This window comes from Lissotriton vulgaris, chromosome 9, assembly GCF_964263255.1.
Source record: "Lissotriton vulgaris chromosome 9, aLisVul1.2, whole genome shotgun sequence".
In the NCBI taxonomy this organism is placed as follows: domain Eukaryota; kingdom Metazoa; phylum Chordata; class Amphibia; order Caudata; family Salamandridae; genus Lissotriton; species Lissotriton vulgaris.
The window spans coordinates 872,417,944-872,490,032 of record NC_141697.1 but is presented as its reverse complement, the minus strand read 5'-3'; the positions used below and the strand labels follow the sequence as shown (position 1 = coordinate 872,490,032).

General features: G+C 44.9%; 1 protein-coding gene across 1 annotated transcript; it reads right to left on the bottom strand.

The window, feature by feature from the left end:
* Positions 1 to 28,239: 28,239 nt before the first annotated feature.
* Positions 28,240 to 60,764, bottom strand: LOC147692407 (olfactomedin-like). Its single transcript, XM_086936783.1, has 4 exons — positions 60,618 to 60,764; positions 57,691 to 57,918; positions 41,479 to 41,632; positions 28,240 to 29,453 (listed from the first exon to the last, which is right to left on the bottom strand). The coding sequence occupies exons 1-4, from the start codon at positions 60,663 to 60,665 to the stop codon at positions 28,624 to 28,626; spliced, it is 1,260 nt and encodes a 419-aa protein (XP_086792909.1). The 5' UTR covers positions 60,666 to 60,764; the 3' UTR covers positions 28,240 to 28,623.
* Positions 60,765 to 72,089: the final 11,325 nt, after the last annotated feature.

Here is a 72,089-nt window from a genome sequence, read left to right as displayed (position 1 = left end):
AGTTTTCCTTAGCTGTAGAACATAAAGTCTCTACTAGGTGTTCATAATGGGCCTAAAACAATTGCTTGAAATGCCCTTCAAAAAGCTCAGGGAGTGTGGTGTCCAGCTAGAAATTTGCAACACTATTGCTACTCTAATAATGTGTCCTTGCTTTTCATAAGGTAATTAAACATGTTACAGCTGGGTTACAGTGATTAACCAATTTTGCAACTTTCAGCAAATGACTTAATTGATATGTAGAATTTTGATAACTAGTTACTTCCTGTTATTTTTACATTGAAGTGAAGTTTAGCTTACTTTTTTAAATCTTTTTTTGCAAAGCTAGATATGTTGGTACATTGCATTTGCTTTATTGAAAGCATTAGATGACATGTTGTTTCTCAATGTAAAATATCAGTATCATTTGAGCAAAGCAATGGAACAAAATGTAATAAAAATCATGTTTTCAGTTTGTTGATGAGACCCTGTTAGATATCCTGTTTGAGTCAGGTGTGAAAGCTGAAGTTTATAAAAAAAAGTTGCAGTACTTAATGTGGCTACTAGCCGCCTGATTCATGAAGCAAAATTGCGCCCGCAATCGCTGCGAAAATGCAATTGCGGGCGCAATATCCGTAATCGGCATTCAACATGAAAATAGTGAAATCGCAAACACATAATAGCGAATTCGCAATTATATTCGCAGAATCCCGGTAGGAGAGCATTAGCGAATCGGAAAATGCGACAATCCACGGATTCTGCGCAAAAAATTGCGAATTCGCTATACAATCGCAATCGGCATTCATGAAAAATCGCAAATAGCGGAAAAACCCAAAAATCGCTGTTTGCGCGGCGCAAATTAAGGACAACTCAAAGCAGGTGGAAACCATAAAAGCCATTAAAAATTTCCTTTTAAAAAAACGTTGGCCAATCAGTAACAGGTTCAGGCCTGACCAATCACACATAAGGACAATCAGCAGCAGCATTAGGAGTTCCACAATGCCAGGAATGTACATGGTGGTCAGGCGTCGAAGGCTACAGCGAGCAGCACGGAGGAGATGCAGGATCCAGGACAGGATTTTCCGCCAGAGGGTCACCTTGCTGGGCCAAACCAGAGAGCAGATATATGCAAAATACAGGCTGAATGGGGAAATGATAATGCAGCTAATACAGGACCTTGACCCCCTGATGCAGCACCCAACAAGGCGTACCAATGCGGTGCCTACACATGTGCAGGTATTGTGTAGCCTGCACCTCCTGGCCTCCGGGAGCTTCCAGGGGATAGTAGCGGCTGCTGGGGGGATATCCCAGCCCACCATGTCACGCTGCCTCCAGACTTTTGTTGACGCTATGCTCACCCAGCTACACCGTCACATCAAATTTCCCACCAGCCAACAGGATTTGGACTTGACCAAGCTACAATTCTACAATGTAGCCCATTTTCCACATGTACTCGGATGCATAGACTGTACCCACATCGCCATCTGCCCACCAGCTGCCACGGAGTATATGTTCCGCAATCGCAAGTCCTACCACTCCCTCAACATACAGATGGTCTGCAATGCTAAGACATACATCACTGACATTGTGGCCCAGTACCCAGGGAGTACCCATGACTCCTTCATATTCCGGCACAGCGGCCTCCACACACGACTGGCCAGGGGAGACTTTGGGGAAGGACACCTACTTGGTAAGTACACTTTGTCGACAATGTCACATTGCTATTAGGTAGCAGCGCAGCACAGGCAATCACCCTCTGCTCCTCTCATTCAGGTGACAGTGGCTACGCCCTCCGTGAATACCTCCTCACCCCATACCTCAACCCTGCTACACCCCAGCAACGGCGCTACAATCTTGCACACATACGGACAAGGAATTGCATAGAAAGGACATTTGGGCTGCTCAAGAGCAGGTTCCGCATACTGCACAAGACAGGTGGGGCCATGTATTACAGTCCTGCAGTGTGCTGCCGCATTGTGGCTGTCTGCGCAATACTACATAACATTGCAACCAAGCGCCGGATACCTGTTGACATCTCTGGCAGTGAATCTGAAGGGGACGACCGGCCACCTGCACATGCGCGCCATGCACGCGGGGAGAACCCAGCTGAAGGCCACAGACGTCGCAATCACATCACAGTGAACAGTTTCTAGTGCACCCTCTTCCCTCACCCCACAAATCACAAATGCATGCAAAATGTAATAATGACACAACGCTAATGTGTGCTGCAAAAATAAATATTATTGTTTCATTCACAATAATGGTACCACTTTAACTTTCTTCATTGCTAACAGTATTACTGCATACTGCTGTGTGAAAGGACAGGGCAGGCTTATACTCAGCCTGTGCCTGTAATAGTCATATGAAGTCAATTGCGCCTCCTGCGCGTACCACCCAAGTGCCTCTGAGGCTCATCCTCTTCCGGGGCACGTGTACCTGCCGTGGGCCTGGTGCTGCGCCTGAGTGGCCCTACTTATGAGGCAGAGTGGCTGCTCATGCTCGATGTCCCCTCACTGACATCATCACCCCCAACAGTGGCAGGTAGAGCAGGAGGGTGTAGTGCTGTCACCGCCGTGGTCAGGTGCTCCAGGACCCTGGTCACATCGCGACAACTGTGATGTTGCATTGCCTACAACATAATTGGACCTGGTGTAGGCCGCCAGCCGGGTCAATAGCTGACGGTGGCGCCGGCGTGCTGCGTTGCGCTGAGTTGTCATCGCTGCAGTGTTGGCCTCCATGGCTGCAGTCATGCGGGCCATTCCCTCCCCCACACCTGCCATGGCCGCCGTCATGCGGTCCATGCGGTCCCCCACTCCGGCCACATTGTGCTCAATGTTGTACAGCTGTAGTTGTATGGCACCTTGCTGCCGTGCCTGCCGCTGATGAATACGCAGCATGCGTCTTTCGACGCTCATTCGCGCCAGCCGCTGTCCATTGCCCCTCCTGCTGATTGCTGCATTGGTCTGCTGGCGAGACCTGCCACGCCTGCTCTGCTGGCCTGACACAGTGGCTGGCCGCTGTGTTGCCGCTGTCGCGGGCCCTGATGTAGTAGCACCAGCTGCTGGTGGTGTCACAGCAGGCGTTGCTGGTGCGGCAGGGACTGGAGGCACACTAGTTGTGGGCCTGGCTGCGGCTGAGGCTGGGGGCACACTAGTTGTGGGCCTGGCTGCGGCTGTAGTTGGTGCGGCTGAGGCTGGGGGCAGACTAGTTGTGGGCCTGGCTGCGGCTGTAGTTGGTGCGCCAGACGCAGGAGGCACACTGCTGGTGGACCTGGCTGCTGGTGTTGTTGCTGCGGCAGGGGCTGGTGCCTGTGTTTGTGGCGGCACCTCCTCCTCATCCTGGGCCTCCTCATCTATTAGCAGCCTTTTGCTGTTGCTGCTGTCAGCGCCACCTGTGAGGGTAAGTTGACGATCATTAGTTGCATGTATCTGTCAGACGTGCAGTTGCTACATGCATGCTGGGTGACATTCCCTGACTGGCTATGGCTTTGCGTACTTTGGAACCTGTCTGGCTGCATTGTGGTACTACTACATTGTGGCCACACTACATGTCCCACAATGCTTTAGGGCATTACCTGATGTGCAACAATGGCATGACTATGGAACATTATGGGAGCCTATATGGTCATGGACATTCATAGGGGACAGGGTCGCAGTCGCATGCCACTTACCTTGGGTGGGGCGGGATGAGTCCAGACGCGTGAATCCAATGCACGCCTCCCTCTCAAGCGTGTCTTCCACTTGGTCCTCCAAGGCTGTGTTTGGAGGGACTGTAGGTCCTCCCCCTCCAGTTTCCGATGCCTCTCCAAGGCACTCAGCCACCTTCTCTTTGGCACGACCTCGGAGGTCGTACCATCTTTTTTTAAGTTCGTCCAGTGACCTATCGGCCACACCCACGGAGTTCACCGTGGACGCTATTCCCTGCCAGATCCTCCTTTTTTCCTGCTCCGGCACCCTCCTGGAGTCCTTGCCAAACAGTTTGGAGTGGTTGGCCACCACCCCTTCTATCAAATGCTCCAGCTCCTGTTCTGAAAATTTCAGCTTCCTCTTCCGCCCTGTGGTGTTGTTGGGGCCAGGAACAGCTTCCTCAGACATGGCAGCACTGTTGTTGCAGAGTAGGAATCACAAATAGAATAGCAGGAGCTCTCCCTGTTGCTGACTCGAGGTCTGCCTCACTGTGGTGAATGGGGATGGGAACTGCCTGCTTCCTGGTTGTGATGTCATCACTGTGCTCGAAATGCGACTTCCCGTTTTCCCGATCTCGCGATTTTGCGATCTCGCAATTAGCGATATCGCTATTTGCGATATCGCAATCCCGACACGGATGTAGCCGGAAATAGCGATTTTTCTGCGATTATCGTTAATCGCAAACGGAATTTGCGGCCGCGTGCGAATCGCATTTTATTATCGCTAAACATCATGAATTCGGATTTGAGATTTCTCAATAGCGAATCGCAATTTTTCGCTATTTGAGAATCGCAAATCCCGTTTTTCATGAATCAGGCTGTAGGTGTCTCTCTTGGGTCAGATGTAGCTTCTTCAAAACTTCATATAGCTATAGTACCTCAAGTCATTATTATGTGTCCCCTGAGTCCCATCTTCCTTAGGGCTTCGCAAGCTATATATGTCACGGTTTTACTAGTTGTCAGTTTAGGGCCAGATGCAATTGCTTAAAATACCATTCCTAAAGCTCAGGGGCGTGGTTTCAACCAAAGAAAACCATATACACTCTTGCTACTCAAATTATCTATGCGTGTCATCTGTAAGGTATATAAATAAATAATCCAAGGCTGGTTTATGATAATGAGTCAACATTGCAACAGTCAGCAAATGTTTTGGTTGCTATGGCAATAGTGGATGGCACCCTACTATCCATGGGCACTAGCAGTCATAGTGACTGGCAAATACAAGTTTCTTAAAACTTTTTAGGTTTATTATGTATGGCGAGCCCCCAAGCACAAAGACTGGTAGGAGTTGAGGAGGGAGCTGAGGCCGAGGCGCAAGTTCGGCGCTGGGAGTTGGAGTACTCCCTCGGCGGGGGCAGTGTTCCACTTCAGTAAGCCCATTTACACCTCATAGAGGATGAACAGGGTGTTTTGAGGTGGGCACTGCGAAGTCACTGCCGAGCGGTGGGGGCAGGAATGCTGGATTGAGGGATAGGATGTCATCGGACACTTCGACAAGGGAATATTTGTCTGTGGTGTCATTTAATATTTTGAGAGACTCCTAGTTTTATGTCAAAATCTTATTGAAGTGAAATATCTAAGAGCAAATGGAGACTGAAACATCTCGTTTAATTTTTGGAGTTTCTTTCTGTTTTAATTAAGGCTATGGGACCTATGATGGAAAGATGGCACAGTTGTTGAAATAATTATAGGCCCTGTTGAGAGCGTTTATTTTTGGACAAAAGACTTTTACTATAGTGACTCTTCTGTTGTGGCTAGGGACTCGAATTGAATTCCAGTCCATCTTTTCATACAGACTATTTTGGTGTGTGATGGTTTACTGTGCAAGACTGCAGTCTTTACCGTTGATATGCATAGTTCTCAGTAGCGCTGGCTGGTTAACAGTTGAACGTTGCATATTTATGAGCTTTTTACAGTCCATACTTCAAACTGAGAGCTTTGTTGAAATGTGATACACTTATGTTTAAATAAGATTTTACTTTCACACACGACTATTAATGATGCGGCAAAAGTGAAGTGTGTTTTCTATGTCTATAGTTGTAATGCTTACATTGAGCACAAATATGGCGCTAAGTGGATTGAGAAAGGGAGTAGAACTGCGAAACGTGGTTCCTTTTTGATGGTGCTGCGTCGAGGAGACCAAGGGGCATATAACCAACAACTAGCAATAATTATCGCTATGTTGGTTTAGCTGCGATATTTCTATATCTGCAGCGATTTTTATCGCTTAGGAACCATGCTATTATCAAGGTTTATCTCCTAAGCGATAAAAATCGGCCGAAATGCATGAATATCGCTGAAAAGTCAGCGATATTCATGCATTACCGAGCTAATGCTCTTAGCCATGTTATCCACCTACCATTGGCTAACATGGCTAAGAACTGCTCAGGGGCAGGTGTTAGCTTTTGGAAATATTCGCGCTTAGCGCGAATATCTCCAAAAGTTGGTAATAGGAGATAGCGATGTTAGCGACTGTTTCCAGTCACTAACATCTCGGCACGCCCACTTTGCATGTCATTAATGATAAATATCACTGACATGCAAACCGGGGCCCAAGATGGTCGCTATCTCCTACTAGCTGTCGCTAACTGGTGTTAGCGACAGCTAGGTAATAGGGAGATAAAATTATCTCCGCTTTCTTGGCTTTTAAAGCCAAAAAAGCAGAGATAAACCCTCTTGATAATATGCCCCTAAATTAATTAAAACAGTTAATTCTCTCCTGCCTTCGAGTGCTAATTTTCTGACTATCTAGTTTGAGAAGGCCTGCAAACAGCTAAATCAGCCTTTAGGCCAGGCCTAAAAGGCATGGACTTAATTATTTATGTAGGATGCACAGTTAAGTTTTAGAGATGCAAAGAAAACTCACATGTAAAAAATGTCCACGGAATAAACTTAAAAAAACGCTGCTGTAAAGTTATCTGTTATAAATGTAATTCAAATCTCTGATTCTTGACCTGTTCTGCCGCGTGGGTCCGGTGATATAAATTACACTTCGCAATTACTGTACACGTTTCTTAAGCAATTTAAAAATCGGAGCCAGTAGTTAAGTAGAACACCTTTTTAGATGTTTGTATATTTTCTTTAAAGCCCTTCGAGCTGCTGACAGAATAATGAAATAACTATTTGGGATACCTGCATGTGTAGTCTCAGATTACACATTAATACTTCTTTTTAGGATGCTTGAGTGCCTCCTCAAATAACCCTAATGCAGACATGTTGCCTTATGGTCCATGTACTTTTCAAATGAGCATTTGCCTCTTTTCATCAACTCACTCCTCTTGATCAGTGCTTGACTGACTTAGAGAGGTCAGGACTGGCTTTATTTGTGATAAAGTCTCATTACCTCCTCGTTAGTCTTCCCTGCCACATGACTAACAAAGTGAGCTTCAACTCCACACCAGAACACTCCAAAGCAAAATGTCAGCCTCTCATGCCTCCCATCCCTTCCCAATATGGCCGACCGATTACACCCTGACCTCTGTAAGAGGAGGGCCGGCCCAACCCTTCAGCCTGTTTTTTTAGTTCTGCGCAGACTCTCCGAGGCGCGTTCAGGTAAGTGTGTTCCTGCTTTAGCAAGGAAAATGGGTCCCTGGGTGGAGGCCCTGCTCTAGCGGGCCCATGGCGTGGGTATCCTCACCCCTTCCTTCCCCTGTTTCCACTTGCTTGGGGGTGGTTAGGCTCTACTGTAGCGAGCCACGGGTTAATACGGGGCGGCCGCGGGTAAATTGGGCTCTGATTTCCCGTCTTGTCCCCTGCAGCCATGGAGGTTCCGGGGGTGTGGTTGCATTTTTCCCCGTCTGGGGTTGACTGCGTTTAGTTCTGCCCTGCAATGGGCTTCTAGCAGTAGTGACAACCGGCCTCCAGATGCACTCGCTATGATAGAGTGCTCACGGTGAGAGGCCGTGTTTGTGCACGGACCTCGCGGGTCCTGGCCTTACCTCCTGAGTCGGCGTCCGGGACGGTGGCAGTTCCTGGCCCTGTTCCGCACATCACTTCCCTCTCTGACCCCCCAAGCTTCCTCCACGGGCAGGTGGCGGCGCTCCATTTCTCGCTCTCGATCACGCTCGGCGGACCATTCTGAGTTTTCCCTTGCATGCCGTCCTCCTGTTGGCGATGGAGCCCTTCCATTTTTGTGGCGGGGGTCTGTGGCACGGCAGGTGCCGTTTCCCGATGTCTCCGTGGGTTGGGTTTGGGCTGTTGGCTTCTTCTCCTGGTTCGGCCATCGGCAGCGCGCGTTCCTCGCTGGTCGGCCTCCGGGGACAGGGCCTGGCTCCCCGGCTTCGCTCAGGGTATTTCCTTCAGGTGCGGTGGATCCGGCAGCCAGACTGCTTTTTTTGGCGGCTGCAATGGTGGTGTGCAGGGACCCCAAGTTTACGTTGTTTTTTTGGGTCGTGGTGACCCTGTGTTATGTATGTTGCTGGTCCCCTTGAGTTTATGATTCTGGGCGACTCACTGCGTTCTTCCTGGGCTAATGCTATGCGCTTTGTTTCCTTCGGGTCAAGTTCGTGATGTTTGGGGCTGGTAGCCGGTTGTGGTTCCATACACTCATTTGCCGTGACAGTATCTCGCTGGTTTGAAGGTGCTATGGCTCAAAGGGAAGTCGTGTGCCTTTGGTAGCGCCAGCTCTCACAGGCCAGGGTTCGCATCCTGCCGTGCTGTAAACATGTCCCCAGGTGGTTTATTTTCAAACAGTATATTTATTTAAAAAAAAAAGTAAATAAATACATTAAATAATATTATATATTAATACTTTTTTGTGCGGTCTGCAATGGGCATCCTTGCCGCTGAGTGACTGGGTTCATGTCTCGGTTCCAGCGCTCGACATTCCGTGTCTCTGTGCACTTCACTTTTTCTCCCAGTGTTGTGCTGTGGAGGCCTGTGTTCTTGGGTCTCGGGCTCTTCTCTTGGCACCCTTCAGTGTTTCTTTGGTCTGTCCTGCCCTCACAGGCCAGGTTTTATATCCTGCCAATACTGTGTTAAATGTGGGCCTTTGGGTTGCTGTGGTCTTCTGTTTTCCCGGGTTTGATGCTGTGCTACGTGCACTTCTTGACTCAGTGTTGGGCCCTTCCGGGCGGTCTGTCTTCCGCCGTGGCCCTTCGGCCTTGCCACCCTGTATGCACCTATTCTCGTCTGTTCTCAGACGTTAGGCATGGTCAGGGCTGGTTGGTTCCTGGATGGGACTCCACCTGGGTTCCCTGATGCTGTCGACATGGTGGTTCTCAGTTCCTCTTGTTGAACTGTATTTTTTGCCACATATGTGCTGGTTGTTTGCGCATTCTTGGGCCTTGGGCCCGGTGGGGAGTGTGTTTCCCTTTCCCAGGCTTCACTTCCGGGTTTTGGTCCAGCGGTCCTTCCTTCCTGTGTTCTCCTGTCCCCACCTGCTCTCCACGGTGGTTCCTGGTCGGTCCTGGTTGGTGTGGCCTTAGGGGTGTCCGGGGGCTGTGGGCGCCTGCATGTCTGATGGTGGCGGTCCTCTGTTTGCCCCTGTTCTACATTCTCAGGCTGTTTCCGTGGTCTCCGGGTTGGCTTTTGGCTTCTGCTCCTGTTTGCAGTCTGGTTTTTCTTCCATGGACAGTGGTGGTGGTCCCCCTCCTCCTCCTGCTCCATAGCTCGGCGGGCGTCCATTGCGCCCTCTTCCTCGTTGTGTGGTTCAAGGGTCTCAGCGAGTGCACATGGTGCGTGTTCGCTTCTGCTTCCTTCTGAGGGCTCTGGGGATGCCAGTGGTGTGCAATGTTGTTTTCCCCACACGCTCCCGTGCACATGTTGTGGCTGGTGTGACCTGGTGGTGTTTTGCTGTTCCTCGCTGGAATGCCATGGTGTGCATATGTGTATGATGGATTTAGACCCAGTTCTCTTGTACTGGAGTGTATGCATGTTGTTGTTCTGATTTCTGTCCATCTTCTGTGCTCTCCTTGCCACTGGTTTCCAGCATACCTGGCGGCATGGTCTGGTCCCTTACTGCGGTGCTGTTCTCTGCGATGGCCTTGGGCTGTGTGCATGGCTCCTCCTTGGGATCTTCCCTTGGTCCTGCGAGCTCTGCTGGGTTCTCCCTTTGTGCTTCTTCTGTCGGTGGATCCGGTATTCCTCACCTTCAAGGTGGTTTTCTTGGTACGCCTTTGTCTCGGCTGGCCGCATGTGCGAGCTGGGGTCCTTCCTTCGGTCTCCTCCCTTCTTGAGGTTGATCTCCTGCCTTGGGTGGCTGTCCCCCTTCATCTGGGTTTGTGTGGCCCCCTAGCTGGGTTGTCCTCCCTGGTGGTGTCCTTCCATTGGGTGGGTTTTGGGCTCCTTGTGCCTGGGTGACTGGCGGTGCTTGCCCGATCTGTCCGGTGGGGGTCCTCCCCGTCTGGTTGGTCCCAGTGCTCTGTGGCTCCCCTTCCAGGGGGTTGGCGACCTTTATGCCTATGGGGAGTGCTTGGTTCTGTGCTGGGTCGGTTGGTGCGTTGGGTGGCAGTTTCTCGTCTGCCTTCTCTTGGCTGTTTCCTGGCTTGTTTTTGCCCCTGCCTCGTGGGGCTTCTTGTTGCTCTCCTGGGCAGTGTGTGCTCTGCCTCGTTCCCTGTGGGGTTTGCGGGCTTGCCTCAGTCACTCTCTTCCGGTTTGTGTTGCTGCTTTTTCATGCCTTCTTGTCCGGGCTCCCTGCTTCGCGCCTGGGCTTGTGGGCCTGGCTGGGATGTTTATCCTGTTGGTGGGGCTCGCCTGGGTGCTTCCCGATTCTGCTCCTGCGGATGGTGGCTTCGGGTTTGCTCCGTGGTCTGTGTTGGGCCTCTGTGAGCTCTGGCTCCCTAGGTTCTGGGATTTTCATGTCCTTCCATGGTTTTTTCGTACCCCTTGGGGCTCTTGGTTCACGCTATGCTTGTGTTTTTCCGGGGCTGCTTGTTTTCCCGGTTCTCTTCCCCGGTCAGGGCCCGACGCTCCTTGTGCGGATTGGGTCCTGTTCATCTTTTTCCCTGGTGGGAGTACTGGGTCCTTCTGGCTCGGGATTTCTCCCTGGGGGTGTTGGCTTTCTCAGGACTCGTTCTACCCGGCTATTCTGTCTTTCTTGCCTTTGGTGGGTTGCTGCCTGTGGCCTTCCTCCTGTATACCCTCCGGTTCCTGTCGGATCTCCGTTTTTCGGCTGGGTCGGTCCTGGGTGTGGGTTTGAATCACTGTGGCCTGGTGTTTATGTTGGCAGGCTCTTCCGCATGGGTTCTTGTCCCGTGGTTTGTTGGTTTTTGCCTCCTGGGTGCTCTCCTCAGCGGCTCTTTTGTTGCATGTGGAATGTTGCGGGCGGTTTTCTTGTCCCCTGCGCTGGGCTGTCTCGCTCGTACGTTCTGCTTCTCCTTCCTTCCGGGTTCATCATGCTTTCTTGTGCGTGGGTCCCCTGGTGGGTGTTAGCCTTCCTGTTTTGGGGCTTGGCCTTGGTCCTGGTCCTCTTCAGTGCCCTTGCTGTCGGTGTCGCTCTGCTGTGGTTTCCTGCGGCCCCGATGTCTGTTTTACCTTGCACCTGCCTGGGCTCTCTCGTTGCTGTCTCGCTCCCATCCTGGGATCCTTTGGGCGGCTGTGATCCATGTCCCGCCTGCCTCTCCATGTGGGTGGGGCATGGGTGCCCTTCGTTTTTGTTGTTCGGGTGGGGTGCTGGTTTCTTTTCCGCACCTCCGTCCGTTCTTACGGCTCCTGCCGTTCTGGGTTCCCTCTGGTTCCTTTTGCTTCTGCCCCTGATTACAGCCGGATCTGGTTGTTTTTGTTTTCTTCTCCCCTCCGGTATTTGGTTTGGGGGTGGTTCGAGACTCTCGCTGTAGTTAGTCCGCCTTGTGTGTGGTTGGGCTTCGGTCGGGCGGTGTCTCTTGCTGCTGTGGCTTTTTTGTTGGGTCGCTGTGGTGGGGTTGCACTCTGTTTCTTCTGTTCCTATGGGACCCCGGTTGCTCATGGTCTGTTTGGGTTTTTGCTCCCTTCTCCCTTTGGGCTGTCCTTTGGGCGGTTTTGGCGTGTTTGGTCCTGCTTGCTGTTCGAGGGCCTGTTTGAGGTTGCTTTTTGGCTCTGTGTGGTCTGGTGCCGTGCCTTCACTGTCCTCCTTTGTTCTTTGGTTTGGGCACGTTTTCTGTGGGCACTTCGTGTCTCTGGGGTCCGGTTTTCGGCCCTCCCGGTGTTTTTCTGTCCTGGGCTGGTCTTCCTGCTTGTGGTTGCCTCTCTTTAGGGTGGTTCTTTCACTCACTGACCTGTTGGATTTTGCCCTCTTCCGTGGGGGTCTCATCCTGGCCCATTGGTTTCTTGTGAGTTTCCATGAAGCCGCTTGGCTTTGGTATGTGCTCACTTTGTTAGGCATGTGGCGAGGAAGACTAACGAGGAGGTAATGCCCCAGTTACTTACCGGTAAACTCATTACTCCGAGTATAGTCTTTCTCGCCACATGAGTTCCCATCCCTCCCTCCCTGTCTGGCTATCGGCTTCATTTTTCTGCTTGGTATTTTCAGGCTGAAGGGTTGGGCCGGCCCTCCTCTTATAGAGTTCAGGGTGTAATCGGTCGGCCATATTGGGAAGGGATGGGAGGCATGGGAGGCTGACTTTTTGCTTTGGTGGGTCCTGGTGTGGAGATGAAGCTCACTTTGATGGTCATGTGGCGAAGAAGACTATACTCGGTGGTGGAATTGCCCCAGACATCTGAACTCATTCATGGTTTTGGATCTCGTCCCTATTTGCCATTGGTATATTGCACGAGGAGTTGTTTATGTCAACATCATGGGGCAATTCCACCAATTTAGATTGATGTGTGAAATCCTTTGGACACTGTGTGGTTTTGTTGAATAAGTAGATTTTAATATGAGTGATTGTAAGTATGAAAGAAGTGATGTGTGGGACACTACACAGTATCAGTGTACGTTTGTTCTGTATTTATTTATGTATTGTACAAATGTGCTAATTATTTTTTGATATTATGAGAATAAAAAGAAAAACTATTTTTGCTAATTAAATTTGTGGTTATATGGCTTCAAAATATGTTTGGGGCAGCTCCAGTCACTGATATATAATACAGGGACCCTTTGTTTGGGCCATTTGTGTCCTTACTTAGGGGCGGGTGCCTTTAGCCAGGGACTAAGGGTGGGCGTAAAATACATTTCGCGGGCGAATTTGCGGATTTTCCGCGATTTCGCGATCCGCGAATCTCGCGAAATCGCAGTAAAATCCGCGAATCAGCGGGGACGAATTTTCAGCCAAGCAAGGGTTACAGCAGCAGGTGCAAAAGTTGAACCTAATTTCTTTGTAACCTTTTACAAAAGGGTTACAAACAAATTAACTTCAACTTGGACACCTGCTGCTAATTGCTTCCTGGCGCCTCGTTGCCTACTTGCAACTATTCTCTGACCCTGCTCTGACCCTTGAAGCAGGGTCAAAGAATAGTTACAAGTAGGCAACGAGGCACCTGTCCAAGGAATTAAACCTCATCAGGAAGCACTTACAGATATAAAAAACAGGAAGAAGGGAGAGGGTGGCAAATACACCCATTTTGAGTTGTCAGGAGGGGTTAAACTAAAAGAGACCTTTACAGCACAATTTTCATATGCATTTTGCTAAAAATAAAAAGCTGTATGTTCTGTAGGGGCAACTCAGGAATCTGGCCCTTCAGAGATCCGGCCTCTCTTTCTTTCTCTCGTTCTCTCTCTCCCTCTCTCTTTCCCTCTCTTTCTCTCTCTTTCTATCTATCTATCTATCTATCTATCTATTTATCTATCTATCTATCTATCTATCTATCTCTCTCTCCCTCTCCCATAAACGACTGCATGTGTAACTTCGCTATGCAAGCGGCTCGCGAAGACGCAAAAAAGCCCCGCGAACATGCAAAAAACCCGGCGAACACGCAAAAAACCCCGCGAACACGGGAAAAAACAAAAATCCGCAAATTCGCACAAATTCGCGAATTTTGCGGATCGCGAATTCGCAAATCCGCAAATTCATGGATCGCGAATTTGCAAAATTAGCCCATGCTTACCAGGGACCCTTGCTTTAGTCAGGGTTAGTAAGGTACACACTAAGAATAATCCGTGATCACCACCTTGGTAGCTTGACAAGTGCAGTCAGGCTTATCCCCAGAGGCAATGTGTAAAGTATTTGTACACACACACACAGTAACAGTGAAAACACCACAAACATAATCCACACAGTTTAGAAAATAGCCAATATTGATCTGAGTACACAAAACCAAAATGACAAAAATCCAACATCCACAAATCAATTTATGAAGGTTTGAATATGAACTAAAGTTCTATTTCTTAGGAAAACAATAGCTCCGCCTGGGTCTATCGAGGCGCGCTTGACCAGGACAAATCCACAAGTTCAGTCCGACAGCAAAGGAAGGTGGGCCGGATAGAAGAGTCGGGCCGACCCTAGCACAGTACTTCAGATTTGTCAAAACTTAACAATGATGCAAGATGCAGGGGAGGTGAGGTGTAACGAAGCAGGTGATGCATTGGCTCCTTACTCCTGTGCAGGGTCGTTGGCACGGAGACGCTCGGAGATGGTGCATTGCCCGAAGGAGATGAGGCATCACTGTAGTAAGAGAGGCATCGGTTCCTGGAGGCAGTGCAGGGTCATTGAGCAGCTAATGCCTGGGTAGGATGCAAGGCCCAATGGAGGTAATGTGTAGGTTGCCGGTACGATACCTCAGTTCTTTACTCTTGTGGGGTATCGATGATGAAGTTGACAGGCAAATCATGATGCCTCAGGTTCGCAGTGTTGAGGTCTAACCATTGAGCCAAAGCTGCGTCCTCAGAGTGGTGAGTCATGGATGTTGTTTCATGGTGTTTGAGACTCCCACAGTGGCGATTCTTCAGAGCAAGTGCAGCATCATAGGAGCCTGCTTTAGAAGTCACAGTCATAGCATTGAGCGGGGACCACGGCTTCAGTGCAGACAGAGGCACGGCATCAGAATTGCAGACAAGAGCTGGTTCAGAAGTCGCTCGCGGTTGGTTTCTTCTTGTAGCACAGAAACTCACTTCCAAGTGCCGAACTGGAACTGACACAACTTGGCAAGCAGGGCTCTCAGCAAATATGCCTAGGTACTATAGGTGAAGTGTTTGATGCCCATGAGACTACCAACAGGAGGCAAGCTCAACTTAAGCCCTTGGAGAAACTTTAGAAAGCAGGATGTAGCAAACAAAGTCCAGTCCTCTCATGCCCAGGACAGAAGCAGCAAGTCGCATTTCAACATAGCAAAGCAAACAGCAGAGTGACAGTCCCTCCTGAAAGCACAACAGCTCTTCTTCCAGGCATAATTCCCTCAGTCTACAAGTGTTCCAAGTACATGGTGTTGAGTGTCCAGTAACTATAGCCATTCTAATCTTTGAAGTAGGGAGACTTCAAAGAAAGGTCTCTGTAGTGCAGAAGACCCTGCCCTTTCTGGCCCTGGCTTCAGACACACTAAAGGAGATGGGAACTTTTTTGTAAGGGGACAGGCACAGCCCTATTCAGGAGTAAGTGTCAGCTCCTCCCACCACTCTACCTCTGGAAGGCTCATCAGCCTGGTGATGGGCCATCAGGATATTCAGGGCACACCAGCCCCCTGTGTGTGTGACTGTCTAGAGTGAATTCACAAAGCCTAACTTTCATCCAAACCAGACGTATATCCTAGGGGCAGGCTGAAGCACAGAACAGTTAAGATAATGCTGACTTTCTAACAGTTGTAAAAAAAAGATTGCCAACCTCACATTTCTTTCACTCCTCACAATCGAGGAAAACAAACCAAAATTACTATATAGTTTGTTCGGTATATCCACTTCATACCTTTCTAATTTTTATTTCATTATTTTTAGGTATTTCTTGTTTGAAAAAAACACAACACATTAACACATTTGACACTTTCTACATAAATTCACTATAAAAATACATCAAAATTCCACAATACATATATATATACACTACACATTTCACAACGATTTCCCAAAATACCTACTCTATGGGTTCAAAAGATACCATCCGACGCGCTGCCTGAGGTCCGCCAGTCAGAACCTACTCACTCCTCCTCGGTTCAAGCTGGCTACAAAAGGGGGCAAATCCCTTTTTGTATTGGGCACCAAGGCCTGGAATAAGCTTCCCCTATCTTTACGGACTTTCTCCTTAGAAGCCCCTTTTAGGAAAGCATTAAAAACCTGGATCTTCTCTCTGCCCGATGCTACATGTAGAACTCTGGTGTAATTGTGGTGTATAATGCAGAACATCCTTTCCCTCCAACTCTTCCACCTGAGTTGTGTGAGCGCCAAGATACTCCTTGGAGTGAAAGTGCGCGGTAGAAATGTCTCTTACATTACATTACATTACAAGTATTGACGGTCCAGCCAACTCCACGCCCCAGGACCTAACTCCTTATTGTAAGAAAAGACTTTCTAACAGTGGCATTTTCAGACCTTCAATTCAAAAACCACCACCACTGAAAGATGTGTTTTTAAATTGTGAGTCCAGAGAGATCAAACTCCGATTTTCTATCTCTTTCCAATTGGAAAATACACTGGTATGATGTTACAAGGCACCTCCAATGCTAACCTATGGGAGAGATAGACCTTGCTATAGTGAAAACCGATTTTAGCAGTTTTTCATTACCATGACATATAAAACTCACAAGTCCGTGTCCTACCTCTTAAATACACTGCCCCTGCCCAAGGGACTACCGAGTGCTTTTTTTAGCGATGTCTTACATGTAAAAAACAAGGGAAGGTTTGGCTCTGTCAAGTAGGTGCACTTGCCAGGTAAATGTCAGTTTAAAGCTGCACACACGTGCGTGGCGATGGCAGACCTGAGATAGGTTTGCATTGCTACTCATGTGGGTGGCACAATTAAAGCTGCAGGCCCTGGAAAAGCATTCGAGTTGCTGGCCCTTATCACACATGGTACACTGTACTTGGGACTAACTAGTAAATCAAATACGCCAGTCATGGAGAAACCAATTACCATCAGGTTTTAGAAATGGAGCACTCGCACTTGAGGACTAGTCAGCAGTGGTTGGGTGCCCAGAGTCCTAAAGGCAGCAAAAATGGGAGTCAGCACTCAGTCCAAAACAGGAGGCCAGAATCAAAAACACAGGGGAAACCATGCCAAAGGATTCCCGGTCTTACACACAGTCATTCTTAACAAACCTAAATATTTCATCTCCAATGCTACTCTCTCAAAATAACTATGAAAGTTGGCATTGCCACTCCTGTTAGTAGACTGTTTAGAGAAGCCAGGAACTGAATGAGCTTGGATTCTGACCTTCTCCCTTATCCACCTTAGTAGGTTAGATGTGCAGTGGCTGGAGACCCACGAGGATACACTGTTCTTGATTACTATAGGTTCCCCTCTCTGGTACTGTACTGTATCAAGAGCACTTGGTAGAGACTGAACCAGTGGTGCATAAATACTGTTCTGGGGCCGGCTCTAGGACAGTGCAGCCAGTGTAGCCACACCTGGAGCTGACCTGAGGGGAGTGCGGGGGGGGAGGAGGGGTAGAAATAACATGCGTTTAAAAGCACTTGCTGCAGCATTCCTTGTGTGTCCAGCAGGTTTTTCAGGGAACAGTAAAAATGTCAAGATAACTCTGGCGGTTAATGCTCCTATTGGAGAGATCAGAGTTTTGCCTAGTGGCAGTTTCGACTCATCTTAAGGTAGCTTAGAGGGTTAATATTCTTTGTCAAAGATATTTTTATTGATTGAAACAAGGAAAATGCGACATTACCCGCACAACTTCCCTCGCAGGGGGGAGCATTCTGTGGCATAACAAAACTGAAGCGTTGACATATTATAAGATCTAGCATAGATGCAACGCCCACTATTGAGAGCAGCTTACTAAAGGTTACAGCTTCCAATATCAATGGGCTTGCAAAACAGTCTGTAGATAAGAAATACAAACAGTAGATCTATATGCCATCCATTCTCTCTCCGCCAGGTGCAAAATTATGCGCCTCCCAATCAGAAGGCACCATCCGCCGTAATCTTATTATCATAACCTAACTCTCCCCTACCGAGAGCAAACCGCGGGAAAGAAAAAAAAAACAACTAAAGACGAGAAAGAAAAAGAGAGAACCCTCCCCTAACCCCCCCCTCCCCCCTTGGTGGCGGCAACGTGCAAACAGTTGGAACAACCTAATACAACCGAGTGGCCTCAGAGTTGAAAGAGGTGAAAAGCCCTAATGCTGGAAGGGCAAACGGGCAATGGGAGACCCCGTGAGAGAAAGGAGACCAGGGGGCCCCATCTAAATTCAAAGTTCTTAAAATCATCTCTAAAAATGTCGGAGATGCGCTCTAAACTCAGCAATTTCCAAAGGCGGGAGTGCCAAATGGCGGCGCCAGGGTAGTCTTGGCTGCGCCAATACAGAGCCACATTATCTTTTTATCCACTTTAGTCTGATGTTCTAGGGATGAGTCTCGGAGACCCAGAAGGGTATGATCCATAGTGGTGGGGATGGGGTATCCCAGCATTTCCTTAATATGCGCTAAGATCTCTTCCCAGAAGGGCCGAATAATGGGGCAGCCCCACCAAATATGCTGAAAGTCTCCCAGTAATCCACAACCCCGCCAACATCTGTCGGAGGTGCCGGGGAAAATCAGTCTAAGCTTGGACGGGTGCAGGTACCAGTCCATCATAGTCTTCATGTGGGCCTCCCTGATTTCCTGGGAGTGGTTGAACCGGGAGATGTCGGACCATAAATGAGTCCAATCTTCATCAGTTATGTCTCGCTGAAGTACCCCCTACCACATGGACATATACCTTGTCCGGGGTGATAATGTAGTGGTAAGCAGGTAATTATATATGAAAGAGATAACTCCCTTCATCGAAGAGGACCTAGTGAGAAAGGCCTCGAATTTAGTGAGGGGACGTGTAGCCGCCTACCGTACCTGAGGTGTAAGCACCCAGTGTAGCAATTGAGCATGGTGAAATCTTTCCTTACCCCCTAGTCCATAGTCCTGCTTGCAATTATCAAAAGAAAGGGGGTCAAAGTTGTGGAAAAGGTGTGTCAAGCCAAGGCATCCTCCCTCCACGCATCAAATGGGCCCTCATGCAGCGCTGGGGGAAAAGTAGGATTGAAGTGAAGGGGAGTAAATGGAGAGGGAAAAGTCGTTCACCTGTCATCTCTTGTCACTGAGTCCCAGAGTTTTAGAGTGGTGTGAGTGGGGGTGCTGATATATGCATTCAAAGGTCTATCACATTGGGGTCGCCAGACTAAGTCCCATATGGTCCTTCCGGCCACACTACGGTCCATGTGTAACCAGTGTTTTTCAGATTCTAATTGCGCCCACTCTACCAACACTCGTAGTTGTGCCGCTTTATAATATAGGAGAATATCCGGGAGACCCACCACTGCTTTCTTGCGAGAGCAGCGCAGTAGAGAGAAGGAAAAGCGAGCACACACCCCTTGCCAGATAAAGCGTAGAATCATGGTCTTTACTCGCCTAAAGAAGTCCCCATCTAGTTCAACTGGAAGGGCCTGAAATAGATATAGAAGTTTAGGGAGAAGGACCATTTTTACAGCTTGAATCTGCCCCATCCAAGATAGAAACATAGGTTTCCATCTTACGTGATCTGATTGAATCTGGGTTAGTATGGGAGGGAAATTGGCTGCATATAGCTTCCCCAAGGTAGGCGTCAAGTGGATCCCCAAGTATTGAATGGAAGAGCCGGCCCACGACAGGGGTGTAAGTGATTGAAGTCTACGAACTTCCGACTGGGGAAGAGTGAGGTTGAGTATATATGACTTGTCTAGATTGATTTTAAAACCTGCCACAGCTTCAAATCGTACAAGCTTAGATTGCACATGCGGGAGGGAAGTGGCCGGGTCGGAGAGAGACAAGAGTACATCGTCCGCAAATAAAGAAATTTTATGAGATTCCCCCGTAAAGGGCAAACCTCGTATGTCAGGGTTAGCCCTAATCGCCAGTGCCAAGGGCTCAATACTTAGAGCAAAGAGCAGGGGCGAGAGGGGGCAACCCTGCCTAGTGCCCCTAGAATGGACAAAAAAAGAGGACTGGATCCCATTCACTGCAACCCTGGATCGGGGATGTAAATAGTTGGCTCGGATCATGTTTAAAAATGTAGGTGAAAAGCTGAATGCTGTTAATGACTGAAAAAGAAAAACCCAGTCCACCCTATCAAATGCCTTTTCGGCATCCAGCCCTACTAGCACAGCCGGGATCTTAAACTTATTGACCTTCCCTATCAAGTTTATAATACATTGTGTATTGTCATGCGTCCAGCGTCCCTTAATGAATCCGGACTGATCGGGATGAATGAGGGCAGACTTAAGATCGTTTAGTCTTTTCGCGATGATTGAGGAGTATAACTTCGCATCGAGATTAAGTAGGGCTATAGGCCTGTAAGAGGCACAGTGGCTAGGGTCCTTCCCGGGTTTAGGTATGACCGAAATCATTGCCTCGGCCATAGTACCGGATGCCTCGCCATCCGCAGCCATTTGGTTAAAGAGTCATACTAGGTGAGTGCTTAGGTCTGAGGAAAAAGTCTTATAGAATACAGCCGTATAGCCATCAGTTCCAGGGGCTTTATGAGGTTTCAAGGCTTTAATAGTAGCGACAAGCTCCTCTCTAGTGAAAGGGGCCGAGAGTTCCTCGTTCCACTCCGCAGATACTTGTGGCAGAGGCAATGTCTGAAGATAATCCCTCTGTGAATTCGGATCGAGAGCATCTTCAGAGAACAGGTTTTTATGAAATGAACCCAAAAAGCTCAGCCTTGTCCTCATCTGTATATGTTATGTCCCCAGAAGGTCCTCGAATGCCCCCTATATACTCCTGCTCTCTTTTATCTCTCAGCTGCCTGGCAAGGTGTTTGCCGACCTTTTTGCCCTGTGTACAGGATAGTTGCCTCAATTTTAGCAGGGTAACCTCCACCCTATTATTATAAAGCGCCCTGAGTTTACCTCTGACCGCCGTCAAATTGCGCTGTGTTTGGCTAGTGGGGTTTGTTTTATGGGCTCTTTCGAGAATGGACAGTTCCCCTTCCAATTGTTCCCTCTCTTTGGTGCGTAGATTATTTAAGGCAGCATTGAGAGCGACACACTGCCCTCTAAAAACCGCCTTAAATGTGTCCCACGTGTTATACACCGATGTGTCCTCGGTTTTGTGAAGAGTGAAAAATTCAGTGATGGATTCCCTTAGCTTATTACAGGAGTCCTTGTCACGAGCCAGTGATGCCAGAAAGTACCATCTGGGGGGGAGGGGGGGGGGTGCTCCATTCCAACTAAGACAGATAGAGTATAGGCTATGATCGGAGACTGACAGAGGGAATATCTTGGCCTCCCGCAGACTGCCCTGTAGAGTTTGACTAAGAAAAATGTGATCCAAGCGGGAGTAGGAACGGTGAACATGGGAAAAAAAGGTATAGTCCCAGGACTGGGGGTACAAAGTTCGCCAAGCATCCAAGAGACCCAGTTTCTGAATCCGCTGTTGAGTATCTAGTGTGAAAGAACCCATGTCAGAGCGTTGAAGGTGTGTACTGTCGAGGTCCTTTTGCCAAACCAGATTAAAATACCCCATAAGGAACATCAGCCCCTCAGCAAAGTCCGCTACCTTCCACAGAAGAGCATGGAGGAAACCTGTCTGACCAGAGTTGGGTGCATATTTCGCTACAAATGTATACATTTGCCCCCGAAAACGACCCTTAACCATGACCCAGCAGCCTTCTTTATCAGTGGACACCCAGTGGTTGAAATTGTAGGGCAGATCGGAACATGAGTGCCACCCCCCTATGTTTCGTGGTTGCTGAGAAACGATAAATAAGTGAAAATTGTTTGTGTTTAAGACACATGTCCTCCGCCCTGACTAAATGGGTCTCTTGGAGAGCATCTATATCAAGATGATGGTCGATGATGTATTTCCATATTTTTTTTCCTTTCTGGAGGGAATTGAGCCCCTTAACATTCCAAGTTCCGATGGCAATCGGCATCATAGTAAAGGAACAAACAGCACCACTCTGAAGAACTCCATCTCACTTACATTTCTGGTGACTTGCACTGATCTATAAAAAAAATCTACCCCACCTGTGCATCTCAATGGTACCCTGAGCCAGCTCATCAGACCCCCCGTTAGGAACATGCAAAAAGCCGCCACCACCTCCCTCCCTCACCCCCTAACACCCAGGTAATAAAAACAGTCAATAAAGACCAGTAAACAGTGTAAATAAAGAAAAAAAAGGAAAAGATTTGAACAACTCTTAAGGTCTCCTCACAGGGTTGAAACGGCCCCTTTGAGACCATGGGGGACTTTGGGTCTGAGGACCCAGTCCACGCCCACCCCAGTGGGAAGTTGGATTAGTAGTGTAGATTGCGGCTGTCAAGGCGTAAGCCAGCAGGGAAAGGACCCAAGATTAACACAAGGCTATGGCCCAATAGGGCTACAAATGCTTGTACATTACAATGCAGATAACAGTTACCAACGCCATGGGGCGTCCGCTGTGTCTGGAGGCAGGAGGACCCCTACAAGCAGTCTCTGGAAGTTCCTGCAAAGAAGAGGTTAGCCGGCCGGGAGATGAAGGCCAGGGGGGAATGGGAAAAAGCCACGCTCATAGAGGCAGGGGCCGCAGCGGGGCTGAAGGAAGAGATCTTCCCGGCTCACCCGGTAGATGCAGGCCCGTCCGAAAAACTGTAGCCAGTATTGCTGAAAAAAGTATAGGGGAGAGAGCCACCCGGATGGTCATCTGCTCGTAATCACCACCTTGTCCTTCGTGACCAAGCCAAGGGCATCGCCGCTCCCCCAGTGGGCTCTCCACCCTTCCTCGAAGACATGGCCTCTGCGCTTGAAGAAATGCCTAGCAAATCTAGACCTTCTTGGAGATCTGTAACATGGCGTCGCTTGTTCTGATATTCTAAGCTAAGTCCAAAAGGGTAGGTCCATCTATATATCATTTTATACTCGCGTAGCTTAGAAGTAACAGGTCGGAACAGTTACCTCTGCGCCAGAGTAGCCGGCGCGACATCTTGGTAGATGTTACAGTAGAAGTTTTGAAAAGCAATGGTGTCTCTAGATCGGGCTGTCTGAAGAACCATCTCCTTGGTTTTATAAGAATGAAATTTAGCCAGGATGTCTCTTGGTCTCTTCTTCTCTCCCTGCTGCAATGCTCCCACTCGGTGAACTCTGTCCAGTTTTATCTTGAGAGATTGTGGGGCCATGATCTCTGAGAAGAGGCCTATCACAAACGCCTCTAGGTCTATTCCCTCCGGGCCCTCTTCTCAAGATCCTCCGCCTTAAGCTGCGTCTAAAGTAGCTGTTCCTTTAGCAATCCCACGTCGTCTCGGAGTTCAGTCGATAGACGCTCTTGCTCCTGATGGTGATTTTCTAGATCCAGGACCCTCGTTCCCACGGAGTCCACATCTTGTTGCAAGGAGGAGAGATGCTCTGTGAGGTCGGAGCACAGCTGATCAAATGACGATTTGATATCTTGGCCAATGTCCTTACGCAAATCCGTTTTGAAGTCCTTAAACAGGGCCAGAAGATCAGCTTTCATGAGGGACATTGTCGCAGCGTTTGTGTCTCCCCTCAGTGTTGCTCGTTTGTCCGTGGACGCAAAGAAGTCAGAGACCTTGACTGGAGTTTTAGCCGTTGTCTTCTTAGGCGGCATAGGACGTCAGCAGCAGACTGGTGCTGGCGCCGGTATCTCGGGGAGCCTGCGTCCGAGTAGTGCGCAATCTATAGTAATGCCTGGCTGGTCAAGCACCTCTCCACGCGAACCAGAAAGTAGCATACTCCCAAAACCCTCCCCCGAGTAGGCCCGCTAGTCTAGAGGCCACAGGGGCGCCCCCTCCACCACGCGGGCACCCAACAACCAGTAGCGCAGTCCACTCCTCCGTGGAGGGCCCTCAAAACGAGTAGTGGTGTAGTCGAGGCGAGGGTGCCAAAGCGAAGACAGCGCTTAAAAGGGGGAGGCCCAGGTGCCTCAGAGTAGGGGGGGAGCAGGGGCCCAGCAATATCGTAGAAAGAAGCGTCCCAGAAGCCCACGCCTAGCTGGGAGCTAGTAGCTCTATCCAGTGCCTGGGAGACAAAGGCAGGTAGCGGTGGCGTACAGAGGGGCTCCTTTCGCTAAGGACAGCATCAGAACTTGTATTGGGTGCGAAGCTTTGCCAGCTCGGAAACCGGACAGCCGCCATCTTAGGGTCAGGCTCTGGGGGAAAAAGGAAAATCCACTTAGCCAATAGGCAATGGGGGGCCCGCCAGATCAATAAAAAGCACCGCCCCACTTGCCTTCCATAATGCCACATGGATTGGTAGGGCCGGATTGTCCTCAGATATGCCCGGACTGGAATCGCCGCGAAGGACTTGCTAAGAGTGCGCCTCCATTTTACGGGAGCAAGCCGTCCCCGGGCCGACAGCCGGATGAAATACAGCGGGCAGACGGGTGATCCACTTGCAGCACCGCTTCTCTCCGAAGCCTCACATGTTCCCCCGTCAGTAGCTGCTGCAGGGGGCAGGAGAAAAGCGCCGCAACCGCCAAATTCTTCCCTCAGGACAGTGCGTGGACCAGGAGCTGAGACGGATTCAGTCCGATCGGCCATCTTGCCCGGCCACGCCCTACGGTTAATATTCTTGCTGCAAAGAAAGTGTACCATGCAATTCACAGAACTATATTTTCTGTGGACAGTGGGTTGCTGCTTTTCTCACAGATCTCATTTTGTTGCTTGCATTTCATAAGTTGCAATCCTAATATAGTTCAGAGATCCATGAACTGTCATCAAAGAGCTGCACGCAAACTGCATGGTATAGGTTAGAACATTATCTTTGCTTCCACAGTCGTTCATTATCCTAATGTTGCAAAAAAGAGTTTGTTTTTGGATAGATATACATTCTTAATAATAAAGACAACCCCAACCACAGTGGTACATTTTAAATGCTGAGTTTGCGCTTTTCCAGACCAAGGACTCTTAAAATATACTGCCTACTAGTATGGATGACATATAATCCCAACCTTTTAACCCTCATTGTCTTATGTAACATTATCTATAGACTGATTTATACATGTGTGATTATTTGTCTCCATATAATGTGTGTGATGTTGGGTGCTCCGACAGCCTACACTGCTATGAGCATTGCTTTAAAACCAATGAAATGCATGTGAAAGAAGGGCTATGGAGAGATGAGGGGCACTATTGGAGGTGGTAGTGAGGGAATCCTTGGAGAAAGAGATTATTGGGGGGGGGGTGACAAAAAAAGACTCTCATACTGGGTGCCACCAGGGCTAAAGCTGACCCCATACTGTTCTCATGTCCTCTCTTTGTAGCAATATTCACATCAGGTATTTGCTAGTGTTCACTTAGACGGCTATCTGGCTTTGTCAATTGGGTGACCAGAGAGGAAAACAGTTCCTATCTGTGAGACAAGGAAGCAGATTGCAAAATTAATCTTTCTATTTTGGTGTCTACTGCAGCATTCACTGATATGAAATGGTGGTAAAGAGAGGGCCACATTGCCACTGTTTTACATAAACATCTGTGGAACTCCCAAGAAGTTACAACCCTTACTGGAGGCCAAAGTTGTCCAGCAAGGTACTGGCTGCTCCAGCTGTTCTGAGTTCTTGCTCATTAGTGGGTGTGAGTTGGTGAAAAACAGAGACCAAAATAGCCCATCAAAAATCCGGAAACAGCCTGCTTTTTCAGCGTATTTAATTGGTTAGCATTCATCCAATAAAAAAGGCAAATGTATTCAGACATATCGACATGGCTGGAGTAGATAGTGGAGGAATTTTTACTGCCCAATGGAAAATATCTACCAAATTGACAGGTTAAACAAAATAAGGCTTCCACAATAGCTTTCATTACAAGGAATCGTTGCCCAGAATTATTTGTGAGCTGGTTGACCAATGTTTGCAACTTTTCGTCACAGAGTGCACAAGAGCCTTAACATTTGAGGCAGGCTAGATAAAGATATGGAATAGAGAGTTTTCATAAGGTTGTGGGGGTTCTTTTGGCTTAGGGAGTGAACATCTTGGTAGTGCTGGAGTGGTCAGAGTTAGTTGGTCTCCTGTTGGAAGGAGTTGACTTTTCTGTCTTTGAAGATAGTGTTTAAGAGCTTCTGAATTTTTAAGTGGGTAAATTGAGACCTATCTACTTTGGAGTTGGTGCCTCTGGAGGTAGTGGATATGCAACAGAAGTTGCATCTCTTTTCACTTGAATGATTTTATCAGTAAGATGGTCACCATATTTGTCTGTAATTGATTGTTAAAGTGTAAAAAATAAGAGTTCTCTGCTTCCAAGTGTTGTGTTTATCTTTCATTGTGGCTTTGAATTGAGGTTTGATTTTGATGGCCTAACTCGAAAGACTATTGGCTTGTTTGTGTTTATGGCAGCCATGTAGTATGGGTCGAGGAGGTGATGAGTAGGCATTGGCATCAATTCACCAAACTGCCAGGGGGTAACAGTAGTGCTATTGCATGCCATTTGACCTTTAGTTTGACTCACGCAGACATGCTTACACATATTAGCACATTCATGCACACTCACACAAGGACAGACTCTCAACTGCAAACAAGGATACAACACACATTTAACAGCATTTTCTACTTACATTAATTTCCACATAGGGCCATATTCCCGCTGATGTACTCAGTTTTTGTTACACTAATAGTGAAAAATGGTATTCACTATTTGCATAATAAAATAATTGACAGAAAACCAGGCAAGTGGAGCTCCAACCAACATCCATTAGGAAGAACTGTCCCTGTGTTCCAGGCCCTGATTTTGCCACCTCTCAGGCCATGAGTCACAAAAGCAGTGCCAGGGTCAGCAATGGGCAAGCCAGGGGTTATAGATACGACCCCTGGCGACCCCTTAATGACATCCATGTGACCAGGCCAGTAATGCTAGAAAGTGTCTGGAGAATAGAATTTTGTGGAGAATTAAAAAGGAAAAAGATGAAATGAGGCATGGGATGGATAACACGTTTACTGTGAATCTTTGGGTATGCACCAATTTGAGAACCTAGGAGCATAAGTGTATCTTATCATAAAAACCTCTCAGCTGACCAAATCTGCAATGCTGTTGGTGATTTCTTCATGGGGCAGAGAATCGACTGACCGATGTGCTGGTGGGTCTTGAATCCTTCTAGCTGGATAGCTACCCAGAGTCAAAGATGAGAGCCGAGCGTTTTCTGGGTGTCAGGAAGCAGAGTCGAGGGGTTTATTTATTAAGATTTTACAACGTGTTTGCATCAAAAAAGTGACGCAAAACGGCACTGTTTTTTTCTCACTTATTTACTTTCCAGTGTAAAACCTGTTTTATGCTGGTAAATCCCTTGAAAGTAACGTAAATCAGAGCATATCACTGCTTTGCCTTACTTAGCACCAAGGGGGCTTACCATGGGTGGTGCATGGGCATTCCCATACAATCACCCAAGGTTTCTGCCGCTAAGCCCTATTTACTTAACAAAGTAGGCAAGGTTTAGCATCAGAAATTATCACCCATTTCACACAGGCAGTATGAAGAGGAAATGCTTCAATTTCTTCTTTCTTTTCCAACTTTTCATTTGTACGGCACTGTACAGCACACATACAAAGTGGGAAAAGGCTTAAAGTAAGGCTCAGCATTGTAGTTTGTACTTGAAGGCTTCCCCTAGTACAAAACTGATGCTAGACTCATGGAGAAACCCTTGCACTATGATGCAAAGGTGTGCCTGTGGCGTGCGGCTGCACATTTATGCACCGGTGTTAGGGAGAGCGGAAGAGAGTGCCATATTCCTGTAAATATTGTGCTCTCCTGCTCTCTCCTCACGCAGGGCAGAATTTGCGGCTGCTGCACTGCGCTGTGTGACAAACTAGTAAATCTGGCCCGGAGGGTGCTTTGAATAAAGAGGGCTTGAGGCAAAAATCACAATTTGGTTGATGGGATATTGTAATTGTGTGCGTTTGACGCATGAAAATGTGATTGTATGCACATTTTTGTGTATAACATATAACACATCTTTAGGTTGCGTAGGTAACAATGCAATATTGTACAGTGCAACTCCTTGAAAACTATTTCGAATTTCACATTTGGCTGTGATGATGACTGTGGTGGCACGAGGTTGGGTGCTCAAGGATTTCTGATGGAGATTATGTGATGCTGAAACAAAAATGGATGGACTGATTAACTCCTTCAATGCTGATGTCGGCCCCCAGCCGTCATCAATCACGATGGTCCGTGTGCTGATGACGGCTGGGGGCCGTCATGAACCCGCCCACTCTTCAAAACGGCCGCACAAACGCAGAATCGCGGCAGAGCCCAAGGGGTTAAGGGAATTTAATTCAAGGCTCTGGAATCGTTCAGTGTAGCGCCCTGAAAAGGAACCCTTATTTTTTAGGAATTTTGGATGTTTGAACAATGTGATAGGAGACCCTCTTGTTTCTGTGAGAGTTGGCACCAGGAATACATACCTGCTTTTGAATCGAGAGCGACTTGAGGGCTTATAAAATAATTGAAGTTGCCAGGATGAAAGATTATTTTGCTTATTTCTACTTGAACAGCTATGGTGAAAGAAATCTGCCAACGCATCTTATCCATTGCCAGATGTGGTACCTGTTTTTACGGACGCTGTTAGAAACCCTTTCTCAAACTTTAAAGACACACATTGAGCCAGAAAAAAATAGAAAACGAGGAAGAACAACAATGCTAATTTAGAATCATTGTCAGCTTTATTAATACTCGATAGTGGGAAGTTGATACACGTATTATAATCAGTAGCTATGCAAATTGTGCAGTGAATCCATGGAAACAATGTATTTGATCAAGATCATTTTCATCACTCGACCTTAGTTAAGTAAGGAAAGTAATTTCATACATGGCAGCGAATGCAACCCACACCATATTGTTACCAAGAGGAACCATTAATTCCTAATTATGATATATAGCATTTACGCTAGGACTGAAATCATATTAATGATATATTCCCGCAGGAGAGGGGTTTCAACTATGGGTACTACTGGAGTCTTACATTTGGTGTCCTCACCCTGACAATAATTTGAACTGCGTTGTAAATATTAATTTGTCATGCCCATTAGGGATTAAAAGTGAGATCATACATGATCTCAAAGCCATCGCTGAACATGTAGAACTTGTGGTCATTGGCGTTGTAGTTCAGGCTTTGCACGGGTTCCATCAGGGTTTCCATCATCATGCTCATTTTCCTCCCTTTGTTTGTTTTGGTGTCAAACATGTAGAATATCTCCTGTTTACCTTTGCTTACTGGTCTAACAGCGTACATAGCGCCACACATCATGAAGGCATTCGAGACCTGTGATCTAAACACAGTGGTGGTCCAGCTCTTCACCACACCAAAGGTTTTGACATCTAGCTTACTGATAACAATGTTGCCAGAGCTCTTATCCGTAGCGTACAAGACCCACAGGCCCCGTTCATCTGAGGCAAAGTCCATGTCCTGGTACGCAACACTAGAGTAGGAGAAGCGGTTGTTGTAGGCTGCATTGGGCAGTGTCTTCCGCTCCACAGCGCCTGTTTTCAAGTTGAAGCGACACATGTCCCTGGTGTTGTAGCAGTTGTAGTAGAAGAAGTTGCCATGAACGGTCATTCCACCGCCTTGACCTCCTTTGGTGTGGTTCCATTTGCCAGTGCTTTTCATATAGAGAGACAGCTGCTTGTCCGTGGGGTTCCGGTACATCAGGAAATCATTGTAAGAAGAATAGTGACGGAAGGACTCCAGGATTCGCCCATCGATGTTGAGTGGGGCCACCCAGTACAGGTTCTTTCTTGCAGGAGGCACAGCGGTGTCCCTTCCCCAGCCACCATATTTGTGGTTTGAACCCTTCCAGTTGAGCTGCACCAAAAATGGCTTCCCCACATGTGCCAGACCGTTGTGGTCACAACTCCCTAGTTGGAAATAAAAGCGATAAAATAGTCATTACAGGAAGGTAAAAGTGACATGAATTAAAGTATACAATAGGACCCCTTACACCATAGGTTCATTCAAATGATGTCCTATGACTCAGCCCAGAACTTGGATTGCAAAATGATGAGCATTTCTCAAGCCTCCCATGGCTCCCATACAAAAAATACATGACAATAAAAATCAACATAAACGTACTCGGGTGCATGCAAGGGTTTGTGTTGTTTTTCTTGGCTGTTTCTTGTAAAGACTTTTAAAGTGAATGTAGAATATTTTACAGAGCCACAGACATTGTTATAACTAGACCCCTTAAAAAATTCCTATATGTTATAGAGAAGAATCTTTCATAACTGTACTGTAAGTTTACAGATATCAGCTTCCAAGAGCCCTCTCGAGGGAACTGTCTCAAGCCTGACCGACCTCCATGTCATACTTGGGACACCTGAAAAAGAGTTGACTGGCCTATGGTGTGTAATCCAGCTGTGCCGAAGGGCTAGTCTGACAGATCAGTATGTGGGCCGGTTGTTTAGTTGTTGTGGACATGTTTTATGGTCTGATCAGATTTTACTGCATCATTCCTAGGACGCCACTGTGCCAAAACCTTATGCCTGCCTAATAGCAGGCATAAGTGCGACGCAGTGCAATAGGTATAGGCCTCCCCATGCAATGCTGGAGTTGTGTCCTGCTTAGGACACAACTCAGCAAAAAGGGAGTTTTTTCCAGCGACAGAAACTTCAGGATTCCTGAAGCATCTGTCAATCCTTGCGACATGGAGCGCCATTCAGTAAATACAAGGAGGGAACAAGGAAAGTGTTACATCACGGTTTTACCGTAGCGATGCAACACTTTTCGTAAATAAGACCCATTGTGTGTTAATTCCCCCTATTGGAGCGGTGTAAAAACAGGTAATGTGAGCATGGAAGGCAGATAAGGCTGTGTACATGTTGGAGAACTGTAGAAACTATCAATTAATGAAATTGTGTCATAAATGAGCAAATGTAGTGGAGACCAAAATAGGCATAAATGGGCCTGATCTATGCCAGGGTTTCAGAATATTCATATAAAAGTAAAATGTATACAATAAATCTACATGGAACATAGTAGTAATCCTGAAAATTGGGTAAGGCCTACATTGAACACTGTGCTAATTGGCCATAATAGAAGGTGGCAGTGGCTACTAAGAGTGGCGTCAGGGACCCTGGCAATGTGTGTTCACTGGGGAAATTTGTAAATTGCCTATCCTTTTCTAATAATGGGATTTTCAGACCAGGACAATGTATTATACGCAGGCATTGTTCAGTTTACGCAATATATATTGAATTGGGGCATTCTTGCAACTTTGCTTTTAGCACAGTGATATAAAATGCTGTCATGTTTTGCTGGCTGTAAATGTGATGCACTAATATCAAGCCGGACATGAAATATTTATTTACTAAGCATTGACTGTGGCCTCCTATCGTTGGAGATGCTGCGCCTCAGAACTTATGATAAAGATATGGAAGGGAAACAGCATTTACAACGCTGTAAACATAACGCGATAACTTGACAACACGGTGGTTATAACGACTGCGTTGTTACCATCGTGCCATTATATCGCAAGTCGTAACAACGACTTACTGTAGGGGGCGTGCAGCACCAGGGAATGTGTTGGAATTTAAATCTAACACCTTCCCTGCTGTTGCACAAACTGGAGTAGGAATCGTAATTAATACTATTCCTAACTCCAACACGCACCGTACAGCAAGTCATTGTTAAGAATTGAGATGTAATGGCACGTGTGGTAACAACGCGGCAAAATTAGAAATTGTTTGACAGTACAAATATCTCAGAGTTTTATTCACTGACTATTTGTGTTGGTAGGAGAATTGGAACATTGTCTATCGTTTGGTGAAGATACTAAAGTAATAAAAAGTAAAGCAATTTCAGAAGTTAATTCCTTTAATAAAGAAAATTGTTATATGGCTTTTATAAGCAATTCGCAAATGCATCACTCCCTGCTTTTGCCTATGTTTAAAATAGTCACCTGAGTTTGCCAGTTTTTAAAGACTGTGGGCCTGATTCACAGAACTAACTTAAGACAAAATCCTAAACCTACTACTATTTTGATATTCACAGAAGGCACTTACTCATTTTGGTATTCACAGAAGGCACTTACGCATTTCGGCATTCACAGAAGTTAGGAGTCCTAACTTTAGGATGCCTAAATGCCTTCTGTGAATACCGAAAGTCTTAAAGTTAGGATTTTTCTCAGTTTAGGAGTAGTAAATTTAGGACTCCTAACTTTAGGACTCCTAAACTGAGAAAAATACTAACTTTAAGACTTTCGGCATTCACAGAAGACATTTAGGAGTCCTAAAGTTAGGAGTCCTAACTTTACTACTCCTAAACTGAGAAAAATCCTGACTTTAAGACTTTTGGTATTAACAGAAGGCATTTAGGAGTCCTAAAGTTAGGAGTCCTAACTTTACTACTCCTAAACTGAGAAAACCCTAACTTTAAGACTTTCTGTATTCACAAAAGGCATTTAGGAGTCCTAAAGTTAGGACTCCTAACTTCTGTGAATACCGAAATGAGCAAGTGCCTTCTCTGAATACCAAAGTGAGTAAGTGCCTTCTGTGAATACCAAAATGGTAGTAAGTTTAGGATTTTGTCTTAAGTTAGTTCTGTTAATCGGGCCTATAATTACGTAATTATTGTAATTTATGGATGTTAATGGTTTATGGGTATTAGGTTGCCGAACAATTATTTTTTAGTATGAAGGCAAGAGAGATCCAATCAGTGGGAGGAAATAATAATAGGAGCCAAATGCCTGGCCTCGAAATGGTTTCTGTGAAGACATGATATCTTTTTAACAACGCCACAAATGAAGTCAGAAGATGCCATATTAACATAATGCTGCAGGAAAAATTTATGGCAAGCAAGACGAACATATAATGGTGTAACTTTTTTTTTGCCCGCCCCGACTTCTGTCACACCACAGTGGAAAGGAGGTGGCGGATGAGGAAAATGATAACCCCTTTCCAAAATTTGGGTGGTGAAGCATATCTTATGTTCCCATCTCGACTAAAGGTAATAGATAAGGGGCAGACTAAGATTTTCTTCTCTGAGATAAAAGCACAGGAGTATCTCGAGGAGATCAAGCAAAGAAAAGAAGGCACAAACAACATGGCGGTTGCGCTACTCAGGACAAAAAAAGCTTAATAATAATATGTACTTTTTCATCACCTGAAAGGGGGAAAAAAAAAAAAAAAGTAATGCTTGTGTGAAAGAAGATAGCAATGGTATGATGGCATAAAGAAGTAGATGGTAAACAGAGCAGGGGGGCAGGGGGGGAGTAGCGAATGGCACCTGGGGCGACAGCTGTCACGCATAGGTCAGGACTGACCTATTTGCCTGTAAGGGGGGGGGGGGGAGGAGGGTGGGGGAGGGGTACAGGGCACTTGGATGATTTTTGTTTGAATATCTATATACAGGGAAGATTTCATGAAATATGTAAATTGCAATGGATGAAGAGTTTACTTTCGGAAGGAGATGATAAGACACGGTGTAGTGAAAATGGTAACTTGTTGGGACAGGTAACTGATGTACATTAATGGGTACACGTATAATCACTGTAAATGTTTTTGGATTAAATGATCGGGTTAAGAGGCAGCGTATGGCAACGTGGTTAAGATCTCTAAATGTGGATTTGGTGTGCCTCCAGGAAACTCATATAGAGGGGGGCCAGGGTTATTTGCTAGATCAGCTGGGATATCAAGTACTATCCTATACTAAGCAGGGTGCAAGGAATAGAGGGGTGGCAATTCTGTCCAAACAAAGGGATCTTACAATAAGAAAAAACTGGAAGATCGATGGGGGAGGTGGGTCATTATAGAGTATAAAATGAATGAGGAGTGGGTTACTCTAGTGTGTGTATATGGCTCAACGGAAGATGACCCTGAAATTTTTGAATTTTTGGACTTGGAATTGTCCACATGGTCACCAACTGTAATTATAGCTGGAGATCTAAATATTAACGGTGCAGGAGGGCTTGGACTGATGGCTAACACGGGGTATCAGGGTAGAAAAAGGAGAGTTTGGTCTTCATTAGGTAACCTTGTAAGGAACAATGCACTGATGGATGTGTGGGGGACAATCTATCCTGATAAACAGGGGTTTACTTATTATTCAGCACCACATAGGGTATGTGCTAGGCTTGATTATTTCTTTGTGTCAAACTCCCTTCAATCAAAAGTGAAAATTGAAAAGCTACCACGTATAATTTCTGACCATAACCCTCTAGTTTTAACAGTAAGTTTTGGCAGTAAGAGACCGGATCGTACTTGGACATTTGAGAGGGGGCTGTTAAAGGATGAGGCATATATAACCCATATGAAAGAGTGGATTACTGATTTTTTAAATATCAATAGAGGTAGCACGGAAGCTGGGAACATCTGGGATGCATTTAAGGCAGCTATTCGGGGGGAGACACTAAGTTATAGTGCAGCGAGTAGGAGGAGGGAAAGACAAAAAGAGGAAGACCTTATCAAAGCGGTGATAGAAGCAGAGGATGAGTTAACTAATAACGTCATAAGGGGGGCTTCTCTTGATCAAGTATTAATAAAAATAGCTAAGGCAAAGATGGAGGCGCAGGAGAGCGTAGCTAACAAAGCTGCTAAAATATACTTAGCAAATAGAGAGAGATGCTAAGAGTTTAATGAATCTGTGGGGCGAGCTTTAGCTATAAGAACCAGGCAGAATGTATCTATCGCCCAAGTGCGAGGGGTTCAGGATGAAGCTGGAAGAGTAATCTCAGAAACAGAGGGTATAAGAGAAGTATTTAGAAAATATTATACCTCATTATATAATCAAGAAATCCAAACAGACATCTCTAGGATAGGTGATTATCTCCGAGATGTTCCAGTAACTACGCTATTGGAGAATGAGGCAAAGGGATTAGAAGAGCCTTTGACTTCTGACGAGATCTTTATTGCCTTGACCAGCCTGCCATACGGGAAGGCTGCTGGACCTGATCAGATCCCAGTTGAATTTTTTAAGACTTTTTGGGACATAATTAAACAGGATCTTACAAATACAATGCAGCAGGCGCAGGGGGGGACCTCTATCCCGAAAAGCTGGGCAGGTGCCGATATTGTCATAATTTTGAAAAAGGGTAAGCCAACTGAACAACCTGGATCATACAGACCCATAACATTAATGAATGCAGATACAAAAATATACTCAAAGGCATTAGCTCTTAGAATAGCAAAAGTAATTAATAGACTTGTTAGCATTAACCAGCACGGGTTTATACCGGGGAGAGGCACTATCCACCATATACGAAAAGTTATTACCCTCCTTGATGTTGCAGAGGTAACAGGAGACCCGATAGCGATTATGTTATTGGATGCTGAGAAAGCTTTCAATCGGGTCTCCTGGGACTTTTTATGGTTTATATTGAGGAGGCTGGGCTTTGGAGAGGCTATGGTGAGAGCAATTTAGGTACTATATGAGAACCCAACTGCTCGCATTCGAGTAAATGCAGGATATACTCTTCCATTTAAAATAAAAAGGGGAACGCGGCAGGGGTGTCCCTGCTCCCCTCTCCTGTTCGCCCTATACATGGACCCGTATATACACCGTATACAATTAAATAATAATATCTGTCCAGTAGATACATATGGAACCCAGTGCAAAATGTTGGCCTACGCAGATGACGTTGCAATTGTGACTACTAAACCTACTGAAGCAATGGCAATGGTCGAGATCGAAGCCCAGCAGTTTGGAGAAGTATCAGGTTACGCTCTTAATACTAGTAAAACACAGATCATTAAAAACTGTAAAGCACATTGTTTAGATAGTCGGGTGGTAGAAACTGGAGTTTATTTAGGGGTAACAATTACAGCGGATCTAGATAAATTAGTGGAGGTAAATATTGCACCTATAATAAGCAAAGTGAAAAAGGAACTAGATAGGCAACATAACATACATTTCTCAATAGTAGGACGAACAAATATAATTAAAATGATTTTCTTAACAAACTTTTTATACATATTTCGAGCTATACCTCTATTATTTGAAGCGAAATGGTTCAAAACATTAGAGCATATGATAAATAGATTTGTCTGGTCGCATGGAAAGACCTGAAGGGCATTAAGATGTATGGCTTTACCAAGGGAGCGTGGTGGATGGGCCCTGCCGGACTTAAAACTATATTATTGGGCGGCATCCCTTCAATGGATGGCAGGATTATTAGGAGGGGGAGAAAAAGAAGGACAAAATCAGTTAGGAACTTTAGCAATATATACATTGGCTCTAGGAGATCATGCTGAGAACCTTCTCTTGAAAATTACTGATCATAGCTATTACAGAAGGACTAAATTTAAAACAATTAAAGCAGCACATAGAATTTGTACATCATTTGCCAAAAAGTTTGGACTCGGAAGATACAATGCCTATACAAGGTTTAAAGGGAATCCTAATCCCCTGACGAAATATTTGCAGGGGTGGTTTTTAATGAGTGGTTAAGTTGTGGGATCACGAAGGTGGGGGATATTATGGGAGCACAAGGGGTAATGCAATTTAGTGACTTACAGGCAATATATGGGCTGGATACAACCCATTTCTTTAAATATCTGCAAATAAGAAGCTCTATCAGGACAAAAACTGGAGGGGTGGAGGGATTTAATTTAAATCCCATTTTGGATATTATAGAGAATGGCACAGAGGGTACAATAAGAAGATTCTATTCTGAGTTGATAGAGCATCAACCTGATGATTTGGATAAGTTTGAGAATAAATGGATATAGAAACTGGGGGTTGAGAAGAATTGTTTTTATAGATCATTGGAATTGGGCCAGAGACTCCTATGTTCAGCACCACTTCAAGCCCAACATTATAAGACTCTTTACCTATTATATCATACACCTGCCAGGATAGCACAGTGGGGTGGTACAAATGGGATTACCTGTCCAAGGTGTGACAGTGATGAAGCTGATTATACTCATATGCTCGCAAAGTGTACTCATCTGAAACTACCTTTGATGAAATAGAACTATTTCTTAAAAACGCACTGAGGATAGAAATTATACTTACTCCAGCAGTGGTGATGCTTGGAATTAATCAGAGTGCTTCCCACGCAGCTTATGAATATTTCATATTTTTAGCTATGGCTGTTCTGAGACTATGTATTACCACAGCCTGGCTGGACCGCACACCACCCACATTTCATCAATGGTTAATGAAGTTATTGAATATATATAATCTTGAAAAAGCAATTTATGCTAGGAAAGGTGCAACTAGTAAGAAAATAGGTAAGGAAATATGGGAACCTATTCAAAGATGGAGAGATATAGATCCAGGGTAGGAGTTACTAAAAGGTGCGACTCAATGATTTATTTATTCTGTTGGATTGAAGATATTATATGATTTGTCTATGTTCGATGAAAATATATTGGGATTGTAATGCTAATGTTTATGTCTTTAAAATGTATAGTTTGAGGCATACTTATGGATTATATAATTTGGATTTTATATTGTTTTACATTATCTTTATTTGGTTTCTTCTTTTTTATATATGTTAATTTCTAATACCCTGTATGTATTTTGTGTGCCCTGTACCCATATAAAAATGGGGGAAAAAAAGTTAATAAAAATACTTTAAAAAAAAAAAATGATGGCATGCATGACAGCTGCCATCTTTCTTTGCTGTACCAATTACAACCCCTACAATTTTACATCATACACTCAGGCCCACTCTTACATCTTCATAAGGGCTTGCAGGAATGCCGCAGTTAGCATTCATTAAGCCAAACCTGAAAAGGTTATAGGGGAATACAAAAAAGACAAAGGATGATTAAAATTACAAAGAGTATGGCGTTTAAAAAGCTAATAGGGTGATATTATTTACATATGATGTTCCTCAAGGTTCTATACTTGCACCCACATTGTTCAATCTCTATTTAGAACCACTGGGAAATCTCCTAAGTAAATCCGGGATCCACTATCATCTCCATGCAGATGACACTCAAATATACCTCAAGGTTTCCTCCACTCACAATTTCTCCATCCTAAGCTCTACTCTCGACTCCAATCAAAACTGGATGTCAACTCATCAACTGATTCTGAATCCCTCCAAAACTGAATTCCTCCTATTCTCCTCCTCACTTTCTCCTCCCCCGGTTCAATCATGGATGGATCAGATGAATCTACTTAACAATAAACCCATCATTGTCGACAGCGCAAAATACCTTGATGTCATACTCAACAAAAAACTCAATCTAATCTCCCACATCAATTCCATTGCAAAGTCTGCTCGATACCAACTGCGCCTTCTTTGGGGAATTCGTCGTTTTTTTCCCGGAGCAAGACCTTAAAACCCTGGTGCAATCACTGGTCCTCTCCAGACTGGACTACTGCAATTCTCTTCTTACTGGCCTCCACAAATCCCACCTGTCCCCCGTTAAATGTGTTCTCCATTCAGCAGCTCATTTCATTTATGGGGCCAAAAGAAGCGACCACATCACACCGATGTTATCCACCCTCCGCTGTATTCCCATCGAGGCTACAGTTATCTACAAGATTGCCTGTATCACCCACAAAGCCTTGCACTCCTCCTCTCCTCGCTACCTTGCGAATAAACTGAAACTCTCTGGAAGCTCTAGACCATCTCGTTTTGCAGAAAATTTACTGCTTGAACCTCCCACTTTCAAGAAGGAAAGAGCGATGGCCCAATCCTTTTCAGGTAACGCAGTGAGAATCTGGAACTCACTTCCGCCTCAGCTCCGGACCACCACCTCCTCCCAGGCCTTCAAAACGGACCTCAAAGTTCTCATCCTCCAAAGTCACCTCCAAATTTAATTCACGCCCTCTCTATTATCTGAAGGAAGACATCCCATTATTGAAAATTCTATTCTTCATGACTATGGAAGTGCCTTCCCAGTGTGTTCTTGTGGTTGGAGTGTTTGTCATTTATTGTAGTATTATCCTTGTACCTGGGTTTGGTACTCTTTTGTAACATGCACATGCCACTTTTCTCTTGTAACAAACTGTTTGCTACCTCTCACATTTTGTTTGCTTTAGATACTTGACAAGTGCCACCATTGCCTACGTAACGTTTGTTCTTGTGCTTGAGTGTCTGCCATATATTGCAGTATTATACCTCTAATTGTACTTTGTTTTCTCTTGTATCCTGCACACATGTCACTTTTTCCTCCTGTATTGCACCGTTTGCTAACTCATGTATTTTGTTTGCTCAAAATTGTCACTTTTGCCTCATGTAACTTAACGTTTGCTTTTGTAATTTGCTCACTTGTAATTTTCTCCTCATGTATCATTACTGTTTTTGTGAAGCGCTCTGACGCCTTCGGGTAAAGTCTGCGCTATATAAAAATGCATAAATAAACTTAAATAGAGCTTTTTAGAGAGGTGACGCAAAACCGTAACCCCGATATGCAGTATATTACGATATACTTTGCTAAGCCCAGGAGAGTATACTGTGATGAGTATTGAATGTGAAATTTATTGTACAACTCATGGTCACATCTATGAAAGTCACACTATTCTTAATCTTCTTGACTGAAACTCCTTCAGAAAGCTCTGAAGATTCAGGACCCTTTGCCTTTGTATGCCACCTAACCAGTGGCGGCTGGTGACATTTGAAAGTGGTAGGGCGTAAAAGTCGTGGATGAGTGTTATGTTGCAAGCTAAGGAGGTGGCCTGACTATGGTGTTTAAATGCAAAGTGCATCACTATCACTTCATAAAGCACGGGCCTCTTTTAAGTTTTTTTTTTCTTCTTGACATTTGTCACAATTTGGAATTCTGCTCTCATGGGATAAATGGCAGATTACACGGTGTAGTATTTTTATCCCCTGTACACACACACAGCCCCGAATAGTGTTGTTTCGTAATATTGCCTATGCCATGAAGTCAGCCTGCACAAATGTCAGGGAGTTGTTAAACAAACGACTATCGTATGTTGAGCCTTTTAATCATGTAATTGCGCGAAGTTAAATCCTCCAGTACATCTGCGGTGCCAAGAGTGAGCTTTAGCAGCAAGGGACAAAAAAAATCAATAACTCCTTAACGGAAACCACAAATAAGCAAGAGATCAGGACACAGAAGGAAGCAGCAGAGGAGCCCAGGTCCTCCCCCGCCCCAGTCCCTGCTGCTAATTTACAAACAAAAAGTGGGGGAGCGCACACGAGTACACATAGGAGCTCTCGCCCGGGAGGCGTCGTCAGCACCCTGCTTACTTGTGCATGCAGCCGGGGTCAGGAGCCGGGCCTGTGAGTGTCTGATCTGGTCACCTGATAGCGTTCGGAGCACACACGCAGCGGGACGCTCCCCGGGGCAGAGCGCAGGGCTCCCGAGATGACACTGGACCTTGGCGTTAATTGACCTGGAGGTGTGAGGGGCCCCCCCTCCCCGCACAGACACCCCCACCCCCACCCCACTCTAATCCCCGCGCCAGGTGGGCCGCCTCCAATCCCTATCTTCAAACAAATGATGAGCAGCAAATGGCTTCCACTAGCCTTAAGGTCACAAATGCTGAAGAGACGTGAAGATGTAAAGGGGTGTTGGGCGGTTTCTTAGCGGCAAGATCGAAGCTGCAGAGCCCCTGCATGCAATCATGCACCCTATGACTGACGTGCTGTCTATGCAACTATAAAGCGCGCCCTACTTATTTCCACGCCAAACAATCTCAGCAAACAGGTAAAACGAGGCCTGATGTGGTAGACTGTGTGGGACTTCGAAAAATAATCATGCACCTTAGGGAATATAACGGTCAGTGTGAATGAACCCTCTTGCTTAAGACACATAAGTTGACCAACCGATCAGAATCGCTGCTTGCTCAAGCCGAATTGTGGGCTCTTACCGGTGCCGATTCATGCCTGTGACCTTTTCACAGCAACTAGATCTCTGTAGTGGGTGCGAGAACTGTAGAGCCAGGCTAGGACCCCATACTTGTAGATTGTAATACCCTGTGGGTGAACAGCCTTTAATGGAGGGCTCTAATTCGCCGGCATTACGGAGGGGGTTGGAAATGGGGTCCTGAGGGGATGAGGGGGGAGGCGGGAGGGGTTTGGAAACAAACGACAACCTATATATTTTAAATAAAATAGTATAAACTTACTTACCATCCGGTCCAGAGACTCCGTCCTGATTCCCGCCTCCTCGTTTTCAAGTCCTGTCCTGCGCTGCAGCATGTCATCAGGAAGGCGGCGCGACAGGCAGCCTCCCTCTCCACTGCCGCGTTTCTGATTGTTGAGGCCGGCTGCCCCAGGCTACGTAATTTTCTCTCTGTATGCTGCTGCAGCATACAGAGAGAACAGGCCAGAGTTACTCGAGGGCAGGGGGAGTGGCTTGGGGGAGTGGCTTTCCCACTGTTGGTAATACTGTCTGTTTGGGCGGCCTCAGGCTGCCCATACAGTCAGTATTAAGAACAGTGGGCAAGCCACTCCCCCAAGCCACTCCCCCTGCCCTCGAGTAACTCTCCCACTGTAAACACGGATGTTCTGCTTTCTCGCCCTGCGAGAAGGCACAAACAAATGCTAGTTATCATATTATATAACTTATATAATATGATAACTAGCATTTGTTCTGCCTTCTTGCACGGTGAGAAAGCAGGGGGGGCGGCGCCCAAACGCCCCCATAGAAGAACCGCCCCTGCACCTAACCTTCTGCGTGTATTTTCAGAGGTGACACATACTTTGCTGCTCTGACACCCTCACTCTCAAATTATTTCCCCTCCACCTAAAGTCCATCCCTAATCTGATCTTCTTCAAAGATGCCATGCTTCTTCATCCACTTTCAGGAAAGACCAATCACCCTAGTCCCCAGTGAATCTCCCTGGGGGTCAGACTCCTTCTTCAATGACCCTCATAAGGAATTGCCATGTTATTTGCTTTGGAATTACTAATCACTAATAGCTATACACAGCAAATTCTGTATATGAATGAATAACACAATTTAAAAAATAAATAAAACATGACTGTGCAAATCAGTCTGACATACTAAGTCTACTAACCATACGGGACGGAAGGTGTTTCTTCTGTGTTTTTGGAAGTCGTCTCACAGTCATGGAGGCGTTTCTTGAGTGAATCCATGTCTCGGCGCACCTGCATCAAGTTGTTCTTGTCAAGCGATTCCAGCTGATTGACCATGTTAGATATGTTTTGAACCTTGTAGAAAAATTACATGGATTAGAAGAAGAATAATGACATTTACAAGTATTCTCTTTTGATACCACTTGATGAAATGTGATTATGGCTGATATAGATAGTGAGGGTCTGATTTACGGAAGGAGTAGTGTCCATCGGGATGGCAGAGAACATTGCTTCCACCATCCCAAGGTTACTCCACCATCCAAATTTAGAAATGACTGCCACCCCGCTGGCCATCCCTGCACATTGGAAGAAACTGCTGTCATGGCGGTTTCTTGCATTGTACTGAAAGTTTGGTGTACGCCTGCCATCAGTTTTGACAGCCGTACAGCAAATTATTGACAGTTTTGTGTTTTTCAAAGCAAACTATCACAGTGGGAGTTTGGTTTTGAAAAAAAAATGACCTCCAAGCCCTGGAAGTTTTCTCAAAGGGAGTGGGGGGCATTATTGTTTTTTTTTCACGTCCTTCAATGACAGGTTTTTCTGGCTTTCGGTCGAAGTTTTCTTTTGATGGAGCCAATGGGATTTTTGTGATAGAATCCTTAAGATTTGTTCATCTCTAAATGAGGTGGGAACGGCTAGGGTTTGGCAGGCAGGGTACTCCATTGCATTTGTGATTGGGTACACTGGCCGAAAAACTCTAAATCTGGCTGTCTGTGTTTAAGCACAGTTTACCTAACATCCTTAAAGAGGGAAATGTATATCTATCTTCATACATGATTTGTGATGGTTAATTTTCAGCTTACAAAACACATTTGATTACTTCTCCATGTATTTACAAATAGACAACCTCCTACTATTTATATTTATTGTTAGGAAGTGTCCTTTTTGTCATTGTCACTTCCCACGTTTTGATCTATATGCTGTCTTTATAGTTCTGGAAGTGCACTGGGACCTGCTAACCAGGCCCCAGTGCAAGTGCTTTTCCCCTTAAACTGTAACTGTTGAATTGTTACACCCAATTGTCAAGCAGTTATCATGCCTGTTAAGTCCCTAGTAGATGGTACCAGGGGTACCCAGAGGAAGGGTGATAGGTGGAGTCCCCAGGGCTGCAGCACTTTATGGTGCCACCCAGAGTGACTCAAGAAAAAGTATATCTGTAGGTCTGCCATGGAAGCCCTGCCTGAGCAGTCTGTCTGCTTGACAGTGATTCTGCACACACCACATGCTGCAGAGCAACCCCACAGCCTTAATATGCATACGTTACTCTTAAAGTGTTCTTTTATTAGTGCTCTATATGGAGATCCAGCCTCCTACAGTAACATATATTAGTTCAGCCAATTTCTTTTTAAACTCCATTTTAATCAAACAGCATCCATTTTTGCTGATCACTCCTGTTTTTCCCTCTTCCATCTCATCCTCCTCCACATTTTCTCTCCCCACAGGCTCTGCAGAAGCAAAGACAAGTGGTGTATTAGGCTTTTACTTTGCATGCATGTATTATGGCTGGACTTTTTTGTGTTTCCAATGTTACTTTTCTCAAGGCCATTCAGCTGTAGTTCCACTGCTGAGCGTAATACTCTTTCACTGGTGTGTGCTTCATTGTTTAAAATGTGTCCTATTAGTTTTACTTCCTATGAGAATGTGACACAGAAGATGTTGGATGCTTACTTTAAAATGGGATTGTGTTATGAACTTATATTTATCGTTTAATCTGTATCACTTAATGTTTGAGATTTTTGTAATAAAACCCTTCAAGTTTTCCCTGATCTAGAACTCATGTACTGAGTGTTCCCACTTGCTACTCTGTTAAACGAATGTTGGGTCTGTTGATGACGAGGGGAACTTTTAGCCCAAGATCAACCCCAGAACGGAAACACTGAGATAAATTTGAGGTGCTCTGAATACTGGGGTGTTCTGAAAATTGGGGTACGGTATTGTCCTCCCACAATATTCTGCTGTGGTTCTTTGGCTATTATTCCATGTTTTAAAAAGGCCAGAGCAGGAGGTCATGATTTTCTTGTTCATGCCTAAGGAATGGGAGGCCCGGCTTTAAATTGGAATCCAATCACCCAGGGTCTGATTCATAAAGGGCCTCCAAACTCACTCATGGTGTAGGCTTTGCAGTCAGGGGGTATACTCCACACACGGGCCTGAATCTCCCCAATGAGAATTCTCATTGAGGAGATTCCACCAGGAGTGCGGAGACTCCCCCATGACTGGCGGCCTCCACCACGAGTGCAGAGGCCCTTTGTGAATCAGGCCCCTAGTGTTCAGGAAGGGTTTGATGACATGGCTCTACCCCAGATGTAGAGGTTATATTCTACTACAGGAGTTTCTTGGTCTGTACACAACTATTTAGTGCCAAGACGAGAAAGTGTTCAATTCCACATATATGCTTTTTATAAGGTGCATCAGGAAGCATCTTCAAGCACATCACAACTACTATAGTTTATGACAATGTACATCATGATTAGATGTGAACTTCTCAGATGTTGTTTGGGGGTATTGTCAAAAGCAGGTTATACTGGGCCACATCTGTAGTGGTTGATTTATTTTATGACTAATACTGCAAGCCTGACCTACTGTGGCACTGCAACAAAAAAAAAACAACAATTAACCCTTTCAGCACGTGAACACTTGGTTAGTGAGCAAACACGGTAATGCTGCTCAAGGCGGTAGTGTGTGGGGGGTAGAAACTCAGAGCTCAACAGTTACCAAATAACATGCAATCCCTTTATCCCTTTCTAAGTTAACTCTTTGGAACCATCCTTCTGCCTTCATTAGTAGCAGGAATCTGTAATTTTAACCATCTTCTTTATTAATAGAATACTTTGACTAAATGTGTGGTTGTATACTACGTGCTGTAATATTCGTAACTGAGCTACTTAAAATGTTGCATATGTACATTGAAATTGGATCTTTAATACAATAACCAAATTATCTCAAATTGCCTGCGTCTTTTATTGTGTCTTGATGTTATTTCTTTAGAAAATGTGTTTATTAGACATTGTTTCTAAATATTGTGACAGGGAGAATCATAGATTATTTTCAGAACATCAAGATCCGCTGATTTTATTCTGTGCTGTGACTGCAGCACATTTAGTTTGTATCATCCTGGTTAGCCTAAACTACTTTAAGCAGTTGAGTCTTCCCATTGCAATACTGTATTTCTATTGGATGGTTCTGAGAGTAGTGCATTTGAACCTCATCTTTAGCTTGTGAGTTGTCTACCAATTAATGGTCCTCATTGGGTGGTCAACGGTGTTGGTCATCCTGATTTCTCACGCCTAACTATAATGAAGAGAGGTCCATCAGAGGACCAATGCCTCTGTGGGTACAGTATACAATTTGAGTGATTGGAACGGGAAAGGTTCAATTTAGTTTTTTGGTGGGCAAGATGGCCGCTGCGGGATGCAGTGAGTGAGTCGCACTTTCACCTCCTCCCCACTACCGTGTTTCAATGGTGGAGCCTCGCCTGAACGGATCTGTTTCTGGGTATTACGAGCCCCAAAACTTCAGGGACTACAAAGCTGATATCGTAGTCTCTGAAAAGCGCCGAGGAAAAATTATAGGCCAAGTAGTCTCACACTTCAAGAGGAGACTAGCTAAAGTTGCTAGGTTGATTATAAGAACCTGGCTCAGGATGCCTCCCCGTGTACAGAGAGGGAATGAAGCAAAAGATGGCAAGGGGGGTAAGATCTCCGATCACGATGCTGCGAGAGGTTCAGCCTCCAAAGAAAAAAGTAAAGCGGACTCTAAAACCCCTGCCTTAAGTGCCTCACAGAAAGGAGCCATCAGCTTTAAGAAAATAACGGCAAAAAGAAACGGTCCCGACATCGCTGTTTCTTTGAAGGAGTCTGGGAACATCAACAAAGTAAAGGCAAAAGAGAGTGCGCTGCGCCAACACACGGTCACAGAGAGCTTTGCCAATGTACCTGCAGGCAGCGGGGTACCTGGTAGCGCTCACGGAGATGCCGGTAATGCCGCCTCGGACGCCAGAGCAGGAGCCGGTGTTGGAGCCGGTGCCGGAGCTGGAGCTGTGGTTGCTAGGCAACCAGGAAGACCATTGGAAGTGAAGCTGCCTGAGTCAATGCCTGCTGCAACTGCTACGGCTGTAGCCGCAGTAAGGAGGGAAGAGCTAGCTCCGGAGTTGGACTTGGAGGCATCTCGGGTTGGGTCAGCTGAAATGTACAAGCCTGAGAGACATGACAAGAAGCTCACTGAGAAGAAAAAAGTGAGTAATGTGAATGAGGATTTGATAGACAGCCGTGCTATATGTACTGAGTTGCCAGATGAAAACGGGAGGATTGCCATGCCGGTGTTTGGGTTAGAGCTTCAGTCCCATTCCCAAATGTCTACTAAGGAAGGTGCAGGTTCGATATGTGCTGAACCTAGCACCTCAGATTGGGCGGAAATCATGGACTTAGATTTGGAAAGCGGATTCATTAAATTAGGAGGTGAGTCCTCTGCCTCTGCCTCTGCTGAAGTGGGTATTGGTAATGGCGCTGCCTCCACAGATAAATTCTATTCTGTCGATGAAGACTCTCAATCTCAATCACAGTCTCTGCCATCAGATGAAATTAGCACAGATGAGTCTACTGGTATAGATACAGGCAGTAGTTCTCCAGCACAGAGAAATACGCAGAAGAAACGCCTATCTAAAAGAAAGCCCTCTACAACAAGTAGTACTACTGACCCTACTAAAAAACTAGCTTGGGATTACTCTACCACCACCTTATCCTTTTTGGAGCAAGACAGTCCTGCTACGTTGACTGGCGTTCAAGGTTCCACACAGTCACCTCAACCTCCGGTTACACTTGATTTACTATTTAATACATTGAAACTAATGCAATCCGAGGCTAGGGATGAAAGTAGGAGAGCAAGACAGGAGTCAAGGAAGATCCCGAATAAACTTAGAAATATAAGCAAAAGGCAGGATGAGATGGTGGAGAGAGTCACTCACGTGGAGGAAAGAACTGGCAAAGTAGAAGATGAGCTGAGAGATTTAAAAATGTATAAACAAGAGCATCAAAAGGTGGCAGAAGACGTCAATTGGAAGTTGGAGGACTATGAGAACAGACAGCGCCGCAATAATATCAGACTGTTAGGCGTGGGAGAAGGTCTTGAAGGGGAGGATCCCAGAATGTTTGTTGTGAACCTTCTAAAGGGGGCCTTTCCCGAATTAGCAGCCTGGCAGTGGGAAACTGAGATCCAAAGGGCCCACCGTTTTCCGTTTGTATTCAAAAGGGGTCAAGCGGGAGCTTATGAAGGGCGTCCGAGGGCACTGTTAATCTATGTGGGGAACTTTCTTTTGAGACAACTCATATTGGATAAGGCTAAACCAGAGGCTAGATGCACATTTAATAATGTTACTTTTTTTGCAAGGCCGGACTTCTGCCACACAACAGTTGAGCGCAGATGGAGACTGAGGCAGTTGATACCCCACATTCAGGCCTTGGGTTCTGAGGCTTATTTGTTGTACCCCGCTAAATTGAAAATAGTTACCAAAGGCCAGTTTAAAATATTTTTTTCCGAAATCAAAGCGAAGGCATATATGGTGGAAGTTTTGGGGTACAAGGAGAAATAATTAAAGGGTCCCTTGGAAGTCTGAACGGTGGTGGGGAGGAGTGGCGACTGCTGCTTCCCTAGCGTCTGCACATAGGTCATGACTGACCTATTTGCCTGTAGTGGAGGGTGGGGGTGGGGTAGTGTGGGGGGGGTTCGGGGAGGGGGGAGAAGGGGGGGAGAAAATGGCACACGATGCGCACACAGAGATACATGTTGAAACAGTCACAGAACTTGCACATATGGTGGAAGGGGGAAGTAAAGGAGGAGATTGAGAAATGGAATAGGGAGTTGGTACCAATTCTGGATGTTTTTAATGGCTTGTCGTATTATGTCAATGAATGTCTGTGGTCTTAATGATCTTCAGAAAAGATTACGAGTTTCAGCGTTTTGTAAATCAATGTATCCAGATTTGATCTGCCTGCAGGAAACTCACGTGGAGGGAGGTAAGGGATATTTGTTAGAACAGCTGGGTTTTAAAGTATTAGCATATACAAAACAATGCTCAAAGACCCGCGGAGTAGCTATATTAGGGAGAGGTATGGAATGTATAGATTTTAGGAGAAAAGAAGACATATGGGGGAGGTGGGTTATAATAGATGTAGGTTTTAGAGGAGCTAGGTTTACATTGGTTTCTGTATATGGCTCAACGGGTGATGATCCTGATATATTTCACTTCCTGGATCAAGAGCTATCAACCTGGATGGAACCCATTATCTGCTGTGGAGATTTTAACATCAACCGTCCCTCTAGTGTCGAGCTGCAAGTGGGGCATCGGTATATTGGGCGTAAGAAGAGAGTGCATAGGGCAATAGTAGACATGGCCGCACACAACGCTTTATCTGATGTTTGGGCTAATCTTTATCCACAGACAGATGGTGATGCCTTTTTCTCTGCCCCTCATGGAATAATGGTAAGGTTGGATTATTTTCTAATCTCCAATTCTTTGCTCTCTAATACACAGATTAGGACGCTACGCCGCTTGGTTTCAGACCATAATCCCCTAATCTTGACAGTTAGTTTAAATGGGATAGTAAGAAAGGTATATAAGTGGACATTCGAGAGAGCTTTGTTAAAAGATGAGGGATACTGTAAACATATGGATAGGTGGGTTAGAGAGTTTTGGTGTATTAATAAGGGGAGCACTAGCAGCGGCAACGCTTGGGATGCATTTAAAGCTGGAATAAGGGGAGAGACGCTTAGCTTTACAACCTTTAGGCAGAAAATTGAAAGAGAAAGGGTAGAACAACAAGTTAACTCTCTCTTAGCTGCAGAGGAGGAGTTGGGCAGGTTAATTTTGAGTGGAAGCCCCTTGGATCAACAAATGTTGGAAATTATGGTGGTAAAGGCTGAAATAGCTGAAAGTATTGCTAATAAAACAGCAGCAAACTACTTGGCAAAGAAAGAACAAGCTTGTGAGTTTAGTGAGAGAGTGGGGCATATTCTCGCCGTTAGAACGAGACAGAAGATTACCGCAGGAGATATTAAGAATATGAAAGATGGCTCAGGCAATTTGATTTCTGACCCTGCAGCTATAAGAGATGAGTTTTGGAGATATTATTCAGAATTATACGATGTGGAAGCTGAGGTGTGTAGGGATAAAATTAAAGACTATTTAGGAAACATCCAACTTAATGAGTTAGAGGTAGAAGAAAGGGAAAAACTAGACTCTATTATAACCATTGAAGAATTGACATTAGCCCTATCAGATCTTCTGTCATCAAAGGCTGCAGGACCTGATCAGATCCCTGTGGAATTCTATAAAACATTTTTGGCGGCCCTCAGGTCGGAGTTACTGGATACGCTTATTCAAGCTCAGAGTGAAGCTTCAATTCCAAACTCATGGGGTGGTACTGAAATCGTAGTCATTTTGAAAAAAGGCAAACCTCCCACAGCCCCTGGGTCGATTAGACCTATAGCTCTAATGAATGCGGATGTGAAGTTGTATTAGAAAATCTTGGCAACAAGACTGGCTGCTGTTATAGAGAAGTTAGTTTCCCCAGTCCAACATGGGTTCATCCCAGGGAATGGGTACTACGGAACATGTTAGGACAGTGATTACCTCCTTCGACGCTATGGAGGTTACGGGGGGCCCTGTTGCAGCTCTATTTCTGGATGCCGAGAAGGCTTTCGACAGGGTCGCCTGGGATTTTTGTGGGAGTTAATGAGACATTATGGTTTTGGTGAAGGATACATTAGAGCAATTCAGGTTTTATATAAGGCCCCAACGGCTAGAATTAAAATTAATCGGGAACTCACAGCTGCGGTACAGATAAAAAGAGGGACAAGGCAAGGATGTCCGACTTCCCCACTTCTTTTTGCACTTTATATGGATCCTTACTTACGTTATCTCAATTTTAATCCTAGTATTCCCCCCCTTTGTTCAAATGGGATAGAAATTAATGTGCTGGCGTATGCAGATGACGTTGCTATAATTACCCCGGATCCATCTATGGCAATTGGAGAAATTGAACAAGAGGCCCTTAAATTTGGCATAATCTCTGGCTACAGGCTTAATAGTGCAAAAACGCAGATCATTAAGAATGCAATGGTATGCTGTAACGATACACGAGTGGTTTCGGCAGCAGTTTATTTAGGTGTTGAAATCTCGTCTAATTTGGAGACAGTGGTAGAACGGAACATTTCCCCCTTACTGAGAAAAGTAAGCTTAGATTTGGTCAGGATAAACAACCTTAGACTCTCACTGGTGGGCCGAACCAACGTGATCAAAATGCTTATACTCCCTAAGTTTCTTTATTTTTTCCAAACAGTACCCTTAATGTTTGAGTCCTCTTGGTTTAATAAGCTTGAGTCAATTTTGAATAAATTTATTTGGTCATATGGGAAGACCAGGCGGGCTTATAAATTTATGACTTTACCGAGGGCTAGGGGGGGTTGGGGGGTTCCAGATTTTAGATTATATTACTGGGCTTCGGCTCTTCAATATATACAAGGTCTGATTGGTGCTAGTGGAGCGGATTTGAATGTTAATGCCTTTTCGACCACGGTATACTCTATTGTACTGGGTTCTGAAACTGCGAATGCTTTTCTAAATTGCGCTGATTTTTCATACTATAAACGCACTCGTTTTAAGACAGTTCTAGCAGCGCATAACATCTGGTCAGCTGTAGCAAAAAAATGTGGGTTGGGAAGATACAACAGATACACCAGACTATACAGGAATAAGACCCTCCCACCCTTAATTTTTGCTGATGCTACTATGGCAGAATGGGCTAGAAAAGGAATTATAAAAATAGGAGATCTGCTGGGCCCAGATGAAAAGATACTGCAATTTTCCGATCTGATGGCAAAGTTTAATATTGCTAGACAGAGCTTCTTTAAGTATCTGCAGATTAGGAGTTTTCTCAGCAGGAAAAAAGGCGGCGAGGCTGGCTTTGTAAAATATAACATTCTGGAAGCCATAGAACAAGGTGGGGTGTGTTCTATTCGCCGTTTTATGCTAACTTGGTAGAATTGAAGCAAGAAGATATTGAAAAATATGGTAATAAATGGGCTGGGAAATTAGGGATACAGAGCCGATTTTTTTCGGACTCGTTGGAACTAGGATGTTCCGTTTTCTGTTCTGCCTCGCTACAATCCCAACATTACAAAACTTTATATCAACTCTACCATACACCGGATCGTATTGCACAGTGGGGTGGTACTACAGGGACTACTTGTCCTCGCTGCAGTACTTCGGCAGCGGATAGTATTCATATTTTTGCGTTATGTCCTCAATTAAGAACACTGTTGAAAGGTATCGAAGAATTTATGGATCGTACACTTGGATTGGATGTGATGTTAACACCAACTGTAATTATGTTAGGGGTTAGGGGATTTGATGGTGAATATTGCGAATTTTTATTTGTAGCAATGGCGGTGTATAGATTGCTGATTGCCAGAGCCTGGCTGGATGTAGTACCCCCAGTAACTCAACAATGGATTGCCTTGTTATTGGGAACGTTCAATCTAGAAAAAGGCATTTATGCTAGGAAAGGAAAAAGGGCAAGGAGGTTGGGAAGGCAAATATGGGAACCAGTTCATCGATGGAAAGATGTTCTGTAGGTTAAATGGAAGTAAAAGTGATGTATAACGTTATATAGAATTTTTGTTCTTTAGTACTTGTTTAATATATGTACTTATATATTTTGTATTTTGTGTAGTGCTATACGTGTGCCCATAAAATTTTTAATTAAAAAAAAAAAAGGAAAGGGAAAGGATTGCAGTTTGTGAGGAGCACTTAAAACACAGTATTTTGTAAAATAACCATGATTTAAGACCATCAAAATAGAGACAAAAGTGCATGTCTGAGAGCGAGTATGTAAAATTTCCAGGTGAAATCAAATGTACACCTTACCATACCCAACAGAAAGCTCCTGTACCCAACTATTTAGTAAGTAATATATGAATTAGGGGAGAGTAACACCCCAAACACCCCCCCCACCCCATTGCTGAAGCTACACCCCCGAGTACCACCTCTTGGATCAGTCCCACTTTTATAGTAATGTCACAGACCAGTAGTGTTGGTTCCACTGTCAGGGTCCTAGAACTCTCATAGTGTATCTCTCCTCTGTATGCTGACAGTCTTTGTTGCAAGTGGTGTTTTCCAAAGCTGGCAGTGATGCAGGGTATCTCAAAGAGGAGCACGTGCACACAATCAACTAAGCATTCAGATCTTGCACTTGTAGCAATCTGCTTTTAGATTGTCACCTCTGGGGAACACAAGGGGGAAGGCCTTGCCTTAGTGATTCCTCTATAGGACAAAGGAAACTGCGGTCTCCACCTCCCCACACCATCCTGCAAGCCTTTAGTGGTGCCAAGTAAGAGGCAATCAGCAGGTCTCTGCTGAATAGATCACTGCTGCATACAAATAGCAGCCTTGTCTCCATCTTCCCACACCTTCCCTTACCGTCTGATGGTAAGCCTAAAGCTCCTATATGCCAGCTATACACTTTATCAGTCTCTGGAGTCTGCCCTTCATCCTCCATCTTGTGCCATGCTTTACCCAAGCAGATCCAAACTGGATCCCACTTTCCTCAAAGTCACAAACTTGTATTCGGCATTTAGTGGTACTACCATACATCATATATACACCCTGTCAGCACACTCCACTCACTAGGCATGGTTAGTACAGCTGGTATCTGATATTTACTCGAGGGAGCCCTGTGGGCATCTCACTCTTACAGAAAAGGAAAAGGGATTTCCTGTGCTCCAGATCAGAAAATGGATTGGCACCACCACTGCTTCTTGATTCTGTACTAGGTCAAGGACAGATGTGATGTGTCCTTGAAAGGCATTTATGGTGCCTCCTCCCGACAGGAGAGTCACTCTAAGGGTCCCAGATCCTTTCACAGTCCCTAGGCCTCAGCATCCACACTCATGATTGTCATGTACACACAGACAAAGTCAGAATAGCAGTAAAACTACAATTGAATTACCCTGCGCAGGAGTGCACCTCTGCAAAATCATGTGGGGGCTATAACAATTACCTTTTGTCTAAGTACATTTAGATCATGTGACTGAGACTCGTATGGCGTATCAATGACAGACAGATTTAACCGCGAGTCCCTCTAGCCATGTGGAAATCGGTGAGGTACCATGTACCAGCCAGATACAATTACTTTATATGATCCTAATAGACAGAAGGTTTCTATCAAGTGGCCTAAGTTTCTGAAAAAAATATTATATTGCCTATCTTATGGCCAACACGTCCAAGTGAGCTTGTGTCAAGCCTTGGAATGATCGTCCTAAATGTTTGCAGGATAAGTTCAAAATATTGTTTAAGGATCAGTTACTCCTAAAGTAATCACAATATTCGATGAAGAGGTTTTATGCAGCTCACCAGTTATTTTAATAGATAGGGTTGATGCTATAATTTATGTTTTTTTAAATATTGATTGCTTTAAAAGATTCCATCGCCATTTCCCCTCTACGACTAAACGCCCGGAGCCCAGTCTCTCTAAAAGTGAAATAGCATCTATAAATGAAATCCATAAAAGATACATTTTATAAAAATAAAACAAATGTAATCATCTAAGGATGTATCAGAAATATGTCAACTGGCCTAGACTAGAAAGTAAACGTGCCAGGCTCTCAGACGAGTCTTCATAAAATGAATGTTTATGAAATGCGCCACAAGATGGCAGCGTCACATAGAATTTGAAAAGCCTAATTTCTTTTATGATTCTGATGTTTGCTACTCTTTTTTTTGTATATAATACTTTACCTCTCTAAACACAACCTTCATCGCTGTATGTGTTCTAGCCTGGCGGGGTTCTATGTGGCCAGAAACAAATACTTTTACTGGCCTGGTCTGGTCTGGTCTCCTTTCAGGGTGCTATGGGATATCTTGAGGGGATAGAGCTCTTGCAAGTATGAGCCCAGTTGGCCATTTAAAAGATGATTATATGATTATTTTAAAAAAAAATTAAAAAGCATTACCAGCTTGTTCATTTGGGGACTCTCGTTTTGTTGTGTTTTGCTCAATGGGACTTGAAAATGTATTTATTTTTTTTGTACTACTGTTTTGACCTTAAGGAGAGTACAAAAACAAACTCACGGGAAAAGTCGAGGAGATGCTTTTGATTTGATGGACTCTGGCGCCATGGAGTGGTCATTTATATACTTAAAAGTATAAGGACCTACCTGTAGGGTGTGGGTAAAAGCTTTAGGGGGTGATTTACTAAGCTTTTGTGCTGTGTTGTCGTCACAAAAGTGACGTAAAACGACGCAAAATCCTTTTTTTGTAATTTACTTTCCAGCGCTAAACTTGTGGGGCCTCATTTATGAAAAGTGACGCATTGCTGCGTGAAAGCAGCGATGCGTCACTTCTCAGTGCGCACTCCTTGTGACATACCAGATGCGTCATATTTAATGTATGACGCATCATGTTGCAAGGAGGTACAGATACGCCAGTATTTCTGACATATCTGTGAGCGCAAAAGTGACGCTTTGCTGGAGTGTGTCACAAAAGTGACGCAACTCCCGCAATGCGTTCTTTCACATGGGGCAAGCCCCATGTGAAAGGGCCTGCGTCAGTCTCACGCCTGCTGTGAGGCAGGCGCAAAATTTTGATGTAACAGCATCCTAGAAGTGACGCAGCGAAATCTCATAGATTTCACTGCATCACTTCTACGAGGCATTTTGCGGGGGAACGCCCCCCCTGCATACATTATACCTGACACAGGTATAATGTAGCGCTGGGGTTTACAAAGTGATGCATCTAAACAGATGCGCCATTTTGTAAACAGTGCGCAACAGGAGGCATGTTTTACGCCGCCGATGCGTCACAAAAAGTGACGCATCGGAAGCGCAAAACTGACGCAAGGCCTCATAAATGAGGCCCTTTTTGTACAGGAAATAACGTAAAATTAATGCAAAGCAGCGCATTTCACTGCATCGCGTTTCTTTGCGCCGTGGGGGTGTACCAAGGGAGGTGCATGGGCATTCCCATGCAACCACCCAATATTTCTCACCCCAAACCCAATTTACTAAAAACTGTAGATTTGGTTTAGCATGAGAAAACTGCGGCCTTTTCAACTAGGCGCAAGGAAGGAGAAATGCTCTAATTTCTCCTTCCTTTTCCGACTTTGCATGCTTGCTGTGCTGTGCAGAATGCATACAAAGTAGGAAAAGCTTTCCCTTGTGTCAAGCATAGTATTTTGTACAGGAAGGGTGCCTTCCTGTACAAAACCTATGCTAGACTCATGCACACACCCTAGTGCTGCGGCGCTAAGGTGTGTGCATGGCACACAGCAGCTGTAATCAGCGCCGAGGCAAAGGAAAGGGGAGGAGAGAGCCATGTCTTTGAAGATATGGCGCTCTCCTGCTCCCTCCCTGTCGCACAACGCAGCGCAGCCTCGCGGGGGCTGCAACGCATTGGGTGACTTTTTCGTAAATCTCCCCCTTACTGGTGAGATTCCCAAGGTACCATTAAGCAATATTGCTTATAATTTTAGCTCCCGGTTTCTGTACACTGGGTACTGGAACAAAATGTAAACCAAATTAGAAAATTCTGAATCTCTGTAGTTTTACTTAGAAACATAAAGCAGGGACAATATAAGGCCTTATTTATGAAGGCCTTGCGCCGCCGGTGCGTGACTGTTTCTCTTTTTAAAAGTGACGCACTGGCGACGCAAGGCCTTCATAAATAAGGCCCATATCCTTTTATCGAATACACCAGGAAAACACATTTCAGAAAGTATTTTAAAAAGTTGCACGTAATTCTTTTTAAGGGCTTTCAGGGCTCTGAAAAAAATAACAAAAATGCCAACACTATTAAAACACTGTTTTTCTACCTTGTTTAGCTGCAAATTCCAGCTAGTGAAAACATTCACATCCCATTAGCAATTGTCGAAAATCACAGGTTTTGAGGCCATCAAAATCGCGACTCAAGTTTCGAATTTGGTGGGGGAGTGAGGCGACCTTTACCGTGTAATTACCCCATGAAACAGGATCTGCTTGATAAGTTTCTTGTCAGAGGAAGCGACGGCACGGGAATTAGAAGAGGGGCGTTTTGAATTTCGTGATTAGTAGCTAGTACATATGTTTAATGTTTTTTAGATACGTGTATTGTGCAGTCCTGCCTATGTGGGTATTAGTCCCGACCTCCGATGTCATCCATATCCAAAGTCTTGTCTAGCAGAACGGTGTCATGTAGCACTGTTCACCTTTCAGCCAGTACATGCAAGACATGTAAGGGCCTCAATTATGAGGCTGTGCGTCACTTTTACGCTGCCAATGCGTCACTTTTTGTGACGCACCAGCAGCGTAAAAAATGTGCCTTGTTGCACCATATTTACAAAGTGACACATCTAGGTAGATGCGTCACTTTGTAAACCCCTGCGCCACATTATACTTGCGCCAGGTATAATGTATGCAAGGGGGGCGTATTGACGCAAGGAAGGGTTGTAGAAGTGACGCAGTGAAATCTATGAGATTTCACTGCGTCACTTTTAGGACGCTGTTGCGTCAAAATCTTGCGCCTGCCTCACAGCAGGCGTAAGACTGACACAGGCCCTTTCACATGGGGCTTGCCCCATGTGAAAGGACGCATTGCTGGAGTTGCGTCACTTTTGTGACACACTCCAGCAATGCGTCACTTTTGCGCCATACAGATACGTCAGAAATACTGACGTATCTGTAACTCCTTGTGACATGATGCGTCATACATTAAATATGACGCTTCAGGAATGTCGCAAGGAGTGCACACTCAAAAGTGACTCATCGCTGCTTTCACGCAGCGATGCGTCATTTCTCATAAATGAGGCCCGTAAAAGTGAAAGCTAGTTGTTGCTCATCGGATGATGAGTTGGCCTCAGCGATGGGGGAGGCTAATAACCAAAGTAAAAGGAAATGATTGAGGTTATTAACTCGTTCCGAGGTCAGTAGAGCTATTAGCACATGAATGTGCCTGCTCTGGCACCGCCATCTAACCTGCTTCTTCTAAAGCTGCCATCTGTTAAGTTATGTCAGGAAAGCCCAGATTCTCAATGGTTTAGCATCGGCATTAGCATTATTTTTGTAAAGCTAAACAGACACGAAACCTTTTTTGGGATTCTCAAACCAATGCAAAATGGAAAAAGAAGCACAAAGCAGCGTGAAAAGCTGCTTTGCATTCATTTGTGTCGAGGGGTTTTTGCAAGGGTGGTAGATGGGTGTCCACCCTTTTACGACTTTGCATGCGTGCTGCATAGTGCAGTACACTTACAAAGTAGGAAAAGGTTTTATCGCTTGTCTAAGCATAGTATTTTGTACAGGAAGGTAACTCTTCCTGTACAAAACCTATGCTAGACTCATGCACATACCCTAGCACTATGATGCTAAGGTGTGCGCGTGGCGCTCCGCAGCTCAAATCAGTGCTGGTATTCATCGTCGGACTGGGAACACAAACCAGCCCATGCAATTTTGCCTGATTGGCCCCGGGGCATGGGGGGGTTCGGGGATATCCTATTGAGAAGCAGCACTGCTGCTACTTTAGCACTGCTGCTGCTTTTGTTACAGGGGGACAATATTGCAGCCCTGCTGCAAAACTGGGCCACCAGTGACAAAACCGACCCCCACTGCTGGTAAACTGTTCCCCACATTTCTGGTCCACCAGGAAAATGCCCGGTGCCCACTATGGCCAGTCTGGCCCTGCCGGTGCTAAGGAGAGAGGAGGAGAGAGCCATTTCTATGTGAATATGGTGCTCTCCTCTCTGGGTGCTGCACTCTATTGCGTGACACATTTCAGAATCTGGGCCGAAGGGTCGCAAAACCCAAGTAGATATCATCGAAGAAATATATTAGAATGCCTATTGCTTGTGGATGTTAGCGAGACAGGGTTGCAAGAAAACAGTTTTTTCTCTACATTGGATGTTTTTTTTTAATTGTAATTGTCTGTTGTGAGTGTATCAGTTGAAGTCACATGCTCGTAATTTATAGAATGCATACTGAGGAAACTGATTAGTTTTCCAAAAAGGTGCTAAAGTGATCCGCATGTCAGTGTTAGATGTGGAAAAATAAAGCATAGTTAAGAGAAAATCCTTGGTTTCAAACTGTAATAGTGACAGAAGTTGTATTATCTGTACCTCTTGATACAGACTTTCCACCGAGCTGTTGCTGTTATTGAGCGACAACACGAGTCCCTCCACAAAGACCTCCAGGTCCATCATTTCCTGTTTCAGTTGTTCGAAGGTCACCTCTGGCACTAACTCGGCCATCTCAGGCCGGTTCCCAGCCTTGAGTCCATCCATCTCGTTCGACAGGTTCTTCATCTTCTCCATGCACCAATCTAGGTTTTTCCCGAACTCGTCAATCTAAAGGGAAACAAGGAACTGATTGGCAAAAGATACCAGCTCAAGGCTCAGTGTTATAACCACATGTTATCTCTAGAGGGCGCTGTTGAGCTGCGTCTACTAAGCTACAAACTATTTGGAGCTGAAAATAAGAGACTGCGGGGGATATGTACAAGGAAGTGGAGGAGCGTGTCGGTAGCCTCCTTGGCTTAACAAAACGCTCCGCCACCTCTGAAATGTAAGGCTGCACCATATTTACAAGAATATGGTGCAGCCTTGCATTTACCTCTGCAATGGCGCAAAGTTTAGCAACATAGCGCCAACGCAGGCATCCTTGCAACAGAATGCAAAGGGTGTCTGCGTGCAGGGGAGGATTGTTTATGTGTAGAAAGGTGTCCCTTCCTGCAATTAAACAATTCTAAGGTGCAATTCTGTCACTTTCATCTGTGCTGCTTCATGCAGCACACATGAAAGTGACAAAAAGCTATTTTTTAAAGGTTTGTTTATGTACAGGAAGGGACGCCTTCCTGTACATAAACAGACCATGGCATTTTGCTTTTTCCATGTGTGAGCTGCAGAAGGCAGCACACATGGAAAAAGCAAAAACGAGGAGAAATAATGCATTTCTCCCAGTTTCTCCAACTTAAGACCAGGGGTTTCCTGGTCTTAATTTTGCACTGTCTCCTATGTACGCCACCCTTGTACATAGAGGGCAGCGTCAAATACAATGGGTGCTGCGGTGGAACGCCCACCACAACACCCACTGCACGCCTCTTTCACGCTAACCAAAGAGTGACAGGGGGCCTTCTGTACAAGGCAGCGTTAAGCCACGTTAAGTGGCTTAACGCTGCCTTGTACATAAGGCGCAGCCCCTATCGCCACCGCAACGTCAGTAAAAGTGACGATAGGGCCTTGTACATATGCGCCTGCATTTTGTGAATAATAGGCAGTGTGGTGGAAGTGGCGGTTTTCCTGGGAGGTATTTGAAATATGGAACTTTTATGGCCCTACAGGTGCCAGTCAATCCTATGGAACATGTGACATCTTTAACCAGTGATTTTCTATTTAACTAATAGCACTGTGCACTCTGGTGCCTGTAATTTCATCGTATCTTTAATATTGGTTAAAAAATCTCAGTGCGCATTGCCTTGTTCACTTATGAAGCAGGAATAGCGAGTGGAAGGTTTCACAGTGACAAGAAATCAGCAATTTGACATTTTTGACACTTTGGAAGGGTAATTAGGCCGGATGGGCCAGGACAGGACAGGAGTGCATAAGAAAAGTAACGTAAGTAGATGGTAAAATTACACAGAAGTAAGGGATGATGATATGGGAAAATATTGAAACTCACAGAAGTAATAGCCAGATAAAAGAAGTACATGTGATACTCCTTTATGGCACATGATGTCAATATTGAGAGAAGGACGACTTCACTGTATTGCACTATGCTGTTAGTAAGGTATGTGGGTGGCTCTTTTGGAGGTTCAGAGACCAGGGACTTGGATAATGTAGTATGCCAAATCCAGCCATGTGTGTGCAGTAGCGGCCAGCACAGATCTGGGGTGTTGGGGCGGGGTAAGCGAGGGGATATAATCATTAAAAAAAATCACTTACCTCCTCGCCGCTCTGTCCCAGGTCATCCGTTCTCCACCATACAGGAAGCAGTCAGGCTCCCCTGAGCCAATCACGCCGCTGCAATGCAGCGTTGCAATTGTACTGAGTGCTGTGGTACGGCACTCGTATGGGGACAGGGGGGCCTGGGCATGTCCTCTATGCAGGCTATAACCCAGCCGGCATGGAGAACATGCTAAAGTGTGCATGACTGTTTGATCGACCCAAGAGCGCCGGCCAAAGCATCATGCGCACTTTAGTGTGCCCACCACTCCTCCCCTGCTCTGTCGGCAGAGGAGCCCCACCCTGCCATTATACTGCCGCAGCAGGGAAGAATAAAATGATAATAAGATCACGTTATTATATTTTATTGTTCCTTTAACTGCTGCACAGCAGCAGTGGGGGAACGCACCACCACCACTGAGTATGTGTCAACATAAGGCCCAAGTTCACAGGACTGTCTTCTCCATTACAGTAATTTTCTTTGCATTTTGGGGTTTGCAGTCTTGTTTTTAAGAGCAGAGAATGAAAAGAAAAACCCTGGACTAGATGTGCTAATCAGCGGCAGCCGGTACAGGTAAGCACAGGGGGGCGGGGCAGTGCACAGCAGAGAGGAAGCCGACAGACAAAGGAATATGTATTATTTATTTATTTATTCATTTAATTATACCTATTCTGTCGTCTGTCAACTTCCAACACTCCCACCCTGCCCCGCCCCCGCCACACCGCATTTACCTGTGCGACCCGCCGCTGGACCTAATGACAGTGAACTGGGTAAATCTTGCAGGGCGTGCCAAGGGCGACACCAGCAAAGTGTCTGAGAGACATTATGAAAGGAATAAAACCACTTATATTCAGGTGTTTAACACCAGTATGTAGAGAAGTGTACGAGACTCCACTGTAGTGAAAGACTGTCTAAATGAGGAGTCCTCTTGGAAGCGTCGGATGTCAGTGAGTGTGCCCTGCAGGACAAGAGGGCAGTGCCATGGATCATGAATGAGTTTAAATGCAACACTTTAGGATTCTGAGGTTGGAACTAGTGAGAATATGTAGGGTGGAATGAATAGTTGGGACAGTTCTTTTTACAGAGAGATATGACAGAGCCTTACCTTTTGCTGTTCATCTACCACACTGACGTTCAGGTGCTGCGCCGTCATCTCCAGGGCTTCCACCCGCTTCACCGGGAAGGCCTCGTCCGGGAGGACCACGGTGCACACGCAGCGCTCATTCTCATCAATGTAAGCGGAAGCATTCTGGGCATCCTACAAAGTATCCAAAAGAGGACTTACAATGAGCTTGCTTGTGAAACATCTTGGCTACAAAGCCAAACAAGAACTGGCAATGCAAATGGTTTTGGCTCTTGTTTAGTACAAAAGTTTTTACCAAGCTTCATTAATACATATCTTATATATATACCAGGAGTAGTGCAAAACAAACAAGCAAGTGACATCAACAGCAGTGCAAGCAGTGCTTTTTTTGAGCCAGTGGTTGAAAGTGGCGTCCACCTACGCTCATTTTTGGGGAGCGGCACTTATTTTCCATCTTCAGACGTTGACCGAAAAGAGCGAAAACCACAAAATTGGGAAAAAAAAGATGGACAAACAGTGACAAAGAAAAACAGCAGGGATGAAAATAACCTGGAAGAGTGTTGCAAATTAACCACAGAGTGCACATTATCCATACACACATAGAGCAGGTGCTGTAGGAGGCAAAGCACCAGCGAGCCGGGGTGAAAGTCAGAGTAGAGAGTGCTCAAAGAGAAGAGAGTGGGGTAGATGGGGGGAAAGGTGAAGATAGAGAGGAAGAGAAGAAAATGAAGAGGTAAAGGGGGTGGGCTGGGGCACAGAGGCTGGAAAGAAGCAGCAGAGGGAAAGAGTATTGTGAGGAACTGGTAGAGGGCAGAGCATGGAAGGTATGGAGAGAGACTAGTTGGGGAGAGTGTAAGTGAGAAAACAGGAGAAGAATGAGAGTGTCCTCCTGACATTTTTCCAACCTTATATACATGATTCCTAGTGTCCATCATGAAATCTCTGAGCCCCAGGGATCAGATTTGATGACAATCCAGGAGTACCATGTTTAAATAAAGACTGTAAACATGTATATTGCAAAAATAGAGAACAAAAATATAGACTGCCAAAACAAAGCCCATGCAAAAGTATATAGAATATCTCCCTACAAAATATCAACCTGTTAAATAGTCTCAAATTCAACAAAACTCCCTTATTAACTGTTCTATATCTAAATGTACCTACCACTATTCTAACTGTGGCTCTTGTATATTGAGTTCATGTATGTCCATTACAATAGGATTATGTACAATGCAATATATTTCAGGTGAATTTTTTCTATATTATATAGACGCCTGCAATCCATACTAATATAATAGAGAGCCCAAACTTTTGAGGTGGGTAATCTCAGGAACCACAGCACCAATCACAACACCCTATACAGCGTTGGAAAGGGCAGTTGCAGCAGAAGGACATAGGCTATGCAGATGCCCACCATACACATTTAAAAGTTAAAAGAACCGTGGCAGCAAAGTAGTCCCTTGTGGGCGTGTCTGTGTTGTGCAGTGGGCGTGTGCTGGGGGCGTGGGCATGTGCGAGCGTTGGATTACGGAAAAAAAAGCGAGCGTTGTGCCGGATATTTCATTGTTTTTTCTTCCCAGGTTCTGTACATTCCAGCTCCGGGTGTCCACCCTGCTCCCTTTAAATACCCCTGTAACCCATAATCATAACCCACCCTTACTCCTTAAAATACCCCAACACCCTTAAACACTAACCCATCTTAACCCTATAAATATACCCTGTACCCCAAAACCCAAACCTATCCCTAAACCCTAAAAATACCCCTGTACCTCAAAACCCAAACCTAGCCCTGAACCATATAAATATCCCTGTACCTCAAAACCCAAACCTACCCCTGAACCCTAATATTACCCCTGTACCCCAAAACCCAACCCTAGCCCTGAACCCTAAAAATACCCCTGTACCCCCAAACCCAAAACTAACCCCTGAACCCTAAAATATCCCTGTACCCCAAAACCCAAACCTAGCCCTAAAACCTTAAAACCCCCGTGTACCCCAAAACCCAAACCTACCCTTAACCCTAAAAATACCCCTGTACCCCAATACCCAAACCTATCCCTGAACCCTACAAATACCCCTGTACCCCAAAACCCAAACCTAGCCCTTAACGCTTAAAATACCCCTGTACCCAAAAGCCCAAACCTACCGCTGAACCCTAAAAATACCCCTATACCTCAAAACCCAAACCTAGCCCTGAACTCTAAAAATACCCCTGTATGCGTGGTAAAAGCATATAAAATGTAATGCCATGCGTTATAATGGCATTGCGGAGTCATGGTACTTTCGTAATGAAAGTATGCGGAGTGATGGCATGCGGAAAGAAAGTTGCGGAATAATGGGTGTTTACCCTCCCCCGGTAAGTACATTGGTGGCACGGCGGCCCACATCTCCAGCAACATACTCATATTTTTTCTCCACCGATTTGAAAAATGCACAGGTCTCTCTATTTGATGGCCAGCACCGACATACACTTTTAGACACACCTCCCGCCACAAGTTCTAGAATTGCGAACTTTAGACCTGGGGAGCTACGTTCGAATCTCAGCATCAGTTCAACATCCTGTGATTCCAGGCAAATCGCTTTGTCTCTCCGTGCCTACCACAAAATAATGTCTTCTTCTGCAATATAAATTGTGCTCATGCCATGTTGTCGAGTTCGCGCTATATAATATTACAAGGAAAAATAAAGTAGGGAAACTCGAGTTCACACACTACTGAACGCACACTCTTAAGTGCATCAGCAGTGCACTGTGAATCGGAGCGTTTCACAGTCCTGTCACAGATAAGAAATGCTATCAAAACGAAATCCTACAAAACAATTTACTACTGGCCGGCAGCAATTCATACCCTGACAACGTCGGGACGGGGTGCTAGTTCCAGAATAAAAATAACTGTCTCTAATGTCCTTGATGTAGTTGAGGTGTGACATCACTAATCTCAGGTAATAACAAAACGACAAAGCCGCTCAACTGTAATAACTAATTATATTTGAGTTGTGATGTCATAATGCCTGCTTCCAGGGCCTGTACTGTTAAAACACGGGTTAACCCAAAAAGTCACTGGGACCTGGGTGAATAGTTGATACAAACAATGTGGTCCCAGATAGTAGAACAAATAAATCGAAAATAACTTAAATAAATACAAGAAAAAATATAACACCATTGTTTTTAATCACAACGTGTCTTGTAAAAAATTATTCATAAAATAGATACATAGTAAATCACATATAATGCCCCTAAAGGGTAGGACAGGGAAGGGTAGTGATGGGATAGTGAAGGTATAGGAATTATAACAGTGGTCAATTAGACCTGAGTACACCAGAAATATTATTAGGTTAACACATTGGAAAGAACATTTCATCAATTAATTCAACAATTATGCCCCAAATAAAACAGAATCACAAATGATAAGTCAGGGAAGAGGCTGAACACAGGAGGAAGTGTCGACGTTTCGACCCAAGTAGATGCAGGCGTGGTGTAAACCTTGCTAGAGGATCTTCATCAGGACAAAGGGACGTGGAGGGTGGGGCAATGGATCTTTAGTTATTAAAGCAATAGAGCTTGTGGGTTTCGATGGCAAAGGCTCTCTGCTCTATTATAATGTGGCAAACAAAACAGGTGATGGACAGAATGTGGATCAATGTCACACATTCACCCCAGTCCAGAGATCTGGGCCCAAATCCATAGTTTTTTTGCACTCCACACCACCCTGGGTTAGACAATGGCGATATGCAAATCAGCTCTGACCCCGTGCCCCATGGGAACAGTCCAGTCCGAACTACAAAAGCCATGTCCTTCCCAGAACGGAATCAAGCATCCGAGGACCGGACCGGTTTCGAGGTAGCACCTCTCATCAGCCCGGCTAGCTTGACTCCAGTGGTGTGGAGTGCCTGGGACCCACGTCTGAGCATCCCCAGCGCACTTAGGGCGGAATTTGCAAACAAAACAGGTGATGGACAGAATGTGGATCAATGTCACACATTCACCCCAGTCCAGAGATCTGGGCCCAAATCCATGTTTTTTTTGCACTCCACACCACCCTGGGTTAGACAATGGCGATATGCAAATCAGCTCTGACCCCGTGCCCCATGGGAACAGTCCAGTCCGAACTACAAAAGCCATGTCCTTCCCAGAACGGAATCAAGCATCCGAGGACCGGACCGGTTTCGAGGTAGCACCTCTCATCAGCCCGGCTAGCTTGCCTCCAGTGGTGTGGAGTGCCTGGGACCCACGTCTGAGCATCCCCAGCGCACTTAGGGCGGAATTTGCAAACAAAACAGGTGATGGACAGAATGTGGATCAATGTCACACATTCACCCCAGTCCAGAGAGTCAAGCTAGCCGGGCTGATGAGAGGTGTTACCCGAAACCGGTCCGGTCCTCGGATGCTTGATTCCGGTCTGGGAAAGATATGGCTGTTGTAGTTCGGACTGGACTGTTCCCATGGGGCACAGGGTCAGAGCTGATTTGCATAAAGCCAGTATCTGACCCAGGGTGGTGTGGAGTGCAAAACACGATGGATTTAGGCCCAGATCCTAGTACTGGGGTGAATGTAAGACATTGATCTACATTCTGTCCATCAAATTGTTTTTTGTAATTTTCTCCCTATTATAATGTGGCTGCGTCTGGAATATTATAATGTGGCTTCGTCTGATTTGTATATATTGTTGTATTATAAACAACATGTGTTGAATGGTAGGTCATAAGCGGTATTGAAAAACCGGAATGCCGTGTCTTGGAGCGATGCTGTATACGCTGTTACGGTGAGAGCGTCATGCGTGTCATTAAAATCTCTGTAATCACGAGAAGTACGGCCTTGAACGGGAGTTCCGATGTAATTGCTATTGGCGGCGGAGGTAAGACGCCGTTGTGATGAGAGGCAAAGAATAATTCAAGAATCGTGGTTCAATCGCCGCACCCAGCAGTAGGGTCTGTATGGGGCGTGGTCAAGGGCTAACAATTGGATTCAAGGGAGCAGCAGTCAGCCGAGATGTAAGGCAGGTCAAAGGGCAATATTACAGCTGCAGGTTATACAATGAAAAAAAAAGAACTGACTTTTTTGTGTTTAATCTGCTTTCTATAAAAATTAACAGCGATCTGCAGAAACAACAGATTTATGGCAACATTTTCATTCTTTCCACATAGTTCCTTAGGAGTAAAGCAGAATCTCACTTTATGTTACTACTCATTCAGATGTATAGCCTTTGATTATTCTTAAGTATATTAAACTCATTCTAATATGTTATTTGTAACACATTACTAACTGCTTTTTGGTGTTTTTACATTTGCACTACAGACTCTGGACCTGATTCACAAAGGTAATTTACACATTTGAGTCATTTACTACTTTTCAGTATTCACAACCTCCAAGTGTAATTTTACTTCAAAAGTGTAAGCTACATGTCCCCAACTTGTGTTTACAGCAATTGATTTACACTTCTGTTGGTTCCTGGTGTTCATCACTAAACCCCTTCCTGGACCTCCCTAAATTCCTATTACCTCTCTTCTTCCCTTTTTTCCACCCACTCCCTCCAGTCCCTCTAACATGTACTTCTAAAACGTATTCTTACATGTCCGGAGACGCCTCAGGCAGAGCAGAGTACTCCGTACACATAATTATAGGTGATGCAGACCTGTAAACTCTGCACATAGTTTGTGAATAGCACGTTGTAGTAGCAGTACAAAATATGCTAGAAGGTGCAGATTCCAAATCAGGCCCTCTATCTTTACTCTAAATGTCTGCAACCATACTATCTCTTTCATATGAAGGAGAAAGACTCCAAAGATTTTTGAGGTTTGTGAGAAGTGTAATGGTGTGACCATGTATTATAAGGAATAAAATACCCTGTCCCATACTTTTATAGTACAGCAAGTCATCTTGGAATTCCCTGAACATATAAAGGAGCCTAGCCTTTGGCATCATTCCTCTCCTCGGTGACTTGCAAAATATTTATAATGTACAACATAGTGTATTTTATCACCTATACAATTAATAATGCTCACAGTTTATAGCTGTCAGTCACAAATTTACTATGTACTCTATCATTTCATGTTGTACTCCTTTATGGTAAAATGCTGTAGTCCTAGGATTTCACACACACATGTAAGAAATCAGTAAAAATGGAGGGAGAAAAGAAGACCCATTTTGGCATTGTCCCCTCGATGAAACAGAAGACTGTTTGTGACTTTTGGAGTGTAAATAGCATACAGGTCGTCACAAGTAGGGGGTATGCAAAATAATGTTTTTACAACCAATGGTCCAGATTTAGCAAGACAGTCTACATTTTTACCTTAGGCAATGGTTGGATGCTTTCTCGCCCTCAGGCCCCTATCCCCATCTTCAAAATCTATCAGAGGTTTAGGCTGACTAATCCAGAAATAGGTGCATTCCAGAGATTAAGTAGATTTGCAAAGCTGTTAATAATAGTTCTGGGGGTGTAGTGCCAGGGGAGCCTGCATGCGGGCTAGCAGATTGGAGAGACATGATACACACATGCACAGACACACTCACACAGACACACACACACATACACACACTCATACCCTTCTTGGGTGGGCAAAATCATTGAGGTGATTTACGTTGCTCCTCATGCCACTAATCTACCCCAAAATACGGTATTGTGTAGTCATAGTAACCACCTGGAAAGATGCCTACTAAATTGTACTTTACAATGAACTTGCCACAAATGTCCCCAAAAATACTCAACTATCCACCACCAATACAGTATGGCCCAAAAAGTGTTGAATCGTGATGCTCGAATGTGGGCCACCACATTTCTGTTTTTTAATGCCCAGGTTTTTTTTGTCCCAGTCTGAAGGTGATCCCCCTGCCTCAGTCGTATCACCAATATCTAACAGCGAAAGCCTTTAACAAAACGTGCTCTGTCTAAATCATCTCACACTTTTCAAACGCTTCTCTTTTTTTTCCTTTTGTTTCCTGCTACCACACAGCACACAGTTTTAAAATGAATCCTCTAAACATGAGTATGATCATGAATTTATGGTCTTTCCCTCCACCCCTTCCCTTACAGCTTCCTCAAACCTCCTGTCAATGGGCCTCAAAGTTCTACAAACTGAGCCCACAAACACTGTCATACACCCAGGGCTTTAAGTGAGGGGGTCTGTGGGGGGCTGAGCCCCCCCAGTTTTTTTTGGAGGGCCTCGAAAGGGGCCTCTAGGGGGCTCTCTTTTCGGGCCTCAAAGGACAAAGGCAGGGTGAGCAGACATCCCAGTTTTTGTTCAGTGTTACTAGTGTGGGTAACATGTCTTGATAGTGAAATACTGCCAATTTCGTTTTTCACTAATGAAAGGCTATCTTGCCCATAGGATAACATGGGGAATGCTTTGTCTGCATATCTTCCCATAACGGCAAGCTAGACATATGGAATCTGGTATCGCGCAACATCCATTGGACTCAAAGGGCTTCAGCACCCCCCCCCCCCCGATGAGACGATTCCCGGGTACACACACAGCCGCACCCGAGCACTTCACAGGTCTTTAAAAGACCATTTGCATATTAATAAAGAACTGTTGTTGTCTCACCCCTTCTAAGAGCCCCTGCAGCTCCACTCTGACTATTGCTTAAAGATTCATTTTTTGCTAGCCCCCCCCCACCCGAAATTTAGCTTTATTTACGCCTCTGCCTGAACTCAGAATTTAATAACACATCCTTTGGTAAAGATGGTTTTTAAATTCTAAGTTTGGAAATAGTAAATGTTTGGTACTTTATGGCTTATACTTAATAAATATACTTTTTTTGCCTATTTTATTATCCTTTGCTGGATGCGACTTCATGATTTTCTTAAGCACACAATTCTAGTTACCTTGATTTAGACCACACCCCTACTCGGATAGGCCACACCCCTTTAAGAAATTTGCCACGCCCCTTTTAGAGCACCCCCAGTTTTTTTCCCACTTAAAGCCCTGCATACACCTTCATAATTGCAACGTCCCCCGGAGCAGCGGGGACCACAGATTAAGGAAGCTCTAATTCTTCCTCCCTGGTTCGCACCGTGGACTTTTGTTCCTCTGACTTTTGACCCGCCAGCCATTTTGTTGCTGACCATCACAGATCTCCCAGACCTGGACCCATCATCTTGTTGTACTCATTTCTTTCCCCCCTCCCCTCCGCTCTCACTCCGGCGATCCTCATAGTATTTTCCCCTCCTGCTGGTCTGCCTCACCCCATCCCCCCCCTGGCTTCCTCCTATCCCCGCACCCGCTTTCATAACATCACATTTGTTCCTTTCTACCTTCTCCCCCCTTTGAATTTTGTCCACTATCCTTGTTAATTCTGCGCAACTCTGTCTCTAAAGTATGGTTTCCTGACCTTATGTTTTTTGCTATGTTTTCTTTTCGCTTGAGTTGAACGTCTTTCTCTTTCTGCCCTTTCTATATATGCCTCCTCCCCCTCAGGGTCTCTCCCCCCTCCCCCACCTATCCTTCTTGTCTTATTCCTATTCCCCTTCTCCCTCCCTGCCGCATATGATTTGGCATTCACTTTGAAATGTTTGTTTTACATGTCTAAATGATCATTGTTGTAACTTAAGGTTGTTTATAATGTAAAGCTCTCTGATACCTTCGGGTTCCCTGTGCTGACCCCCCCTTGCAGTCTCCCTCCTCCCTCCTTCCTTTTCAGTCACCTCGCCTCTTGACGTTATTTCTCTTTAGCTCCCTTTTCGATTTTTCCTTTTGTCTTTTAGCCCCCTTGAAGCACCCCGATCCTTGCCGGTACTACCTGGTCCGATCCTCCCCTTTTTCCTTCCCCCTACCTTACATACCCCTTTGGACATGTCCTTATTTTCTGCTATGTTATTTTAACTTATGTTATCGTGCAACACTGTTTTTAACAGTGTAACTCGCGGTTCTTTATGCAAAGCGCTCTGATACCTTTGGGTCTAGCCAGCGCTATATAAAACTCATAATAAATAAATAAATAAAGCAGCTGCACTCCTCAAGGTTGCTTCGAATAAATTAATATTTTTCATGCTAAAATCTCAGTGCCACCAGCTAAAAAAACTGTGATTTCTCCTCACATTTCCACCTTAATCGTGGCATTTCTCAACTACATGTGTCGAGGTATCAATTTGACACTGCCACTGAATCCTGAAACGGATAACAGCACTAAGACCAACAATTGTTTTACCACAAACTTTCATGATTTATCTTGTTCCTTAGTGTATACCTAAAAATTTTTACTGAAGAATCACAGGGCAATGCACTAAAAAGAGATTTTAAAAAACAAGAATGGTTATGGCCACCTTTATTAAATCATATAAACCTTCCATTGAATGTGAATTATATTATTGGTTTAAATCAATGTTAATATGCTTTGATTTATGAACAATTGTAAGCCATTGGCTTAGTGGCGTTAGGCCGGAAAATAAACATCCGCAATGTAGAAAGCTTGGTATGATGCAATGAAAATGGGTTCTAGCCAAGGAAATGTACTAACCAAGCTGGAATGCCAGTTAATTACCAGTGTGCATCTTCAAAGACAGGAAACAGATTCAGAACAATGATATAGATTCACAACTAATATTGATTTGATTTAAGATGTTGCTTCACAAACCAAACAAAAGTTGACAGCCAGGACAGAGAATCAGAGATAAGATGTGGATTTGGGGCGATGATAAACATTTAGATTATGATTATAGAGCCGGAGTCAGAACAAAGGCTCAAATCTGATGCCAAGAAAGTTCTTCTTGTCCTTGAATACTCAGGGGAATCTGAGTAATCCTTGTAACATGTATTGCTTGTTGTCACCAAAACCACTAGAACCATTACTAGTGCAAGTTCACTAATAGAGGGATAGCAAGGTCAGAAAGCACAATCTTACTCTAAGAGTTGTAGGAAACTGTACTCTGGCCCTCAGTGTAAGTGGTCTATTATTCTGATGTGCTCAGTGTTTGACCTGGCATCCTTGATGTGTTATCCCCTAACTTTTTTGCCTTCAATCTTCGAAATGGCAAAATAAACCTTTTGCCAGGTCAAAACCTTCCTAATTAATACATATAAGTCACCTCTAGGGTAGGACAATATGGCAGAGTTCAGTGTTTTAAAAAAAAAAAGTAGGACAGGTACTTTTAAAATGTACATGTACTGGTAGTGAAAATCTCCTTAATTCTTTTTTCACTATGGCAAGGCCTGCCTCTCTCATAGGATGAAAAAGGTAAGTTGTCCCCGAGCACAGACAAACAATTTCTAGTAGTTAAAAGAAAAGATTAATCAAATCAAATTCTTTCTTTTGTAAAGTTCATTAGATTAGTTCTTTTTATTTTCTTTATCTTTTCTTTTTTCTTCACACATCAAATGCTCTTCATCATATTCTCAATCTTCATAATCCATAAAGTTCATATAAAATGTAGCCAACAGAAACCAATGCCAACACGTGTTTCGTCACGGGTAACAGTCACCCAATGACTTCTTTAGGGCAAAGATATTTATCTTCAGAGATACGATAGCCAATTCCAAGGAGCAAATATTTCTCATGTGATAATATAAACTTTATCTGTTTTCACAAATTTAGAGTAGTTCAGGTGGAATAATAAAATCAATATATCTGGGAGAGTACTCCCTTCGTCATCAAGTGGGTTCCGAATCCATTATGGATTCGGAACCCACTTGATGATGAAGGGAATACTCTCCCAGATATATTGATTTTATTATTCCACCAAAACAACTCTGATTTGTGAAAACAGATAGAGTTTATATTATCACATGAGAAATATTTGCTCCTTGGAATTGGCTATCATATCTCTGAAGATAAATATCTTTGCCCTGAAGAAGTCATTGGGTGACTGTTACCCTTGACGAAACACATGTTGGCATTGGTTTCTGTTCTGTTGGCTACATCTTATATGAACTTTATGGATTATGAAGATTGAGAATATGATGAAAAACATTTGATGTGTGAAGAAAAAAGAAAAGATAAAGAAAATAAAAAGAACTAATCTAATGAACTTTACAAAAGAAATATTTTGATTTGATTAATCTTTTCTTCTAACTACTAGAAATTGTTTGTCTGTGCTCGGGGACAACTTACCTTTTTCATTATATTCTCTGTTTTACAGAGAAGCTTTGGGGACGTAAGTGGCCGTTTTTCCCTTGTTCCCTTGAGCCACTTACTTGGAAAACACTGAACTGATTGGTGCTGCGCAAGAGTCACCCAGCCACTACTTTGTACACCTCTCTCATAGGATAACATTGCAGTTACCTTATTACATTTAATAAGCTGTAGCTCCTAGGAGCAGGTAGACAAGTCGAGTTTGGTGTCTAAAGAATTGTAATTAAAAGCCCCATTTAATGGTGATTTTTAATCATAATTCTGAAAATGCCACTTTTAGTAAGTTAGACAACATAGCAACTGCCAGTGCTGATGATCTTCTCATGCATTTAATTAAACTCTTCGTGATCACACATTTAACAACCCATATGACCAACACATTTGAATTTAAGCACAAAACAACATGACAAATTTGTATGTATACAACAACA

Bases quoted from the DNA above. Each gene is read 5' to 3' on its own strand.
- LOC147692407 (XM_086936783.1), bottom strand. From the start codon at position 60,665: ATGACGGCGCAGCACCTGAACGTCAGTGTGGTAGATGAACAGCAAAAG. The intron at 57,919-60,617 runs GTAAGGCTCTGT...GTTTCCCTTTAG, and splicing joins TGGTAGATGAACAGCAAAAG to ATTGACGAGTTCGGGAAAAA. The intron at 41,633-57,690 runs GTACAGATAATA...TTTTTCTACAAG, and splicing joins TGGAAAGTCTGTATCAAGAG to GTTCAAAACATATCTAACAT.